This window comes from Tripterygium wilfordii, chromosome 23, assembly GCF_013401445.1.
Source record: "Tripterygium wilfordii isolate XIE 37 chromosome 23, ASM1340144v1, whole genome shotgun sequence".
Taxonomy (NCBI): Eukaryota; Viridiplantae; Streptophyta; class Magnoliopsida; order Celastrales; family Celastraceae; genus Tripterygium; species Tripterygium wilfordii.
The window spans coordinates 8,332,540-8,404,202 of NC_052254.1; the positions used below are offsets into that span (position 1 = coordinate 8,332,540).

The following is a 71,663-nucleotide window of genomic DNA, read 5'->3' on the forward strand; positions in this document are numbered from 1 at the left end:
GTGCAATTTTGAACTTAACTTGGTCTATTGGCTTCTTTACCTAACGAAACGTTGTCCAAAAGCTAAACTAGCAAGTTAAGTCTGCTAAGAACACTAAATAGAGTATATTTTGATGCCTTAGGAATGCTCAATTCTATGCATGGAAAGTTTTTCACGTTTCGTGCAATTTTGAACTTAACTTGGTCTATTGGCTTCTTTACCTAACGAAACGTTGTCCAACAGCTAAACTAGCAAGTTAAGACTTCTAATAACACTAAATAGAGTATAACGGTCCAATTTGATGCCTTAGGAATGCTCAATTCTATGCATGGAAAGTTTTTCACGTTTCGTGCAATTTTGAACTTAACTTGGTCTATCGGCTTCTTTACCTAACGAAACGTTGTTCAAAAGCTAAACTAGCAAGTTCAGTCTTCTAAGAACACTAAATAGTGTATGACGGTCTATTTTGATGCCTTAGGAATGCTCAATTCTATGCATGGCAAGTTTTCCACGTTTCGGGTAATTTTGAACTTAACTTGTTCTATTGGCTTCTTTACCTAACGAAACGTTGTCCAAAAGCTAAACTAGCAAGTTAAGACTTCGAAGAACACTAAATAGAGTATAACAGTCCAATTTGATGCCTTAGGATTGCTCAATTCTATGCATAGGCAAGTTTTTCACGTTTCGTGCAATTTTGAACTTAACTTGGTCTATTGGCTTCTTTACCTAACGAAACGTTGTCGAAAAGCTAAACTAGCAAGTTAAGTCTTTTTAGAACACTAAATAGAGTATAACGGTCTATTTTGACGCCTTACGAATGCTCAATTCTATGCATAGACAGGTTTTTCACGTTTCGTGCAATTTTGAACTTAACTTGGTCTATTGGAATCTTTACCTAAAGTAACGTTGTCCAAAAGCTGAACTAGCAAGTTAAGACTTTGAAGAACACTAAATAGAGTATAACTGTCCAATTTGATGCCTTAGGAATGCTCAGTTCTATGCATAGACAAGTTTTTCACGTTTCGTGCAATTTTCAACTTAACTTGGTCTATTGGCTTCTTTACCTAACGAAACGTTGTCCAAAAGCTTAACTAGCAAGTTAAGACTTATAAGAATACCAAATAGAGTATAACGGTCCCATTTGATGCCTTTGGAATGCTCAATTCTATGCATGGTAAGTTTTTCACGTTTCGTGCAATTTTGAACTTAACTTGGTCTATTGGCTTTTTTACCTAACGAAACGTTGTGCAAAAGCTAAAGTAGCAAGTTAAGTCTTCTAAGAATGCTCAATTCTATGCATGGACAAGTTTTTCACGTTTCGGGCAATTCTGAACTAAAATTGGTCTATTGGAATCTTTACCTAATGAAACGTTGTCCAAAACCTAAATTACAGTGTTAGACTTCGAAGAACACTAAATAGAGTATAACTGTCCAATTTGATGCCTTAGGAATGCTCAGTTCTATGCATAGACAAGTTTTTCTCGTTTCGTGCAATTTTGAACTTAACTTGGTCTGTTGGCTTCTTTACCTAACGAAACGTTGTCCAAAAGCTAAACTAGCAAGTTAAGACTTCTAGGAACACTAAATAGAGTATAACGGTCCAATTTGATGCCTTAGGAATGCTCAATTCTATGCATAGACAGGTTTTTCACGTTTCGTGCAATTTTGAACTTAACTTGGTCTATTGGAATCTTTACCTTAAGTAACGTTGTCCAAAAGCTGAACTAGCAAGTTAAGACTTTGAAGAACACTAAATAGAGTATAACTGTCCAATTGGATGCCTTAGGAATGCTCAGTTCTATGCATAGACAAGTTTTTCACGTTTCGTTCAATTTTGAACTTAACTTGGTCTATTGGCTTCTTTACCTAACGAAACGTTGTCCAAAAGCTTAACTAGCAAGTTAAGACTTCTAAGAACACCAAATAGAGTATAACGGTCCAATTTGGAGCCTTGGGAATGCTCAATTCCATGCATAGACAAGTTTTTCACGTTTCACGCAATTTTGAACTTAACTTGGTCTATTGGAATCTTTCCCCAACTAAACCTTGTCCAAAAGCTAAACTATCAAGTTAAGTCTTCTAAGAACACTAAATAGAGTATAACGGTCTATTTTGATGCCTTAGGAATGCTCAATTCTATGCATGGCAAGTTTTTCACGTTTCGAGCAATTTTGAACTTAACTTGGTCTATTGGCTTCTTTACCTAACGAAACGTTGTCCAAAAGCTAAAGTAGCAAGTTAAGTCTTGTAAGAACAACAAATAGAGGATAACGGTCTATTTTGATGCCTTAGGAATGCTCAATTCTATGCATGGACAAGTTTTTCACGTTTCGGGCAATTCTGAACTTAACTTGGTCTATTGGAATCTTTACCTAATGAAACGTTGTCCAAAACCTAAATTACAGTGTGAGACTTCGAAGAACACTAAATAGAGTATAACTGTCCAATTTGATGCCTTAGGAATGCTCAGTTCTATGCATAGACAAGTTTTTCTCGTTTCGTGCAATTTTGAACTTAACTTGGTCTGTTGGCTTCTTTACCTAACGAAACGTTGTCCAAAAGCTAAACTAGCAAGTTAAGACTTCTAGGAACACTAAATAGAGTATAACGGTCCAATTTGATGCGGACTCGCGTGAAATACCAAATAGAAGAGAGAAAAAAAATGAAAGGAGGTGGGGGCGTGGCGCGGCGCGGGCTGGGGTCTTTAAAAACCCTGGCCCGCGCGTCCGATCGATCGGACTGTAGTCCCGATCGATCGGCCTTGCTCTCGGGTCATTTTGTGACCCAGCTGCTCCGATCGATCGGATACACATCCGATCGATTGGATTTCTACTATATCCACATCAAATATACCTGTTCCGATCGATCGATCGGATTTTAGGTCCGATCAATCGGACTTTGCCTCTGTCCAAATTTTTCATAAACCTGCATATTCTGCACCAAAACACTTCCAAACCAACCCAGGCAGTTTTAAAAACAAGCAAAACAAATATATACATAAAATAAAACAATGAAAAAGACAATAGGGAACGAAAGTACCCCGGTTGGGTTGCCTCCCAACAAGCGCCTAGTTTATAGTCGATGGCCCGACTCTTGCTTGCTCATTGTTGTGGATTTTGGAGAGGAAGAGTGACCTTCCCTCCAGAAAATGCAGCTTCATAATAAGGCTTCAATCTCTGCCCATTCACCTTGAAAGTAGTTCCCATTGCTCCATGCTTTATCTCAACGGCGCCATGGGGAAACACCGCGGTAACTAGAAAAGGACCCGACCATCTTGATTTGAGCTTGCCCGAAAATAGACGGAGTCTTGAATTGAATAACAACACTTGTTGCCCGACTTTGAACTCCTTCTGAACAATGTGACTATCATGCCATTTCTTGGTCCGTTCCTTGTAGATATTTGCATTTTCATAAGCATCAAGGCGAATTTCATCAAGCTCATTCAATTGCAATAACCGCTGCTCTCCCGCACTAGCCATGTCAAAATTCAGAAATTTAATAGCCCAAAAGGCTTTGTGCTCCAATTCAACCGGGAGATGGCAAGCTTTCCCAAATACCAAACGGAAGGGAGACATGCCAATAGGAGTTTTGAAAGCTATACGGTAAGCCCACAAAGCATCATCTAGCTTCAAAGACCAATCCTTCCTTGAGGCATTGACCATTTTTTCGAGAATTTTCTTCAACTCTCTATTAGAAATCTCCACTTGGCCACTTGTTTGAGGATGGTAGGGAGTGGCCACCTTGTGAGTAATGCCATATTTGGCAAGCAAGGAATTGAATTGTCGGTTGCAAAAGTGGGTACCCCCATCACTAATAATCACCCTCGGGGTACCAAATCTTGTAAAAATGTTCTTCTTCAAAAACTTCAACACCCCTTTGGAATCATTGGTGGGCAATGCCATGGCCTCCACCCATTTAGAAACATAGTCAACCGCCACAAGGATATAGTAATTGCCCAAAGAGTTAGGGAATGGCCCCATAAAATCTATCCCCCACACATCAAAAAGTTCCACCTCAAGAATATTGGTCAAGGGCATTTGATTTCGATTGGAAATGTTCCCCGTACGTTGACATTCATCACAAGCAAGAACAAATGAGTGGGCATCCTTGAATAAAGTAGGCCAATAGAAACCGGATTGCAAGACCTTAGCCGCTGTCTTGTTTCCCCCAAAATGACCACCACATTGAAATGAGTGGCAATGTCTCAAGATACTAACCATCTCTTCCTCCGGAACACACCGACGAATAATTTGATCCGCACATTGCTTCCACAAGAAAGGCTCCTCCCAATAATAGAACCGAACAAGATAAAGAAATCTTTTTCTTTGTGAGTGAGATAAGTCCGGAGGAAGGATCTCCTTGGCCAAATAATTGACAAAATCAGCATACCAAGGAGTTGTAGATGAGTGAATAGCAAATAATTGTTCATCTGGAAATGTTTCTTTGATAGGGATGGTGGCTTCCTCCCGACCCTCCAACAATCTAGACAAATGATCCGCCACCACATTCTCGGATCCCCTTTTGTCTCGAATTTCCAAATCAAATTCTTGTAGAAGAAGAATCCATCGAATCAACCTTGGCTTGGCTTCCTTTTTCGTCAATAAGTACCGCAAGGCTGCATGATCGGTATACACAATGACTTTGGAGCCAATCAAGTATGAGCGGAACTTGTCAAGAGCAAAGACAACCGCCAAAAGTTCTTTCTCCGTTGTTGTGTAATTAAGTTGAGCATCACTGAGAGTGCGGCTAGCATAGTAGATAACATACAAAATTTTATTCTTCCTTTGACCAAGAACCACTCCCATAGCATAATCACTAGCATCACACATGAGCTCAAATGGAATGTTCCAATCCGGAGAAGTAATAATAGGGGCTGTAGTAAGCCTTTCCTTGAGAGTGGTATAGGCTTCCAAGCATTCCTTTGTGAAATGAAACTTGACATCCTTCAACAATAGCTCACACAAAGGTTTGGTGATTTTAGAGAAATCCTTTATGAAACGCCGATAGAAACCCGCATGCCCCAAGAAACTTCGCACCTCGTTAACCGAAGTTGGTGGAGGGAGTTTCTCAATAATTTCAATCTTAGCTCTATCCACTTCAATGCCCTTTTGAGAAATCCGATGCCCCAAGACTATTCCTTCTTGCACCATAAAATGGCATTTCTCCCAATTAAGCACTAGATTGGTCTCTTCACATCTTTGAAGTACCATAGATAGATTTTTCAAACAAGAATCAAATGATGAGCCAAAAACAGAAAAGTCATCCATGAATACCTCAATTGTGTGCTCCACCATATCACTGAAAATACTCATCATACACCGTTGAAAGGTGGCCGGTGCATTGCATAAACCGAAAGGCATCCTTTTATAAGCAAAAGTGCCAAAAGGACAAGTGAAAGTAGTCTTTTCTTGATCTTCCGGAGCAATGGGGATTTGATTGTACCCCGAATAACCATCCAAGAAACAATAGTAAGAATGCCCCGCAAGCCTCTCTAGCATTTGATCAATAAAGGGCAAAGGAAAGTGATCCTTCCTAGTGGCATTGTTGAGCTTCCTATAATCAATGCAAATTCGCCAACCAGTAGTAGTTCGGGTGGGAATCAATTCATTCTTCTCATTCTTCACCACTGTGATTCCACCCTTTTTGGGAACTACTTGCACCGGACTTACCCAAGAACTATCCGAGATAGGGTAAATAATTCCTGCATCAAGAAGCTTTAAAATTTCAGCTTTCATCACCTCTTTCATATTAGGATTGAGTCGGCGTTGATGTTCCACCGAAGACTTGTAATCCTCCTCCATCAAAATACGATGCATGCACATAGTGGGGCTAATTCCCCAAATGTCCGCTATTGTCCACCCCAAAGCCATTTTATGCTCCCTCAACACTCTTAAAAGCTTGTCCTCTTCCTCCATATTCAAATTCGAAGAGATAATAACCGGTAAGGTACTAGAGTTTCCCAAATAAGCGTAGCGAAGATGAGATGGAAGAGGTTTCAAAGTAAGTGTTGGAGCTTCCACAATACTTGGTTGTGGTCTAGAAGGTAAGACACCAAGAGGCTCAAATTTCTGGAACCTTCTTGGTTTAGAGTCTTTCATAGATTCTAAACAATTCATGAATTCCACCACATCATCATCATTACATTCTATAGCATCCTCATTCACCAAGCAAGACTCAAGAGGATCTTTGCAAGAAGTTATGGCAAAAGTATGTGCTACTATATGATCCACCGTGTCTATACGAAAACAAGATTCCCCATCCTCCGGATACTTGGTAGTTTCAAGGATTTTGAATGTGACTTGCTCATCCACAATTCTCAACACCAAAGTTCCCTTCTCAACATCAATAAGAGTTCTCCCCGTACGCAAGAAAGGTCTCCCCAAAATAATTGGAGTATTGGCATCTCCTCCATATCAAGAATAACAAAGTCCACTGGAAATACCAATTTGTCCACCTTGACAAGAACATCCTCAATGATACCACGGGGATATTTAACTGACCGATCCGCCATGACAAGAGACATTGTAGTGGGGCTGATTTCATGCAAACCAATGAGCTTGGCTATTGATAGTGGCATCAAATTGATACTAGCTCCCAAATCACATAGCGCCCTTTCAATTTCCGTACTACCAATGGTGTAAGGAATGGTGAAACTTCCTGGATCTTTCTTCTTAATTGGAAGCTTTTGCTGCACGATGGCACTACACTCATCCGTTAATTGGACACTCTCATAATCCTTCAACCTCCGCTTCTTAGAAAGAATTTCCTTCATAAACTTGGCATAGCTAGGCATTTGCTCCAAAGCTTCTGCAAAAGGTATGTTGATCTGTAATTTCTTGAACACCTCAAGGAATTTTGAGAATTGAGAATCATTCTTGGTGTTTTTCAACCTTTGTGGAAAAGGAATTGGAGGCACATACGCTTTAACTGGAGGTGCTGGCAATGAACTATCGGGCCAATCCATTTCAATTGCATATCGAGACTGCACATCCTTGCTTTTCTGCATTTTTTCAACTTTTTCATTCTGGTCTACAGTGGTCCGATCGATCGGAATTGGGGCCGATCGATCGGAGTTGGGCTCTGTCCCATTTTCAATTTCTGCTGGAATAGTGGTCCGATCGATCGGGGCTGAGGTCCGATCGATCGGAGTTGGGCTCTGTCCCTCCTCAACTGCATTTTTCTGTAATTCTTCATCTTTCAGTTTTTTCGCTTTTTCAGCATCTAGATCAGCAGTAGTTTTCACAAGATTACCATTCCGTAGAGTAATAGCATAACAATGATTCTTCCCTTTCGGATTCACTTCCGTTTGGCTAGGAAGTCCCCCTTTTTCTCTAGAAGATAAAGCATTAGCTAGTTGCCCCACTTGTATCTCAAGATTTCTAATGGAAGCCCCTTGATTGTGAATCAGTGATGCTTGGGTTTGTAATGCAGAATCAGTCTTGCTAATGAAGTTGTTTGTGTTGTTGGCTAATGCCTCCATACTCCCGGCCATCTTAGCAAACATTTCATCAATGTCCCTCTTCTTCTCTTGGGGCTGCATTTGTTGAGGAGGAGGGTTTTGCACGTTTTGATTATTGCTCCAAGAGAAATTTGGATGATTTCTAAATCCCGGATTGTAGAAATTTGAGTATGGATCATTTCTTGGCCGATTATAGTGCCCACCTCCAATAGCATTAGCTTGCTCACTTTGAGAGGAAGATGCATTAGTAATCAAGCATTCTCCGGTTTGATGGCTAGCACCACAATAATCACAAGATACGAAAGGCATTCCTTGAACCGCATGCACTCCTTGAGAAGAATTCACCGTCAAAGCATCAATCTTTTTCGCCATAGCAGCCAAGGCGCACATCAAGTCGGCATCTCTTGGATTACCTTGCCTTTGTGGTAGCCTCTCCGTAGGCCAAGAAGTATTCGTCTTAGCAACCTTCTCAAGCAAATTTCGAGCATCCTCTTGAGATTTAGTCATAAAAGAACCACCCGCGGCGGCATCTAACATTTGCCTCGTTGACATACTCAATCCGGAATAAAAATCTTGATAAACAATCCACTCCGCAAGTCCATGATTGGGACAACTCCTCAAGATGGCTTTGAACCGCTCCCAAGCTTCATGGAAAGACTCAAGATCGAATTGAGAGAAAGTCATGATATCATTCCGGATTTGAACCGCTTTCGCCGGAGGGAAAAATTTAGATAGAAATTGCTCCGAAAGCTCATCCCATGTAGTGATGGAGTTCGGAGGAAGTGACATCAACCACGCCTTAGCTTTATCCCGCAATGAGAATGGAAATAACCTCAAGAGAATTGCATCACGTGAAGCACCATGAATATCAAATGTAGCGCAAATGTGCAAGAATGAAGCAATGTGCACATTTGGTTCTTTATGAGGAAAGCCATGGAACACAACGGAGTTGGAGATCATAGTGATAATAGCCGGCTTGATTTCAAAGTGAGTGGAGTTGATAGGCGGATACCGGATACTAGAGGGAGTGGTATCCCAAGTTGGTCTAGCACATTCCTCCAAAGAACGAGGATCAATTTGCCTTGGGGGACCATCCACCTCATTGACTCCATTTCCACCATTTCCATTATAAGCACCTCCGCCATTATCATTTCTTTCATTCAAACCATTTCCACCAATGACACCCGCACCATTTCTTCCCTCCAAGTTGTCTCCCATGCCTTCGATTTGGTTATTATGTTGTTCCCGTCTAAGCATACGAAACGTTCTCTCAATCTTCGGATCAAAATCAATCACATCCGAGCTAAGAGCATGTCTTCCTAAGCTCATACAAGAGAAAGAATTTCTGCAGAAAATTAAAACCAAATTAGCACAAAAATTACCTAGATTGACACCAAAAATAAAATTTCCTCAATCCCCGGCAACGGCGCCAAAAACTCGATGTGAAATATTCGCAAGCGGACAAAATCGCACAAGTAATAAAGAGTGAATAGAGTATCGTCCCACAAGGATGTTTTGGCAATTTCAAATCAATGACAAAATAAGCAATTAACACACTAAAATGGCAAGCGAATTGTTGATTTGGTTTTTACCTAATGCTAAACAAGTAAATTGAAAGAGTACTAAGTAAATGACACTTAAATGATTAACAAAGCAACAAACCAGAAATTTTGTTTCAAGCAAAGTAAACACTAAGGTTCCTAATTTCACCACTTCTTATCCAACTAAACTCCATTGGTTCATTAATTCTCACTTCTCAATTTAGTTGTTGACAATAGATTTCCCAAATTATCCAATGTTCTATTCCTAGATACACTGAAAGTATTTTCAATAGAATCCCTGTTATTCCTAACATTCGATTTCATATCAAAAATCCCTTAAGCATAATGGAACTCAATTAATGATTGCATAAGTCTTGAACCTATATTCCTATGGTTCATACAACCTATGTCTTCTATGGACTCTTGCAACCCTAGGTTTATCCTTCCGGTTTCAACCTAGACTAGACATCATTCAAATGGTGATCAAGCATTTGAAAGCAATAAGCATATCCACAGAAAATCAACAACATAAAAAGAGATTCAAGAACCAGAAACCAATTTCATTTAATCTTCAAAGAAGGGTTCCATTAGGACCCTTAGTTAGAGGATTAGTTCCTCATAACTAAGGAATACAATATAAAATCAGAAATGGCAGTCATTAAATACAAGAATAAAAAGAAAAGAAGGAAAAACCCCTTAACCCCCTTGCGCTTGCAACAATGACTGCTGTAGAGAGCTCTCCCCAAAACCCTAGGTTTTGCTCCAAAGGTCAAAAAGTCCCCCAAAACCCTAGAAATCTAAGCTTATATACCCTTATAACTCTTCAGTCGTTCTATCTAATAAGTCTGTGCCATTTTGAGTGGGACCATTTGGATTTAGAGAGAGATCGTCATTTTACAAATCTTCAGAATCCTTGCGCGATTCTGGCCGATCGATCGGACAGAGGTCCGATCGATCGGACTTCTCTTCTGTCTGATTCTGTTTTCTTGACGTCCGATCGATCGGACCATCAGGCCGATCGATCGGATTTTCTCTCTGTCTTCACTTCTTGGCTCTTTTCTCTTCAACTTGCTCCTTTTCTTCCATATTCGCCCTTACACCTGAATTACACAATTAAACACTCTTTAGGCATAAATAGTCCAAAATAACTCTAAAACAATGCAAGATTTCATGTAAAATGATGCACAATTATATGAATATAATTGGCATATCATATTCCATGTAAGCATCCAACTTTTCCTAAGTTAAAAAAACCATAGTTCACATTGTACACTCCTTTCCTGTATTTCCACAAACTCTGATGATAATATGAAGTTGTGTTGATGTTCTTCTTCTTGAACAGTACTGTATTGATTATGTAAGAAGAAGAGTGTGCTTGAAAATATGGCATCTTGAAGATTTCAGGGGCGAGTAAAACTAAAAAAGATGGGGGTCTATTCCACTGTTTGAAAAGAGTGTATCAATTGGTATCGGAGTTGGTGATTCCTACATCTCTCTTCCAGTGATAGGTTAAGGTCGAAAGAAGGTTTGTTTGATCTTGATTCCGATTTGATCCTTATTGTTCCTTTCCTAAGCATGCAAAGCCACCGTAAGCGAGCGGTCATAGCCATGGAGAATCATGTCTTCAATTTGGAAGCAACCATGGATAAAATCTCTATCACCGTCGAAAACCTTCAAATCTCTATTGCAAATCTGTCTGCATCTCTCGAGTTGCTTCTTTATTCTACGTTGATTGTCGATTTTGAGAGATTGCGTCACGATTTGATCCATCAAGATTCAAGATCTATGGCGGATGATCATCAATCTGAGTTAGGGCTTACAAGTGCACACAAGGTGCTTGACGAACTGGCTTAACCAAGTATGAAACCTTGTGCAATTTATGTTACGGACTATGTACAACAAGGAGGTTAAAAGAGGATTTTTACCCCTAATTTATGATCCTATTGACCGCCAAAAATGTGAATCCAAGTGTGAGATAGATGAATCGACTATGATTGTGAAAAAGGATAGAAAAAATTTATTTCAGTCCAAATACGGTGAATATTTGCAAGAATGTCAACATTTTTTAGTGACGAGATAAAGTTTATGACATGAATATGCTTGGTTCCCATTTGTTAGTCAATATGGCTCCATTTGCTTTAGGATGGTTTTGTTTACTGAAGCAATGTTATCAATGGGATCCAAGAGGCAAAGTTTGTGATAAGATTTCCTTTCCCTCGTTTGATGGTATAGAAGATTTCTCACATCAAATTGCAAGAATGATGGGGCTGATAAATGATTCTCAGTTGATACAAGCTGGAGTTAGAACTATTTTTGATAAGGATATTGCTTCTGAAATGAAGAGGAGTGTTGTTTATAGTATGACTATACCTGAATTTCAGGATTTGCTTAGAAAATTTAGAATATACACAGCTCAATATGTAAGGATATTAGGGATTCATATAAGATACCAGAAGCTTGTGGTAATGGATCAAGAGAGAAGTAGACATGAAGTTGCCTTTTCAGGAGAAGTATGTTGTGCAGCAGGTTTCCATATTGGGGACTTAGAAGATATTGGGGTCTTACAAAATTCTTTTAGAAGCGAGATACTTGACAATGAGAACCCTTACAAAGATGATAATGGTGTTCTCCTTGTAGTGATTGAGTTTGGAGCTGGGAGAGGGTACTTTCTAGTTGAGAGGAAGTCATACAAGCTGAAGGCTGATCGACCCTTGTGGCAGAAAGAGAGCTTGATTTCAGAGCATTTGAGAATTGACATTGAGGATCTAAATTTGAGTGATGTCGAGTTTTTACATGGAGTTCCTTATTTTGCTATTGATAAATACCTTTGTGGACCTACAATAGATTTGACTTTAAGATGTTGCCTGGGAGAACAATCTAGTGAATATAATCTTGAGCAGAGCATTGTTCATCATTATCTGATAGGTATGGCTTTAATGTAGTTGAGAGGATTTATGTAGAAGCAGATCATTGACATGGGGATATTGATGTGGATCATGGAACGTGGTTTCAAAATACAGCCGTGAAGATCACAATGTGGAGGAAGCCATTAGGACAATGATGAAGAGTTTGTAGTCAAATTGTGTGACTTTCAACTCTTGACTTCTTATATTGGTCATTTTGGTTTGCTCTGGATGTTCATTCTTTGAGGACAAAGAATTTTTCAAGGAGGAAGAAATTGATATGAACCTGGGATTATATTAGGCATTATTAACTAGTTTAAGTCGGTTATGTTTTAAAATATAAACATGTATTGTTGAGAAGGTCAATGATATTCTAGCATTCATAGACAAGATATCCGGCCATTCATTGACGAATATATTGTATTAGTTGTATATTTGTTTAGTTTCCTTATATACTTAGAATAGATTAGCGTGATTGTAGAAAATCTCTTGTATAAAGCAACGTCTCCTAATTCAATAGAATTTATTGAAAGGCAAAATATTCTTTTCCTTATTTTACATGGTATCGGAGCAGGGAACGATACCCTAGCTCTCTGTAATTTTTTTGCCTTCTTTTATCATCACTTCCATTATCATGGCCAACGAGAAACCTTCAAATGGAGGCAAGACTGATGCTGTCAATCCATATTTTCTTCATCATTCCGATCATCTAGGAATGATTCTTGTTTCCAAGCCCCTCACTGGAGATAATTATTCGACATGGAGTAGAGCCATGACAATTTCTTTGAACGCCAAATCCAAGTTAGGCTTCATAGATGGGACCATCAAAATGCCGTCTGCCACAGACAAACCAGCCGACTATGCTCGTGGAACAAATGCAATGATATGATCCTCTCTTGGATTCTAAATTCAATCACAACGGAACTTGCAGACAATGTCATTTTTTGCCACTGTCCAGGGGGTATGGGAAGATTTTAGGGATTGTGTTTCTCAAGGCAATGCCCCTCGTCTTTTTCAAATTGAGAGGGACATTGATTGTCAATTTATTGGCTTTAGCAGCTGCCCAGAATTGGTCCCTTCACCAACTTGACGTCAACAATGCTTTTCTTCATGGTGATCTCCATGAAGAAATTTATATGTCTCTACCTCCTAGTCTTCGGCGATAGGGGGAGAATCTAGTGTGTGGCCTTCACAAATCGCTATATGGTATAAAGCAAGTCTCCTGACAAGGGTTTGCCAAGTTCTCTAATGCCATTCAAGCTGCTGGATTTGTTCAATCTAAAGTAGATTAGTCGTTAATCACATGTCGGAAAGGCAAATCTTTTACAAGTTTGCTGATATATATTGACGACATTCTTATCACGGGAAATGATGTCAATGCCGTATTAGCTCTCAAGCAATTTCTACATAGTCTTTTTCAGATTAAAGATTTGGGTGATTTGAAGTATTTTCTGGGCATCGAAGTTTCTCGGTCAAAGAAAGGTATTTCCATCTCGCAACAAAAATATGATTTTAGAAATTTTAAAAGATGGTGGATTTTGGGGTGTTAAACCAGTGAACTTTCCCATGGAACAAAACATAAAGCTCTCGGATTTAGGTGAATTGCTCAAAGATCCATCTCAATGTAGGCGACTTGTTGGACACCTAATTTATTTGACTGTTACTCGACCAGATATCACCTATTCGGTCCATGTGTTAAGTAGATTCATGCATGCACCACACAAACCACACATAGAAGCTGCCTTGCGTGTGTTGCGTTATTTGAAAAATAGTCCAGGACAAGGTTTGTTTTTCCTTTCTCAGAATGATTTATCTTTGTGAGCATTTTCTGATTCAGATTGGGCTGGTTGTCCAATATCTCGAAGATCCACTACGGGCTATTGTGTTTTTTTGGGATCTTCTCTTATTTCCTGGTGGACAAAGAGGCAGAAAATTGTATCTCTCTCCTCGACAGAAGTCGAATATAGAGCCATGGCAGGTACACGTTGTGAATTATCCTGGCTACGCTCATTATTGACAGATTTGAGGATATTGCATCTGAAGCCAGCATTGTTATATTGTCATTTTATTCACTCTCCATGAAAGAATTGTCATTTTATTCATGACAACAGACAAGATGGTTCAGTTGTGACTAAACATGTTACATTGCTTCAACAAATCAGCTTGCGGATGTGTTCACCAAGCCATTGGGAAATGAAGCTTTCTCAATTATGGTACGCAAGTTGAGAGTTCTCGATATTCACTCTCCAACTTGAGGCGGAGTGTTGAGAAGGTCAATGATATTCTTGCATTCATAGACAAGATATCCGGACATTCATTGACGAATATATTATATTAGTTGTATATTTGTTTAGTTTCCTTATATACTTAGAATAGAGTAGCGTGATTGTAGAAAATCTCTTGTATAAAGCAACGTCTCCTAATTCAATAGCATTTATTCAAAGGCAAAATATTCTTTTTCTTATTTTACATGTACTAGCTACTCCAAAATTAGTCTTGATAATGAAATGGAAATGATGAAGTCTTTCTTCACAACTTTCTGTGCTCTTCCTCTGTGGTCTCTTCTCCATTCTTGCTAGATCAAGGTTTGAAAGGAGTGTATCACATGAATCTAGGTTTATCAAGAATTATGTCCCAACTAGGTTTTTCAGGAAATCAATGTTTGGTCCTGTTAATATGAATGAACCAGTTATAACATTGAAATTTTTTAATGTTAAGATGAATGAATCAGGAGTAACGTTGAGTTATGTCCCATATTACATAGTTAATTACTTTATGTAATATAGGACTTGCTATTGATATGACATCTTGGACTTAAGCCAAAACAATTTGCATTAAGTTTGTTTTTTTAATGAGAATAATCAATGGTATCTTTTAATTATGTTTTATTTACATGTTAATTATGCCATTAAACTATGAGGAGCTAAGCCCTACATGATTAGCCATAGCCATCCAAAGTTTGTTAAGTAACGTCAGGGACAGAGTCAGGATTTCAGACAAAGGGGGGCCAAGAAATTTAGCGGGGGTTCCCCCGAAATTTTTTTTAGGACTAAGTGTTGTTTTTGTAAACTCACATTTCACCTGTCATGGAATTAGGTCATCTCCGTCATTTGACTAACTTTGTCAGTTTGTTGTAGTTGAGACTTGAGTGCTGAGTGTTGAGAGTTGAGAGACGGAGAAAGATAGAGAGCACTTGAGCAAAGTTAGGTGGGTTTGCGCCTTTGGTTTTTGGAGATTTTGCAGAGAGGTCAAAGTGGGTTTAAGGGGTAAGTTTAATGGATTTAGAATAAAAGAAATTTAATAGGATCGTTTTGGAAAAAATATTTTTTAAAGGGGAAACATTTAAAAATGGTTAGTATATATGATATTTTTAAAAAAATTAAGGGGGTAAAATAGAAAAGATTGATAATATAAGGATATTTTTCAAAAAACAAAGGGGGTAAAATGGAAAAGATTGATAATATAAAAGTATTTTCAAAAACAAAGGGGGACAATTGCCCCCTTACTTTACACATAGATCCGCCCGTGTAACATGATTGGTATTTTATTGGTACAACTTTTATTTTGTTATTTTGACATTGTCAGCTGAAGGCTTTTTCTAGAAAACTTAGCATTGAATTAGGGTTTCATTTCACATTTAACAATAATTGCAAAAATTTTGGATTAGAATTGAGTTAGATTCTTAATAATTGGTATCAGAGACATCCTCGTAATTGAGTTTGAGTGATAGAAAAGATGACTTATGGGATTTTGTAGAGTTGGTTTTATCTAATTATATAGCGGTGTTGTAAAAATCGGACCAAATCAGCCACTCAGATCGAGACCCAGCCATAGGTCTAGTATGGAGTTAGTGAAAAACTAAAATTTTGGGGTCATGTATTAAATAATTATTGTTAATAAATTTAAATAACATTGATGATTACGTTAATGTTATTAGACTAATTAATGCAAATTATTTAAAGGAAAATTTATCAAAAGTTCTCTCGATTAAAGATACTAAGCCACCGCTTAATGAAATAAACAAAGGATCCAGGGGAGATTCAATGTCAAAAAAAAACACTGGACTCCTTCGGATAAATGTCTCTTTTCTGCAAATATTGTTAAAGAAACAAGGTCCGACCAGATGGTGCCATCGAAGACCCTTGAATTCCTCCTTGGATGGTTGTCCAGCTCCTTTAATCCGACGGCATTGTGTTGATTCCTTTAGCTCTTAATCACGGGTGGCTATCCAATCAAATACAGAATCTCGCCATCAAGTCTAGCCAGACCTTGGTAATAAGGAGTACAAACCCACCCTAGTTAAAATACCGTCATAAAATGGCCTATAACGACCCATACCGAAGGGGTCTGCAGAATTATTAAATTAACCCTAAACATATAAATTTAAAGCAAATTCCTCCAAGATATTTATTTCATATCCAAAAAAAACCAAATCTAAAATTATCCAACAATTTAAATACAAAATTTAATACATCATATGAATAAAAAATGTAAAAGTTCAAATAATTAAATCCTAAATACTACCAATCAATCCACACTGGTATCCATGGCAATCGCTCATGTTGCGGGATGTTGGTTGCCATCTGCGTTACACACTTGAAAGGGAGACAAATAACGGGAAAAGCTAAATAGCCCAATAGGGGTGTATTACCTAATACAAACCCGAATATCTATAAGAGAAATACTCGAGTGAGCAAAACACAACAATCAAGATACGATAACAGCAAACATAGAACAAGTCTATAAATAAAGCAATCTTATCCAAAAACGATGTAATATAGTAGGACAGGAACAATATAAATATGATCATGCCACAATAACCATCATTTATGCATATACATCAACATGCAAGTAGATATGCTGTCACACACAACACAAACCTGTGTGCATAGTAGTCCAGAACAACCTTCAGAGGCCATGGCACCATCACCATCCAAACCAATAGGTAGCACATGGTAGTCTGGAACCTCCATCGGAAGTCTTGGTGCTCAAATACTCGTATCATCCTGCGGATAACAGAAAGGGGATGTAATCACAGACAATGATCACGTCTCATATTGGTATGTAGCCAGCACGACCATTGCAAATAGCCAGACAACAACAAGGCTACCACAACAATCCATCCAACTCTTCAACCACAATCAAATCCACCATTCCAACAACAACTCCAACACAATGGAACTAATAACTCCTCAACAACTCATGATCACAAGCCATAATGATGCATGGATTTTTATAAATTTTCCATGTACAATAAATAATTCGTAAACATGTTTAGAATATAATTTATTTTTTAAAATATTATGCAAGACTCTACGAAAAATTTAATAAGACTAAAATACTTTTATTTGAGTTAAATACTTTTTAAAAATTTTTCTATTTAAATAGGTACAAAATAAATTTTCATTAAATTTTGTAAATTTGAAAGAAATTTAAAACAAAATAATTCTATTTTAAAATTTTTACCAACCCAATTTCCAAATCAATGCATACCTAGCTACATGACGAAATAAATTTTCAATCAAAAAGGGCAAACGAATTATGAATGAAATCTAAAACAACAAAAGGATAAAATTGTAGATATAATAATCAAAGAGTCACAACCAACTCCTGATGTGGATGACATTAGAAATTTATCAACCAACAAACCAGCCAAACGACCCAAGAATAAAGGAACCCCTATATGCCATAAAAGGAATCAAAACTAACAACAAAACAAACTAGCTCTACACGAGCCCAATAAGATACAACTCTAACTAACTAATAATTTCTAATTTAGATGACATTAAGCAATTTACTGAGCAGATAAATAATAAGGAAAATAATACTAAAAAAGAAAAAGTTGTGTATTAGAGGCCAAAAATATCATAACCCTTACCTTGATAGCAGTGTATGACAAATTATGCATCTACTGCATCTCTTGATCCCTTATAAAAATGCCGATGTATCGCGGGTTACTAATGATCTGATTTACTAGCCGATCTAAAAATAATTTCTTTAGGTTGTATTTGGTATCACTTCCAAAAATTTTGAAAATAAAAATAAAAGACAAAAACATAAAACATAAAACATAAAATGAAAACATAAAATTGAAACTTGTTTGGTTGAACACTTAAAACTGAAACCTGAAAGCATAAAATTGAAAAAAAAAAAATTTCATAATAATGAAATATATCCACACCACTATATTTTTTATAACTACAGCATTTGCCGTGCTTCACCATTGAAAACATTAGCAGAGAGAAAAAATAGATAAGAAATAAAACAATAACCCAAAGTATATTTGATCATTGTCTTCATATCTCTATGCAATTTACAATTTGAAATCTTAAAGAAAGTGTAATCTATAATAAGTGTAACTAGTTCTGTTTTCAAAACTTTTAAAAACATTCTTTTCTTGTTTTCAAAAATTTTTGAAAACTGTTTTTGGTTTTCATAAAAACCAAAACAGAAAATACAAACAAACAATATTTTTTGTTTTTATTTTCTATTTCTTGAAAACTAAAACATAAAACGAGAAACAAAAGTGATACCAAACACACCCTTAGTCTCCCAATTATTTTAATTATTTTTTTGGCCTGTATGCCTGGCCAATTGGGCCTTAGACCCATTTACACTAACGGTCAAGCTGGTCAATGATCAAATAACCAAACTACATCAAATGAAAACTAATAGGCCAACTCAGACGGTTGATTCATATTTAGGCATTATTCACTTACCTCGAGAAACGTTCGACGACTCAACGAACACTAAAAATACTTAAAACATCCCCCGACAATATACCCAGATCAACTATCTCCAATATACCTAAGCAACCAGTGTGAAAACCCAATTTGAAAATACTTTTTATCAAAATCATTGATTCTCATACAATAAGTTTTCGTTGTTTTCTATGTGATTGCTCTCCTTGGGTTTATTTCTTTCGCCAATTGGTAATTTTAGTTTGAAGATGAGTGTTGTAACCTTGTTGTTTTAGTCCTTCCTCCGAGCTTCTCATGTTTATTTTTTTACGACTATATCCCGTCACGGTTATTGTAATAACCCGAACTTCTTTTCTTACAGAAATTAGGTAGGACCAACATGTGTTTAGTATATAGATATATTTAAAACCATTAGAAATAAAAAGCAAGTGAATTGGGACTGTACAAGTGGTTTAAAAACGGAAAATTTGGATTACAGGTGTACTGTCCGGATAGCTTTTAAAAGCTGTCCGGATAGCTTTAATAAAATAGCGCAGATCTGTCAAATAGGCAGAGGTGTCCGGATACCCTTCTAGGAGAAGGGTGTCCGGACACCTCTTTAAAATCAGCCCGTGAATTGTTTTAAAAACACCCATTTCGTGATTTCTCTTGAAATACCCGACCTAAACAAACCCTAAACCCCATTTTCTCTCAAATTTTCTCCGGTTGTATTTCTAGATCCTATTGTTGATTGAAGTGGCAAGCTTGAGTAGGTAAAGTTCAAGAACTTGGAAAGTTTTGGGTAAGAGAAGGTAATGTTTTCTGGATTTATTGGGTTAATTTGTGTTAGATTTATGAAATTGAAGTTGCTGTATATTGATTGGAGGATGGACCTATCGAATAATAGGTCGATTGTGGCCGGAGAATTCAAGGTTGAGTATTGGTTTACATAACTAGTTTTTGAAGTGCGAGGTAGGGAAATTCCACCCTTTGCTATTCTCTTTGAATATGTCTTCCTATTGAGAACATTTATCCTTCCCCATTGTTTATTATGATGCGTTCTCGCCTTAATTGCACCTAAGGAAGAACAACCCCACTTGGTGTTTTATTCATTGTATGATTTGAGTTATATTGCATACCCTACTTGTTCAATTTTCCATTGAGCATGAACTATTCTTGAACATGCATCATGTAGTATATATATATATATATATAGATATATATATATATATGTAGGTTGTATGTAGATCCTATTGCATCGCCATATTGGACATACATTGTAGTTGCATGGTAGATGTCGGGTATGTACCCGTATATCTCCTAGTTGTGATTGATGTGAAATATGGAATGTCATTGGGTCGTTTAGGGTTCCTAAAAGTACGGGAATGCCGGTGGGCCGAGTCAGGATTTCATATGTGTTCGAAACACCATGCGATGATGCCATTGGGCTATTCAGGGTCCTGATATGTATAGGGATGCCGGTGGGCCACGTTAGGATCTCGTATGGTGTGGTTATATACTTGTGTTTGGTGTACATGATGTTAGCTATCATATTGTTGTATTTGTGCATTTCTTTAGTATTTCAGCCTTGTATTATTCACTTACTCTTTATTATTCCTTACTAGGCCTTTCGCTCTCCCTTTCTTTCTCCTATTCTCTCCTCGCAGGTGAGTCTAGTTCCGGTACTAGGGTCGCGGATCAGGAGGAGGGTGCGTGACATGGATGGACCCCTGGAGAGTGATAGGACTAGATGGTTCTAAACTTTGATTATGTTATTACTATTTTATCGTACTTATTTTCTTAGTTGAGACGCATTGTGTGGTATCCTTCGATGGTGGGAAGGACGGTTGGGAGGGCACTCCGTGTGATCGGGACTCCCGAATCGGGTTTGTGGACTTTGTGTCCTGACGATTTCTTATGTTTGTGGGATTGCTACTTGTGTTGGTTGTTGATTATACATGTTATTGTGTGTGGAGAAATTATGTGTGATTGCTAGGTGGCCTGAACTCCTGCTTAGATGTGAAATTGATTGATGATATGAGATGTTAGGTGGCCTGAGGCCCTGCTTAGACTTGAGAATTGAACTGTGTTATGAATTGTTAGATGGCCGGAGGTCCTGCCTAGGTTGTGAATATATTTGTGATATTGCTGCGCGTTTACTCTAGGTTGGCATCCTTCGTATTATGGGGAGGTGCTGTCGCAATTTTTGGTGGTGTGATGATTGAATTAATTATGGTTTGATTTAGATGGTACCAAAAGTAATGTAATCCGAGTCGGGGCGTTACATTTTGGTATTGGAGCGCCAGTGGGTAGAGTCAGGATTCCATATGTGTTCGAAACATCATACGATGATGCCCTTGGGCTGTTCAGGGTCCCGATATGTATAGGGATGCCGGTGGGCCAAGTTAGGATCTCGTATGGTGTGGTTATCTACTTGTGTTTGGTCTACATGATGTTAGCTATCATATTGTTGCATTTGTGCATTTCTTTAGTATTTCAGCATTGTATTATTCACTTACTCTTTATTATTCCCTACTGGGCCTTTCGCTCACCCTTTCTTTCTCCTATTCTTTCCTCGTAGGTGAGTCTAGTTCCGGTACTAGGGTCGCGGATTAGGAGGAGGGTGCGTGACATGGATGGACCCCTGGAGAGTGATAAGACTAGATGGTTCTAAACTTTGATTATGTTATTACTATTTTATCGTACTTATTTTCTTAGTTGAGATGCATTGTGTGGTATCCCTATTCGATGGTGGGAAGGACGGTTGGGAGGGTACTCCGTGTGATCGGGACTCCTGAACCGGGTTTATGGACTTTGTGTCCTGACGATTTCTTATGTTTGTGGGATTGCTACTTGTGTTGGTTGTTGATTATAGATGTTATTGTGTGTGGAGAAATTATGTGTGATTGTTAGGTGGCTTGAGACACTGCTTAGATGTGAAATTGATTGATGATATGAGATGCTAGGTGGCCTGAGACCCTGTTTAGACTTGAGAATTTAACTGTGTTATGAATTGTTAGATGGCCGGAGGCCCTGCCTAGGTTGTGAATATATTTGTGATATTGCTGCGCGTTTACTCTAGGTTGGCATCCTCTGTATTATGGGGAGGTGCTGTCAAAATTTTTGGTGGTGTGATGATTGAATTAATTATGGTTTGATTTAGACGGTACCAAAAGTAACGCAATCCGGGTCGGGGCTTTACATTTTGGTATCGGAGCCAGGTTACAAAATATAGGATCTGTGTATGAGTCCAGGGAAGTGTGTATAGTATGTTAGTGAGTCTCCAGGCCATGTCACGACCGCCACTGATTCGGTATGTATTCTTTCTCCATAAACTCATGTTTGAGTTGATTGTTGAATTGTATTATCTGTGGTGATACAGATGGATACTCGTAGGACGACTCGATCTTCTCGTACTGTGAAGGCCCCCTAGTGTCGAGGGCAGATGAGGGAGACCGAGAGGCCGAGTTAAAGGCCGAGGTGGTAGGATGACACGTACTATTAGGCATACTTATATCACACAGGAGTCGGTACCCGATTCTGATACAGGGACTAGGGAGGAGGGGATTGTACAGGACGAGCCACATACGGAGAGTGGCCAGCATGCGAAGACCACGGTTGTTCCACCAGGGCAAGTGCGGGAGACCCCCGGGGTGCAGGTGACCCTTCCTACTATTGAGGAGTCACCAACATCTATGAGGGACATTATGGAGATAGTGAGGTCACTAGCTCAGGTGGTACTGACTCAGATGGTTAGGGCACCAGTGGACTGCAGTGAGGGGCAGATTTCAGGAGCTGATATTGAGGATAGAGCTGTACCGAGGCCGGGATGAGAGTTATATGAGATGGATGTAATATCCAGACCCGATTATACATTGTTCATAGTACTTTGACACGTTAATCGAGGTGGAGTAAATCTCGGTGATCGTGAATCGGGATTTGGGAAGAATAAAAATTAAATCAAGATAAAAATATGAATCTATTTTTAGTAAATGGGGGATTTAAAAAGAAAATTTTTGGAGCGAGAATCACTTAAATCGGATTTAAATTAGATTTATTATGAATTTTTGAAGTTCATTGGAACATTTTATTAAGGGGTGTTTTTGAAAGATGGGTGTTTATGAAAGTAAAAAGATTGTATAAAAGAAAAATTAAAATAATTAAAAAATTAAAAAAGCAAATATGCCCTCACTCTCACACGACTTTCTCTCTCCTCTTTCTCTCTCTCTATCACGGTTTACAGGCTATTCCGACGATTCCGACGACGTTGACGGTCATGGTTGGTACCAAAAGAAGTGTAGGAGTGAGGCGAGTATAACTCAAGTTGAATCACATCGAACGGAGCTCCGGTTTGGGAGAACCCTAGGATTGAAGTTCCAGCCACCGTGAACTTCCTTTGGTCGATCCGGCCGATTCTGACAACGGTTTGGCTTGTTTCAGGTACCTATGAGTTCATCTCATCGAGCTCTTCAATTTGGTGTAAGATTTGACAGGTTTGGGAGGCCGGATCGTTGGCGGTGGTGTTGAATGGGTTTGGCCCGAGTCTGGCCGAGTTGACCCGGTTTGACTCGGTTTGACCCGGTCAACCCATTGGACTCGGTTTGACCCGGTCAACCCATTGGACTCGGTTTGACCCGGTTTAACCCATTTGACTAGGTTTGACCCGATTTAACCCATTTGACCCATTTGACTCGGTTTGACCGTTGACCATAGTTGACCGAACGTATTTTAACTGTATTTTCGTATATCGTGTTTTTCGATGTAGACGGTGATCCCAGTTGAGATTCGAAGCGGGTTGACTTTCGAAGTCAAGGGTTTGACGGGGACGCGTGTGTGGTATTCGCATTTTGATTTTCAGGTAGGGGTTTCCGTGTCTCTCGCGTGTGGTTCCAATGTTTCGGTTTCACGGACTCTTATTATATTGTGGTTTTGTCGGTTTCGGGGGTGGAAATTCGACCTGTTTGTATGTTTTATACGTTTTCTCTGTTGATTACCATTGTTGGTATGTTTTTAGGAGTGACATGATTAGAGGTGATTGATGTAGATTGTGGGGCCCATATAGGAGCCCAATATATCGGATTATGATGGATTATACAATAGACCGGGTACGTACCTGTAGACTGTCTGAGGTGAGGTGCATCACAGGGGACACTTTCTGGTGTAGGTCATGCTATCGGGATATCCGATCCTCATCCAGTTTCGGTGTGGACCTGAACTGGGAGACACCCAACGGGGATTAGGGTGGGTCGAGGGGTGGATTATGGATTATGGATTACCGGAGACTGGTGTTTGTGGTTACGGTGCTGTATAGCTTTATCGGCTGTCATGTTACTTAGTTGGATTACTGATAGTTACATATTAATTGTACTTCATATTATGCGTCATATTCCTTGATTTCTTATTTCTGGATATCGGTGTTCTCTTTCTATGCCCTACTGAGCTTCTTGGCTCACCCCTCTTCTTGTTTTCCCTTTCAGGTGAGTTGGATATAGGTGACGATGGTCAGCGGTGGGACGCATGAGCTGGTGTGTAGTCTCGAGCTGTTTCTTTAGCCGAGTGTGAGGACTTTGGGTATTATATTTTGTATATATTACATATTTACTCAGTTTGATCTCGGGTAGATATGTCTTCTTATTTCCGCTGTGTATAGATACTCCGATGGTTTTGGTGGGTGTATATATGGTATTTTGGAGAGACTGTTTCCTTATATGTTCAGGAGTTGTTTTCATTTTATATACTTTATTAGGTTTATATATATTGGATTAAGGCTTGGTTCGGGGGATAGGGTCCCCTATCGGTCACGTTCTTGTAGGTATAGGTACAATTCGGTATACCTTAGGAGAGAGGGACGTGACATGGAGCAGTTGCGTAAGACAAATCCCCCGGAGTTTTCTAGAGAGGGGGAGGGTTTTGAGGCTGGGGAGTGGTTGCACCAGATGAGCAGGAGATTGGATACCTTGGCCATACCGGACAGTAGGAGGATGATGTTGATCTCATATTATTTGAGGGGGACAACTTTCGAGTGGTGGGATTCCCAAAGGAAGAATGATTTGACTTGGATGTCCTTTGAGTTACTATTCATGCAACGATTCGTGCCACGGTCTTTCCAGGTGGATAACGCCATGCAGTATCTTGATTTGGTGCAGACACCCGAGATGACAATGTCACAGTATACCAAGAAGTATGAGGAGTTGTACAAGTATGGGAAGAAGTATGCTCCAGATGATGAAAGTAAAGCTGAGAAATACCGAGACAGTCTACTTCTGAGCATCTGTAGGATGGTGATTGCTTCTAGGGTGAGGACTTATGATGAGATGGTGGATATGACACTAGAGTTGGAGCGAGGAGAGCGCAACTCCCGCCAGTATTGGGATGTGCAGAAAGGTCGTAAAGCTTCAACAATTAGTGGCAGTGGAGGAGGTAGCCAGAAGAAACCGAGGACTGAGTTTCAGGGCTTGAGAGGCCAGAAGGTTGATCAAGGCAAAGGTTCGGGGCCAAAGGATGGCAAGATTGTGTGCTTCAAGTGCAGCCGGGAAGGCCATAAAAAGAATCAGTGCACTATCTTGGGAGTCAAGTGTTATGGGTGTGGTATGATCGGTCATAAGAAGCATGAGTGTCCACGGGGTGGCAGAGCTTCAGAGCAGTCACAGGCTCCGGGTTGACCACCACCAGCTCCTACTCCAGCTCTTCCTTCTACTATTTTGTTAGGAGGGTGGGGCTAAGCAGCAGACGACATTGACTCATGGGAGAGCATTTGCATTAGGACACCAGGAGGCACCTGAGCATCCTAACTTCATTGGAGGTACCTTTCTCATTTTAAATTGCTGGGCAAAGCTGTTATTTGATTCAGAAGCTACGACATCATTCATTTCTGCATCCCTTGCACGCGCATTGAGTTTGAAAATCTCTCCAATGAGGCTAATGTTTACGGTAGACATCCCTTTTGGACATTTCACTTCATTGGAGGGTGTAGTTCTTGATTGTGTGTGCCGGTTTGGTAGTATAGCCCTAAAGGTTGATTTGTATGTCTTAGACTTCAAGGATTTTGATGTAATCCTTGGAGTAGATCGGTTAACAAAGTATCATGTGTTGATGGACTTTTGGGATAGAAAGGTCACTCTTAAACTACCTGAAGGTGGGGAGATACAGTTACACGGATCGAAGGGTGTCCCATGTCCTCACTTCATGGACAACCCTTCATATTAAAATTGTAGGATCACGAGTTTGATGACATCGGCACCTAGGGGTGATGTAGCTACTCTGACACGTGTGGTAGAAGAAAACATGGATGTATTTCCAGATGAGTTACCTGGATTACCACCGAAGGGGGAGATTGACTTTACCATTGAGTTGCATCCGAATGTTAAGCCGATTTCAATTCCACCATATCGAATGGCTCCGGCATAATTGAAGGAGTTGATGACTCAGTTGAAAGAGTTGCAAGACTTGGGATTTATTAGACCGAGTGTGTCCCCGTGGGGAGCACCAGTATTGTTCGTAAAGAAGAAAGATGGCTTGTTGAGGATGTGTATAGACTACCGGCAATTGAACAAGGTTACAATAAAGAACAAGTATTCGAAGACGGCATTTAGGACACGATATGAGCATTATGAGTTTTTAGTGATGCCATTTGGGTTGACAAATGCTCCGGCGGTGTTTATGGATTTGATGCAAAGGGTCCTTCGCCCATTTTTGGATAGATTTGTGGTTGTGTTCATTGACGATATTTTGACTTATTCTCCGACGATAGAGGAGCATGAGGAACACTTGAGGTTAGTGTTGCAAACATTGAGAGATAATCAATTATATGCTAAATTGAGTAAATGTGAGTTTTGGGCTACGGAGGTAAAATTCCTAGGCCACGTGATTAAGCAAGAGGGCATTGCGGTAGATAACTCTAAGGTTGAATCCGTGTTGAATTGGGAGAGACCTAAGAATATTTCAGAGATTAGGAGTTTCTTGGGATTAGCGGGGTATTATAGAAGGTTTATCCAAGACTTTTCAAGTGTTGCCGCACCTCTGATGCAACTCACACGGAAAGGTACACCGTTTGTGTGGTCCAATGAGTGTGAGAAAGCTCTTAAGGATTTGAAGGGTCCGTTGACATCTCCACCGGTATTAGTGGTTCCGGAGAGGAGTGTATGATACCAAGTGTATTGTGATGCTTCCGGAGTGGGGTTGGGTTGTGTGTTGATGCAAAGAGATAGGGTAGTGGAGTATGGTTCTAGATTGTTGAAGATACATGAGAAAAACTATCCGGTTCATGATTTGGAGTTAGCGGCAATTGTATTTGCTTTGAAGCAATGGAGGTATTATCTTTATGGAGAGAAATTTGAGGTCTTTTCAGATCATAAAAGTCTCAAGTATTTATTGACCCAAAGAGAGTTGAATTTCCGACAAAGGAGGTGGATGGAATATTTAGAGGACTATGACTTTAGTTTACAATATCACCCAGGTAAGGCAAATGTGGTTGCGGATGCATTGAGTAGAAAGCATAGAGTTGCTAGTTTGTTTATACATGACTGGGGAATTGTAGAGACAATAAGTCAATTTGGTTTGGAGTTGCAAAGTGTAGAGGAAAATGTGTATTTGGGTAGTATGACTTCTAGACCAATGTTGATTCAAAGGTGATGGATGCACAAAATGGAGACCCGATTTTTTATACATCTGAGGAGGACTCCGGATGGGTTCGGGGTGATGATGGAGGTATGAGGTTTGTGGGGAGATTGATAGTACCCGATGACAAGGAGGTACAAGAGGAGATCATGAAAGAAGCACACCATTCTCGATTTGCTATGCATCCCGGAGGCACGAAGATGTACTAAGATTTGAGAAGAAACTTTTGGTGGAGAGGCATGAAGGCCGATGTAGCTAGATTTGTGGCAAGATGCTTGACATGTGAAGAAGTGAAAGAGGAACACCAAAGGCCGGCGGGTTTGCTACAACCCCTACCGATGGCACAATGGAAATGGGAGATGATCACTATGGACTTTGTGATAGCGTTGCCGATGACACCTAAGCAAAATGATACCGTTTGGGTGATAGTCGATAGATTGACCAAATCAGCTCACTTCCTACCGATGAACAAGACAAACACCTTAGAGTCATTGAGCACATTGTACGTGCAGGAGATAGTGCGACTCCATGGAGTGCCACTATCCATTGTGTCAGATCGAGACCCACGATTAATGGGTAGATTTTGGGGCAGTTTGAGGGAGGCTTTAGGGACACAACTGGATTTCACTACGCCATATCATCCGCAAAGTGATAGGCAGAGTGAGAGGACTATCCAGATGTTAAGAGGATATGTTATGTGCTTGTGTGATAGATTTTGGTGGTAATTGAGAGAAATACCTGCGTTTGGCAGAGTTTGTATACAACAACTCATACCAGAGTAGTATTGGGATGGCACCATTTGAAGCACTTTTATGGGGGACCTTGTAGGTCACCATTGTGTTGGGCGGAGGTTGGGGAGAAAGCAATATCGGGACCCGAAATGGTGAAGGAGGTGAGAGACGGAATTGAAAATATTAGAAAAAGGTTGATCACGGCTCAAAGTAGGCAAAAGTCCTACGCAGATAAGAGGAGAAGGCCATTGGAATTTGTAGTTGGGGACAAGGTATTTTTGAAGGTTAGTCCACGACGTGGCATTCAAAGGTATAGCAAGCAAGGGAAGTTGGCACAGCGGTTTGTGGGTCCTTTTGAAATCCTTGAGCTAGTTGGACCGGTAGCCTATCGTTTAGCGTTTCCACCAAAATTGGCTAAAGTTCATAATGTGTTCCATGTTTCTATGCTATGAAAATATGAGCCGGATCCATCACATGTTTTAGATTGGACTACATTGGAAGTGGAGGAAGATGGAAGCTACACTCTTCAACCGATAAGGATTTTGGATCGAAAGGACAAGGTCACACGATCAAGTGCCATACCATTGGTTAAGGTCTTGTGGATGCATCATGACACGGAAGAGGCAACTTAGGAGGTTGAGTCGAAGATGAAGGAGAAATATCCGCATTTATTCACAAGTCTAGGTAAGTTTTTTTTTAATTTCAAGGACGAAATTTCTTTAAGGGGGAAAGGATGTAATAACCCGAACTTCTTTTCTTGTAGAAATTAGGTAGGACCAACATGTGTTGAGTATATAGATATATTTAAAACTATTAGAAATAAAAACCAAGTGAATTGGGAGTACACAAGTGGTTTAAAAACTGAAAATTTGGGTTACAGGTGTAACTGTCTGAACAGCTTTTAAAAGCTGTCCGGACAGCTCCAATAAAATGGCGCAGATCTACCAAATAGGCAGAGGTGTTCGGACAGCCTTCTAGGGTGTCCGGACACCTCTTTAAAAATCAGCCCGTGAATTGTTTTAAAAACATCAATTTCACGATTTCTCTTAAAATACACGACCTAAACAAACCCTAAACCCCATTTTCTCTCAAATTTCCTCCCTCCCATCAATCTAAGATCATTAACCAAGGTAAGATTGTCCTTTTCAAGTTATTTCAAGTTTGATTCATGACTTCTCTCTCTAGTTTACATGTTCTTAAATTCCTCTCTTTGTCCTAATCTTTGAAGGTTTGAACCCAAACTCAAATCCATGAGTTCCTACATCATTTGAGGCATAAAGAAGCTTGAATCCCTTCATTCTACTTGTTAACTATGGTAAGTTTTCTTAAACCTAAAAGCTAGTATTTAGAGATTGGGTGATTTGGGATTCTAGGGTTTTATGGGTTTTGTAGATTTGAGGGAAAATCTTTAAATTAGATGAAATTAGTGATTTAATAGGTTGATTTAGACTTGTTTATGATTGTATTTCTAGATTCCATTGTTGATTGAAGTGGCAAGCTTGAGTAGGTGAAGTTCAAGAACTTGGAAAGTTTTGGGTAAGAGAAGGTAATAGTTTCTTGATTTATTGGGTTAATTTGTGTTAGATTTATGAAATTGAAGTTGTTATATATTGATTGGAGGATGGACCTATCGAATAATAGGTTCATTGTGGCCGGAGAATTCAAGGTTGAGTATTGGTTTACATAACTAGTTTTTGAAGTACGAGGTAGGGAAATTCCACCCTTTGTTATTCTCTTTGAATATGTCTTCCTATTGAGAACATTTATCCTTCCCCATTGTTCATTATGATGCATTCTCGCCTCAATTGCACCTAAGGGAGAACAACCCCACTTTGTGTTTTCTTCGTTGTATGATTTGAGTTATATTGCATACCCTACTTGTTCAATCTTTCATTGAGCATGAATTATTCTTGAACATGCATCATGTGGTATATATATATATATATATATATATATATATATATATATGTAGGTTGTATGTAGATCCCATTGCATCGCCATGTTGGACATACATTGTAGTTGCATGGTAGATATCGGGTATGTACCCGTATATCTCCTAGTTGTGATTGATGTGAAATGTGGAATGCCATTGGGCCGTTCAGGGTCCCTAAAAGTACGAGAATGTCAGTGGGCCGAGTCAGGATTCCATATGTGTTCGAAACACCATGCGATGATGCCGTTGGGCTGTTCAGGGTCCCGATATGTATAGGGATGCCGGTGGGCCAAGTTAGGATCTCGTATGGTGTGGTTATCTACTTGTGTTTGGTGTACATGATGTTAGCTATCATATTGTTGCATTTGTGCCTTTCTTTAGTATTTCAACCTTGTATTATTCACTTACTCTTTATTATTCCCTACTTGGCCTTTCGCTGACCCTTTCTTTCTCCTATTCTCTCCTAGCAAGTGAGTCTAGTTCTGGTACTAGGATCGCGGATCAGTAGGAGGGTGTGTGACATGGATGGACCCCTGGAGACTGATAGGACTAGATGGTTCTAAACTTTGATTATGTTATTACTATTTTATCGTACTTCTTTTCTTACTTGAGACGCATTGTGTGGTATCCCTATTCGATGGTGGGAAGGACGGTTGGGAGGGTACTCCGTGTGATCGGGACTCTCGAACCGGGTTAGTGGATTTTGTGTCCCGACGATTTCTTATGTTTGTGGGATTGCTACTTGTGTTGGTTGTTGATTATACATGTTATTGTGTGTGGAGAAATTGTGTGATTGTTAGGTGGCCTGAGGCCCTGCTTAGATGTGAAATTGATTGATGATATGAGATGTTTGGTGGCCTGAGGCCCTGCTTAGACTTGAGAATTTAACTGTGTTATGAATTGTTAGATGGCCGGAGGCCCCGCCTAGGTTGTGAATATCTTTGTGATATTGCTACGCGTTTACTCCAGGTTGGCATCCTCCGTATTATTGGGAGGTGCTGTCAAAATTTTCAGTGGTGTGATGATTGAATTGATTATGGTTTAATTTAGACAGTACCAAAAGTAAAGCAATCCTGGTCGGGGCGTTACAGTTATGGTCATCCCTTGTGAGAAGCAGTGTTCTCCAATCCGACCCAAGTATGTCTGCATTGGTTTTTAGTTGGTTGAATTCTATCCAAATAACATCTTCAAGTCCGAAAGGGTGACCTTTTAGGAAGGTAAAGTGCCCCAGTACTTATGAGATGCATTCCCAATTTGTTTTTGTTTTGGGTTAGATTTAAAACTCTGATTTATGTTTTGGTGGTTATGTAGCCGCATTATAATTTTACTTTTTTGCAATAAAACTTCTACCCTTACACAAAAAGTATTAGTGCAGAATGAGTTAGAATAAATGGTTTTGGAAGATTTTACCACTTATTCAATCAAGAGGACCTAAGAATCCAACAAGAGAATGTTGAGAATCGAACATGAGAATGTAGTATGTGATAGGAATAGTATGTTAAAGGCCATTATTTTATGTAATATTCAAACTCGATTTATTTATTTGAATAAACTATATTTATCATTTAAAATGAGAAAAGACATATTGACATCAATGTCTTTTATTCTATATGGTATATGAATTGGTGTTTAGAGTCTAAGCTTACACACGGAAGATCAATTCATAAGTTCCTATCGAATATAAGTAAGCGATCACAGCTAAGACGGAATTAGACAAACCGTCGGCTTGGCTGTGGTATAGTATTTCAGTATACCTATCTTGGTTACGGAGAGTGGCAAAGCTTGAACTTACTATACTAGTACACTTGGAGTGTATTGATCAGGACTACGTGTGAGTCAATTTTTCCAGTCTGACTATATGGAAAATTGTACACTCACACAGACGTTATAGAATTGTTCATATTCTTAATTTATTAAAGATTATTAGTACATGTGCATTTAATGTACGGGACCTTGATTTATTAAAGGGTGAGATCTTTTTGTACAGGTCAACAAACACCAAGTGAGTTGGGTCACCGCATTAATTGTACGATGGAAAATAATCTGTTAATAAAATTCACATCCAATTATGGATTGATGATACCCTCTTGAGAATGCTTATAAGATTTGAGATTGTGTCAAAACCCTACAGGTGGATTTTAATTAATCCAACACATTCAAATAAGTTTAGCGGTAAGATTAAGGAAATATTTAAAGATGTCAATTAAATATTATATGTCAGTGGCATATTTAATTGACGGGTATCTGTAACTTAACGTGAGGAATTTATGAACAAGTATTTCGAAAGGCTCAAATTTAATTTGAGATAAAATGGGGAGTGCAATACTAGAAGATACCGGAAAACCTAAACGGACCGGAATTAGGAGAGGGAGAGGCTTAGGGGCTGGCCCACCTAGGGAGAAAACCCTAGGTGTGGCCGAACCCTATAAATACACACATAGTGTGTGTTTTGTTAACACAAATTTTGAGACACCAGTTGGCCTCTCTACTCTCTATTCGTTTCCACTCGTTTTGGTTTGTGTTCTTCATGTTCTTGGAGAAAAGAGATCACCTTCTCAATCCGAGTTTGGGAATTGGTACATACGGTGGAAGATCCGCAAGTTTAAGCTTAGTATCAAACTCGCTGACTCCATCCTTCATTCTTGATTATTAGAGATCAAATCAAAGAGATCTAAAGGTATATAATCTTCTTGTAATTAATTGATATATAATTTGTGCTATGGTGATTAGTATTTGATAAGAAATTTTTGAAACTAGTCTAGTTATCGTTTATGTCTATGAGGTCCTTATACGCTTCCGCGAGTTACATGTTTCCAACAGTATGTGCATTTGAAAAGGTAATACGCCACAATTTCAACACCAAAAACAAAAGATTCTTGTGGTAGTTTTGTCGTACTCGAGCAAATAATGTTTCCACACTTGCTTATGAATGTTCATGCTTAATGTTGTCATAGAGCAAACAATGGAAATGATGCATAGCCTTCTCAACATTCGGAGCATATCGGCCCATGCAATAAGCCGGTGATTCCAGTCCCCTTTGAACACCTTCACACAGCATAACGTCTTCCATCTGCAAATCACAAAAAGGTTTTCACTCTCACTTCCAAACTTCATCTGCAATAATTAGCAGAACATAACTTGTACGTTTTACCTGCACTTGCTCACTGTCAACTAGACTTGCATCTATGAAATATTTATCGTCCTGCGTTCGGAAACAAAATACCATCATATAAAATAAAATCAGCCGGAGGAACCAATTGACCTATATCGATGGTCTCGAATAGTGCAGAGACATGTAAGAGTAGGAATCACCTTAAGATGTGGTTCAAGGAAGTAGTCAAATACTACTTTGCACATTTTGGGTCCTAGTGGGAGTACAAGATTGGTGTCCATCCAAGGTCCATACCTTATATGATCCCAAAGAATTAGTTGATCAGAAAATAACTAAATCAAACATGGCCATTATAGATAGATGAGCAAGCATTTACCTATTAATCATGAAATTCGGATAGATGAACGCATAGAGAGCTTTCGATCCAAGTCGAAGAGAACCGTTTTCACTTTTTATTGAACCACTTTCGCAGCTCTGGATGCTTACCTTCTCAAACATCTACCATACACATTGGTAACAATCACTTAGATATATACAAAGACAAACACCATCAAATTCCGAGTAGTATAGAGAAGGAAGGGAAGTATACGGTGGTAGAATACGAATCAAGCTTGAGACCAGATGCGAGGCCTTTATGTGCATAAGGCACATGGTAACCACCATCCAAGTAGTTGTCACAAAACACCTGCAAATTGAGGACAAGAATGTAGAGCTAACAAGGCACTTGGGCATAAACAGAGTAGAAAATGCAGAGGACCATACCTTCCAGTTACATTCAATCGTGTATTCGCGTCTGCAAACATGACTTAGCGATGAATCAATTCCATTCGTACTTAGTATCTCGGAACAGCTACCGAGCCATTCACTTCCGATCGTATTGGAATTGATTTCCTCCTGAGACATCTCTTTGTCCAAATTCAGAATTACAAATGGCCCCCAAGTTGCCACTTTTATAGGTACAAGCCCCATATCCTGAACTCCAATGACCAGAGAATCCATAAAATCAATCAAAATTTATAAACAAAAGAAGATAAGAATTACCGTATTGACACGACATCTCATACCTTTTTATTGAAGTTTTCTATCCCTGTTATTCTGTTTGCTTTAAGCAAAGAGCCATCTAGTCCATAAGTCCATCCCTGCAGAAGAAATTTTGTTCACTACATATGTTTAGTAACCGTTTCAACCCAATAAGTCAACAGGTTTAGCGAGGGCAAATATCATTACATTTAAGCACACCCCAACAAGCCCGTATGAGACTTTGGAGTTTGAAAAGTGAGGATTCAGCAACTGAAGAGAGATAGATGAGCCTTGAGATAGCTAAACCACATTATCACCCAATAGTCTAATTTCATTATCATAGTAATCCATTGAGAGATACAATACCGTTTTGTGTCACTTATACATCTAAGGATTAAGTACATACTGATATAAACAGCTCCACATGTTTAATTATTCATATATGAGGCACCGATACGGGTGCGGTGCCACGAATACGAGGATACAAGATACAGTGATTCGTCATTTTCTCATGTAGGATACGGGTATGGCGGGGGTACGGCTAATTTAGTACTCAAACAAAAATATATATATATATGCTAAAAATGATATATAATATTCATATTCCACAGCAAATATACTGACATGCATATATTGGCATATATAATGGCAATACAATGATATATGATTGGTGGGACTAATACAAACCCCATGTGGAGAATGGAGACCAGTCTTCTATTCCTTTCTTAGTTTTAAATTGCAATGGAACCTCAGGACCTATGTACCACGGACACTCTGTTTTGGTCAGAGTGTCGGTGTTCGACAGACTAGTCTTCTATTCCTTTTTTAGTTTTAAATTGCAATGGAACCTCAGGTCGGGACTACAAAATTAGTGGCAGACAGTGAATTTTAAAAAATATCTTTGTTTGGCTATTCGCCTGTGTACAAATGGCGTTCTTATTAGTGGACCATTACTACTCACATTTCAGATTTCACAAATAATGATATAACAAAATTAGAAAACAAAGAGAGAGAGCCGGTTAGATTGACAATCGATTGAGTTAGGTATATGTGTACTAAAGGTTCGATTCTAATGAGAAAAATATTTCTTAGTGATATTTCAAAAAAAGAAAAAAGTGAGAGGCAGAGGTGGCAAACCAAAGAGGTGTAAGCATCAACACCAACCTACCACCAGAGAGGTTTTGTTGACAAACAAGAGATGCAGAGAGCCGAAGAGAGATAACAGAAAGTTGGAGCACGTAAAGTGTCGACTAGAGAGAACACAGAGCTGTCACGAAAGTGAACGAGAGCAGTCGCGAGAAACGCTATTCATTCTAAGTCGTATCGGATTTTGTTAAAAAAATTAAAAAAAAATGCAATTCGTTTTCAGTCACACCAAGTACGTTTTCCGCCGCACCGACAGCGCACCCTCACCGGAAATGCACCCAGTGCAGGTACACGGTCATTTCTGCCACACCGGTGCTTCATCTCTACACCATGGCAATGGCGTGATCAATGAAATGCATGGATGCAGAAATGAAACAACTCAAATATGTATAATTGAAGTAAAAAACAAAAACAGTAATAGTAATTGCAAGTAGAAGCAATACATGATATGGGCAAACGAAGCAAGACTTTGTTGCGCCACTTCCAGAAGCAACAAGAGAGGCATGATGACGACAAACATTGTGGAAAGCAAAGAGCCTCCCATTTTCATCCCTGCACACCACATATTCTACATCTCCTAATCTGCAACCATTCACTACATTAAATTATCCACGTAATTTGTAATCCCAATAGTAAAAATGCATTGAAATTACTCAATAGTAAAAGTCGAACTTACCTTTTCCTTTTTTCCCTTTCTTTTACTAATAATGGAGGAATTTCAAGTAATTGTATATTCCAGAAATAACAATTCAAATATCAATCAGAATAATAATAACAAAAAATTTTAAACCTTCGTGAATTTACCTTCCAGTGAAAAACTGACGAGGGTTTTTTATCTGTTCAGAATATCCTGACAATAGATAAAAAAAAAATAATTATTATTAATATGAAAAGATTAAAAAGAGATCAGAGAAGAGATAGGGAGCATGGCAATCACCAATGGCGTGCCAGCCCCGATAGAAGATCCGTGGCAGCTCGAGTTGGAAAAAAGACGAATCGGTGTACCACGAACTGGGTGGAGTCACTGCTCTCTCGATTGGGATTTTGGGGTCGAACTCCTCCACCATGCGTTCAGCTGCAACAGTTTCGTGACAACAACCACTCAAGATCCGACTCCGATTTCGATCTCGGATCTCTATACTGGGTCTGTGTGAAGGAGGAGCAGCAGCAGTCCCGGGTCTCAGCAACCCTATCGTCGTCGTCTTCATCGTCGTTGTCATAGCTGCATGATTCTGACTTTTTAAAAGAGGATCTGCACACCACAATAATTGTAACCCAAATGAATGAATATTATGCCCATATCATCTACTTTTGGTACAACCACTACTGTACATGCTATTGTCATCGTCTTTTATTTATTATTTTCCCCATTTGTACAGAACTGCCAGTTTTGATTAGTTTAAAAAGGTTCCAAGTAAATGGTAAGCGATGACCTAATTTTTTTTAATCCAAGTTATCCCAAGTCTATGTGGCATTGTCACATAATCATGTTGACATGAAATATTTATTGACATAATAATTTTTTTGAAAATCAAATTTCCCTTTCTCTCTCCATTCTTTTTTGTTTAAAATTTGAAAATCAAAGATTTCCTCTTTTATTTCTCACTTTCATTTTCTCTCACACTTTCATTATTTCATCATATCTTATTCAATCACAAATAGACAAGTAAATCATTCATATTCAGATATTACGATATTGCACTATTTTTTTTGCCATACAAACCTGTGATTACATTTTTTTTTTGCACACAGATATGCGATTACATTGTTTTTTTGTCAAATTTCCAAAACAATCTAAATTGTCAAATTTATCAAAACAATGTAATTTCCAGAACAAATGTAAATTGTCAAATTTCATAACAATGTAAATTGCCAAATTTCATAACAATGTAATTTCTAGAACAAATATAAATTACCAAATTCCAGAACAATGTAAATTGTTAAATTTATCAAAACAATGTAATTTACAATTTTTTGCCATATATAAGCTGGAGAAAAAATAGCTAAAGAATAACAAGGTAACGATGTGTAACAATGTCAAACACATTGTTTTCATTACAGTGCAATTTCCAAAATATGAAGAAAAAAAAGTGAGAACAAATTACATTGTTTCTAGAGGTGGTAGGAGAGTTGTTGGAGGTGGAGGTGGAGGTGACAGGAGACGTTGCTGGAGGTGATTGGATGCATAGATCGACGAATTACATTGTTTTTAAACAATGTAATTTGAACTGGATTGTCAGATTCCGCCAGCTATCTGGCCAGAAAATGGATGGGTAAGGTGCTTCTTGATGTGTAGAGTCCAAATATGGGGTCAGTTGTCGGAGATGTCACCAAAGGTGGCCGGATCGACACGATTTGTGCCGCGATTACCTCCTACTTTGGGTGCTTTTTTTCAACGATAGGAGCGGCGATGGGTGGTGTGGAGGGTATGAAAATTATCATGGTGGCTGAACGCTTCCGTTCGATGGGTCGACAGCTCTGATCGGTGGCCGAACGAAGGAGTTCCGATGGAAAGTGATGGTGCTCGTGAGAGTGGGAGGGAGAAAATGAGAGAGAAGAGAGAAAGGAGAAAAAAGAAAGAGAGAGAGAGAGAGAGAGTGAGTGAGAGTGTGTGTGTCTCTTATATAGAGACAAAATTGATGATGTGGAATCTTATGTGGCACACCATATCAACTTGGGCTAACTTGGGACCAATTTTGTTGGGTCATTTAGCAGCTCCGAATGATGAGTTGGTTAGAAATGAATTTCTAGTTGAAGGAATTAGTTTTAATTTTTTGACATGTATTTGCGACGAAATTTGAGTGTGACGAACAAATAAGATAAGACGATGTGTGCAGGAATAAACCTCTTGGAACAAAGTCCCAAAAAGGGGCACAAAAAGGAGAAAGAGATTGGCCTCCAAGGGGCACAAGCACACAAATAAGGAAATAAAAAGAAAAAGGAATTCTGTTAAAAGCTGTGAAAGGAAAATTACATGCTTGATTTGAGTCTTTGATTGATCAAACCTTGTACAATGTAAAATCTAGGCTTATATACATGTTCTACAAAACTGTCAACACTGACATTTACAGTTGGATCCGTTGGATTTTTGTCACATGTCCCATGTTCCCATCAATTGTGGAGTAGTGTGGAGTAACTGCTTCATCTCTGCCGTACACGCATCTCCCACGTCCTGTCATTACTGGGTTTCTTTAATCGGTTATTTCTACATGACCCACGTTTTCTCACATATATGGTATTTGAATAATTGCTCTCGCGCATTTCGGCCATTACGAAATTAACTAGCCGATCTGTCTCTGCTCAGGATTCTTCGTTCATTCAGGCTTGGCCATCAACTGATCGTTCAGATCTAGCTATTTTACTCAATCATTGCTCTTTTATTCAAATGACACTATTTTGTCACGTGGCCCTTATGTATTTTTTATGTCCAACAATTACCCCCCAATACGGCCCGATTAAATTTTCTTTGATTAGGCCGTATTCAACTTTAGACATTCTCTGACTTGATCAGATTGGGCCTTGTTTCATGATGACCTAACATTAAATGTCTGTCTCATCTTTCTTTTCAACTTTCTCTGCCCACAGCTCTCCGAACGATATTCGTTCCTTATCCATCTCAACTGTGTGGCCCTACTTCTGTCATGTTACTTCAAACTTTTGGCCCCCACGTGATTCTGTTGTAGCCGGTTATGTTGCTAACCATTGCGTATCCCGCGCTGTTATTCGTGTTGTATTTTTTGGACACTACTACCCTTGTTTATTTATTCCTAATTTCACTCTTTCTTCTTTACTGCTTCTCTTTCTGCAATCTTTGCCACTTCAATTTCTCTCGATCTTTCATTGTATCATCTTCCTTCTATTCTTTAATCATGGTGAGAGCTTCTTCCTCCAAAGCCAAAAGGGACTCTACTTACCAAGATTACCGCACCGCTTTGAACACAACGTCTATTGAGTCTGATGTCCTTTTCGCCCCTGAACCCGACTCTCTTCACCTCTGTTTAGGTCTAGCCTTCATTGACTCAAATATTGTTGCTACATCCTCTTTGGGTCACCCACTTGTTAGCTCATTACCTTTTTCTGAGCCTATCTAATTTGGCCCCTTGTACTCTCCCAATGTTATTCGTACTTGGCCGAAACACGATGGTGCCTTCCAGACTTGGTATCAACGCATGGTTAACCATGCTCCTTCCTACGCTGTATTTGCTCGGGTAGGTATTATAGAGCTCTTGCAACTCTATACTTCTATTCCTGCCAATGATTTACACTTTTTCCCCATGGCTCTCTGTTTTTGGTCCTCCGAATTCAATACTTTTGTTTTCCCCCTGGAGACTATGACCATCACTCTTCGTGATTTGAGTGCCCTAACATGTTTATCCCCATTGGGCGAGACCATCTTGGCCAATCTCTCCTATTCCACCACTGTTCCTCCTATGGACAGGTCTATTCTTGATTCTTACTAGGCTTTGTCCAATGCTTTTTTTGATCGTTCTGCTGATCCTTTCGATCAGGAACATACTGCTTTCATCCTTTATTGGCTTTGTAAATACATTATCTACATTCCTAGCTCCAAACTTGTTATTGGTTATCTTCAACTTGCTTTTGAGATAGCTAATGACAATGCTTCTCTGGACATTGCTTCTTTTGTCCTTCCTGCCATTTATCGTGGTATGTATCTTCTTTTGGACCAAACATCTCATCGCCAAGCCCCTAGTGCCTCTAGTCCTTTATGGATTGTTCAACTCTAGCTTAGGGCTTATTTCTCTTTCTTTGGATCCATTCAAGTAGTTCCTACTCCAGTGAGGTGTGTTGGGCTTATCTTAAATAAACTCGGTCTGGTCACCATGTCACACCGAGAGATCTTCAATTATTTTTACACTTTATCTGCTATCCCTTCCTTTTTTCCTTTCGATTCATCTCATATTCCAGATTTTATTTTCCTTCCTGACAACTCCATCTCGGAGCCTTCAATTTGGGCCAAATTCCTAGTTGGCCGTGAATTAATTCACAATGTTTTGACTGGTACTAATGGGAAGGTTGGCTGTGAGGTGTACAACCCTGATTTTGTCGCTCGTCAATTTGTCCTAATTTAGGCATGGCCACTCCCTTGTTTTTGTCTTAGCAATCATGATCGAATAATTGCTTCGTCGGGGGAAATTCAACAAGCCTTAGACGAACACGCTTTTCTTTTATCTAAATTCACACTTTCTCAATTCGTCTCTCACTTTGACGTTCACGCTATTTTTGAGATATATTATACGTTTATTCGCTCCAGGCTTTTTCCTACTTCAGCCAATTCTGCTTTTTCTACATTGAAACTTTCTGTTCTTACAAAGCCTACCAAGACTTCTAAGAAAGGTCTCAGTGACAATACCCTCTTGGCTCAAGTTGAGAACCATGCTACTAACCTTACTGAGGGTTTTCAGTCGATTCTAATGGCTCATTACGTTGGATCTCAAACTACTCTTAGAGCTTTTTCTCCTTCTCAGGCTCCTTCTCCTGATGACACCTTGGAAGAAACTCCTTTAGTTCACAAGAAACGACTGGTATCAACAACAGAGTCACCTTCTGCCACTAAGGTATTTGATATTATTCTTGTGTTTTGCTGCTTTCTTGCACTTTGATATGCATGAACTTATTCTATATCATTGTTATTGGGTACAAAAAATTCACACTTTAAAGAAAGCTCCCAGTCTCTATGATGACTTGCCCTTATCATAATTTTTACCTACTCGTCTTCTTCAAATGGTCCCTCCAATCTTTCTAGAAGAAGCTCACATTGCTTCTCCTGCTCATGTTACTGTTGAGGAACCAAATGATTAGGGTGCTGACATTGCACCAAAGCCTCTTCATCAATCTTTTGAGAATTTAGTAGACGACTCTACTGATGCCCCTAGGGGATCTCCCATTCTTGATCAGCCTCTGATTTAGGACCTTGAGGTACGTATAGTGTACTTACTTGTGTCTTTTATTTTCACTATATTTTAACCATACTTCCATAGGGTATCATACAGGACGTCATAACTCAAATCCAGGCTGATGATCAGCCCTCTCCTCCTCCAGTTGTTCAGGAGTCTAGGGTAATTATTTTAACTTATTTTTATGACATTTGTTTGTCATTACATTTAATTCATTCTATTCCTTTCAGGATGATGTCTTGAGTTCCTTGGCCAACTTATTCTCCAGAATAGATAGAGTGCAACATTCCTCTTCACAAACTTTTTCGGCCAGTACTACGAGCCTAGCTGACCTAATTCAAGCCATAGACTCCTTATTAGCTTTCTTGGGTTTACCCTTGTCTGAGGCCATTTTACAATAGAATTTGGCCAAATTAGATGCAGCTTCAGCAATGCTCATTCAAGCTCCATTTGGCATGTTGAAGTCTTCTTTGGATGACAAGGCTGTGCTTCGGATCGTAGGTCACGAATTACACGTTCTTATTGAACGATACATCGAGTAAAAGCCTCTATCCAATCCACTCAGGCAGCTGCATCTATTCAGGAGGATCTATCTCTTTTGCTTCAGACTTATAAGACTAATAAGAGTAGTCTTGAAGAGATTACTTCCTGAATTCACATTACTGATTCCAACATCTTGGATTGTGAAAGACAAATTCAGGAAATTCAGCTGAGGTTAGAAAACTATAAGCATTCTAGGTCTACTGATATTCAGAGTTTGCTGGAGAAAAAGAAGAAAGCTGAGGAAATGGTTGCTGACTTGGAGAATCTCGGCCAAACTGATTTATCAGCTCATCTTGCCATTTTGAAAGGAGAGGAGAATATTATCCTTGGCTTATGGAACAACTTGAAATCATGTATAGAGCGAGTCAAGGATATTGAGAGCGATCCAGTTGGACGTCCTCAATATTGACTATTCATCCAATTGAACGTTTCTAATATTGACTAGCCATTTTTTATTACCCTTCATTTAATGTCTCATCGACTCACGTAACTTTTTTATGATGAGTTTGCGCCATTATAGGGAATCGTGGAGCGAGACGTGCCCTATAATACTCACGTTCCCTGAATTCTTCGCTACCACGTAGGCTTTTAAATCAATCGGTCTCTGATAGACAACATATTTATTACCTAAGATCGACTTTTCACATACTCTGCTTCTCTCTCATTTTGTTTCTTGCTACTTGCTTCTTGTTTCTTTCTTCTTGCCCACGTTTACCACTTCACTTATTGTCATGTCTTCTTCTTCCTTATCTTTCCTTCCTCATCTTTGAGCATTTCCTTGAGATACTTCAAGACACTTTCGTGACTGCATACATCATCTTTGCTACGAGGAACAACAGGTTTTTGGGCCCTGTTTTTAACACTAATAGTGCTTTACCAGCCTTGGAGTCTGCTCAACTATTTCCAACTCCACAACCGTTGCCCTTTTTCGAGTCGATTTCTTTCGATGGCCTCATTGTTGCTAATGCCATTAGTACATGGCCTTTAGAGGACAACTTGCTGTGTTCCTGGTATGATCGTTTGATTGCTGATGAAGAGACACAACGTCTCTTGAGAGCGGCTGGAATTTTGAATCTCCTGGAGGTTTCTTTGTATATTCCAATATACGATCCTGCCTGCAAGACCTAGGCGCCCTTCTCCATATTGCTCTCTTAGGCGATTCCATCTCGGCTTTCACACATTTTGAGTCTGCTGGGTGGAACTACAGGGTTTTTGACTTCTCTTTTTATAGATCTCTCATGCGTTGGTACTCTAACTTCTCAGTAGGACCAACTAGCTATGAACGAACTCTCTTTATCTATTATTGGCTTTGTAAGTACAGCCTTTGTCTTCCTACTTCTCAGTCTCCAACATGCTATTTTTCCTTAGCTGAGGACATTGCTAATGGTCATTGTTTCGACCTTGCTTAGTTTTTTCTGGCAACCTTATATAGAGGTTTGGCTGTTCTACTGAATCAATTGCATACCGGCCATGACTTGGTCAGGTCGGTCAGGCCCTCTTTGGCTCGTTCAACTCTGGCGGCCTATTTTCCTCGCTTTAACCTACCTTCCATCAATCTTTTATTGCATGATGTTTTTCACTTCTTTACTTTGACTTCCTTACCACGCTTTCCTTTTGCTGGGGATGATTATTCTCCTTTCTTTTTCCCCCTTCTGATCCTCCTTCTAAGAATCATGATTTAATCGTTTTAAGTTGGCGCCACTATCTGGTTGCGCGCAAACTTTTCTATTATTTTTTTGGATGATAAGAGCGGCGTGGAGATTTATTCTCCCAACTTGGTTGCTGGCCAATTTGGACTTGCTCAGGCCTGGCTTGTTCCATTATTTTACGTCTTCAATTTACGTTCTTTCCTTTTCTGTCTATATCTGAACTCACTACTGTTGCTTCTGAATTCAACATCCTTTTTTCTTCATTACCTGCTCTGCCTACTTTGTCTAGTGTTTTTACTCCTCATTTTTGGTTTATAAATTCTTGGCCTAGAGTTAGGGAACTTTTATTCCTTCCCGTTATTGGCCATCCTTACTTCTCTTCCGAACTTGGTGTTACCATCTCTATAACTCCTAATCATGAACTGACCGGCTTACTACTGCTTTCGAGGAAGAGACTACGGCCAATGGATGATTTAGCCAGCTTAGCTCGCCGTAAGGTATCTAGCTTATCCTTCTTATTATTCACAACTAATGTTCAACATTCATTTAATCATTATTTGTATTCTTGCAGAAATTGAAGGCAGGCCATTCAGCTTCTTCTTCTGGTTCACAAGTAATATTACGCCTTTGTAATTTTATTATTTTATGAATAAATCTGACCGTTTATCTTTGGCAGACCGTGCTTTGAGCTGGACATCTTCATAGTCTAAGTTATAGCTTCAAACTTTCGTCATTCATCCAACTCCAGTTGAAGCTGCCAACTTAGAAGAAGTTCACGACATAGTATTCATGCTCGTCGCATATCTTGAGTTGCGTCTTGACCATGGGTGGATGGACATGAATTGCACTGGGGGCCTGGGCCCCCAGTGGATTTAAGATTTCAAGCTGGGCTATAGCACATATTTTTACTAGGTCCCCAGTAAAATTTTTGTAGGCCCCCAGTGGGCAGTGTCAATTAAAAATACAAGTCCAATTTGTGATCCCACTGCTAATTAAAAATAATAGTCCAATTGTCCACAATCTTATGAAAAAAATAGTAGCCCAATTGCCAAGACAGCCCAATCTTTGTTGGCCAAATCTTTTAATCCAATTTCTTTTAGGGTTTTTTTTTTCTTTCCCTTTATCTTTGTTGTGCAACGTGATACAGGGATTGCAGTGCTCTTTCGGCTTCGTCTTTTGTGTGATTGTGTCACAAGTCACAACATCATTATCTATTCACTTACCAAAGAGTTTAGTAAAAGAGGTACTATTTGTTTATTTTCTTAAATTCTAGCTAGCTTATTTTGAATTGGTTTTTTTGTAGTGATTCAATCCTTCTATGTGTGCCGTGGTGGTGAATAGTGATTTGTGATGAGTTTGTGTTTAAATAGTTATGTCTTTTATGACGATAATGCTGTTAAAATAGTTGTCTTTTATGTAATATTAGTTTATTATTGATACCCCAATTTTCATTCTCAACAGTAAACTGCATTTTATGGAGAGATTTTTCAAAAGAAAACTTAGTGAAGAATCCTCTTCTTCAATGCCAAAGGAGGTTGATTTGAACAACCTTCCTTCGGATCCTGTAGAAAGGAGGAAAATTTTAGAGTATCACCCCAATCAAAGAGATGAAATAAGACGTGCATATCTGCTTAAAGGACCTTGTCAACCTTGTGGTCATGATTTTCCTTTAAAAGTGATCGGCAATAAGGAACTTCAATTCAATCCAGAGTGGTTTGATCAATATGAGAATTGGATAGAGTATAGCATAAAAGAAGACAAGGCATATTGTTTATGTTGCTACCTATTTAGAGATCAGTTTGGAAAACAAGGTGGGAGTGAGGCATTTGTTACAGAAGGGTTTTCATCTTGGAACAAAACTGAAAGACTAGCTTCTCATGTTGGTCATGTTAATAGTGCACATAATCCAGCAGTTCAGAAATGTAACAATCTATTGAGGCAAAAGCAATCCATTGAGGTTGTTTTTCATAAGCAGTCATAAAGCATGAAGAATGAATATAGGATTTGCTTAAATGCTTCGATTGATATTTCTAGATTTTTATTGCACCAAGGATTACCTTTTCGTGGCCATGATGAGTTAGAAGAGTCTGATAATAGAGGTAATTTTCTTGAAATGATTAAATATACAGCTACTCAAAATGAAACTGTATGTAAGGTTGTTCTACGTAATGCTCCAAAAAATCTTCAAATGGTAGCTCCAGGTATTCCAAAAGACATTGTTCATTGTTTTGCACAAGAAATTGTGCATTCTATCATTGAAGAACTTGGGGATGATTTTTTTGCATTATTGGTTGATGAATCTAGTGATGTATCTAACAAAGAACAGATGGCTATGGTTTTGCGATATGTTGACAAAAATGGAATTGTTAAAGAGCGGTTTTTTGGAATTGTTCATGTGATGCAAACCTTTGCTTTATCTTTGAAAACTGCTATCGATTCTTTATTTGCTGACCATGGTTTGAGTTTGAAGAAAGTTAGGGGTCAAGGCTATGACGGGGCAAGTAATATGAAAGGTGAGTTCAATGGTTTGAAAACTTTGATTATGAATGAAAATAAGACAACTTATTATGTTCATTGTTTTGCACATCAACTTCAACTAGCTCTTGTTGCTGTGGCTAGAAAGCATGTTGATATTGCAGATTTTTTCAATATGATTTCTACTTTGATGAATGTTGTGGGAGCCTCTTGTAAGCGTAAAGACATGATTCGACAAAACCATGTAGAAAAAATTGCACAAGGAATCTTGAATGGTGAGATTCAGACTGGGAAGGGATTGAATTGAGAGTTAAGCCTTAAGAGGGCCGGAGATACACGTTGGGGGGTCTCATTACAAATCACTTTTGAACTTGGTTTCTTTATTCTCCTCTGTTATTGAGGTTCTTGAATTTGTGTCATGTGACGCTTCAGATTCGTCGAAAAAAGCTCAAGCACGTGGTCTTTTGAGATATTTGCAATCCTTTGATTTTGTTTTCAATTTGTAATTGATGTTAACTATATTGGGAATCACAAATGAGTTGTCATTGGCTTTGCAGAAGAAAGATGAAGATATTTTGAATGCTATTGCACTTGTCAAAGTGGCTAAGGGGCAATTAGAAAATGTAAGGAATGATGGATGAGAATCTCTCATAGGTAAGATTATCGCTTTTTGTAATGAGCACAAAATTGATGTTTTGAATATGGAGGAAGCGTATGTTGATCCAATCATCCCCGACGTAAAAGCAACACTCTTAATGAATTTCATTATTGCATGGAATGTTTTTATATGATTGTGGATATGCAACTTTTGGAACTTAATGATCGGTTCAATGAGGTAAATTCTGAGTTGCTTCTTTGTGTTGGTTGCTTGAATCCGAGTGATGGTTTTGGTGATTTTAATTCATCCAAGTTGATAAAGTTGGTTCAATTTTATCCTGATGACTTCTCTCACATTGAATGTATGATTCTTGAGCATTAACTAGAAACATACATTGCAGATGTACGAACAGATGATAGATTTAGTCAGTTGAAAGGGCTTGGCGATCTTTCTAGATTGCTAGTGCAAACAAAGAAGCATATCTCTTTTCCTTTGGTCTTTCGGGTCCTGAAGTTAGCATTGGTTTTGCCTATAGCAACGGCAAGTGTTGAAAGATGTTTTTCAGGAATGAATATTGTCAAGACGGATTTGCGGAATCGGATGAGTGATCAATTTTTAAATGATTGTCTTGTATGTTTCATTGAAAAAGAATTGCTTGGAACTATTACTAATGATGTTGTAATAGAGCGTTTTCAGAAAATGAAAACACTTAGAGAACAATTGTGATAAATAAAGATTTAATGTTTTATTACTTCAAATTGTTACTAGTAATTTTCTTCGTGCTATATAATAATCCAAAAAAAAATTCGGGGGCAGCTGACCCCGCCACTTATTTGTGCCCCTGGTGATTTCAAATCCTGGATCCGCCACTGCTCTTGACTAGGCCTCTTTGCTAGAGAATTATGTGCGCCTCAACTTAATAGAGACCGCCATGCCTCCTGCTGCGACTCTTAATGCTCTTCCTTTGAGCACTCGTCTTTTGATTACTTATAATGTGCAAAAGATTCATGCTATTATTGAGTGACATCATCGGTCTCGGTCAGCTGCAGCACTTAGTGCTCGAAGATCAAATCTTTCCACTACAATTAATACTAAACGAGAAATTATTTTGAAATTGCTGAACACTATTGCTGTTAAGGAATCCACTCTAAAGCTACTTAAAGTTCAACATTTTAATGTTGATCATGACGTTGAGAGGATCCAAAGCGAGAGGGATAATCTTCAACAGGAGCTAACTACAGAACTAGAGGTCGTGTCACATTTGACTATAGAATTTTCTACTCTGAGCGAGGCCGATACTTCGGCCGAACCAATTGTTGACAATGGCGTGATTTTTAGAGACTGGCAGAGGCTTTGTCCTGATATTTTGAACATTCAACATTCTCTAGGCCATTAAAATATATGTATATTTGTTTGTAAGATGGACGTTTTCGACCCTTTTGAAGATGAAATAGTTTCTTTTATGTTTACAATAAGCATCATTTTTGCAATATACTTATCTTGATATATTAATTGTGTTGTTCTTTGGCGTTTCACTTGCCAATACCCACTTGCGCCACGTCTTTTACTCATAAATGCAATATTATCTCTTCCTAACATACCCCCCTTTGGGCCTCTATAAAATGGGGTTTCTTGTTCTTTTAACTTATTATTCCCAAATCTTCTGAAAGACTTGGTAATTTGTATCGTGTATAGCCTCCCAATGTTAGGATTCCTTCGACATTATGGGGTACACACAACATGAATTTGTCAGGCCTTACTGATGATATTCTGTAAGTTTCTTTGCTAACTGATCTGCATAGGCCACGATTTGTGGAAGGGGTTGCTTGGTTGGTCGTTTAGCCTACAACATTTTCCTGTCAGTTTATAGGTCTTAAATGTTTGAACGATCGTGACTTTCAGACATTTACATCTATATACCAGGTGGGCTCATCGAGCTACAACCATTAAGTTTTAGTATCTTTGGCTTGTCGTTTCAAAGCCATTTTACATTCAACTGTATGTTTTGTGTAAATATTTTGCGTAATTTCTTACTTATAGAGGGCCAATATTTTCCTTGGCCTTGCCATATTCTGCTTTGAGTAATGATTTACAAACGAATTCGTTCTTTTATAAATTTTCGTGTTCCCATACTGACGGAACATATTTTTTCAAATATTTGTCATTGATGGCACGAATGTGTGTTTCTCCATCTAAGTCTTTCAAATGGTAAGCACCATTAGGTAATACAGATTCCACCTGGTATGGTCCTTCCCAATTGGGTGACCATTTCTCATATTTTGGGTCTTTGAAATCAAGGGGTAACCGGGCTTTCCATACTAATTCTCCTGGTTCAAAGGATTTCACTACCACTCTCTTATTGTAAGACTTGGCTATTTTAGTCTTTTGCACTTCAATCCTATTTAATGCATCTAACCTGATTTCGTCTAACTCTAATAAATTTTGCATCATGGCCTTAGTATAATCATCTTTGCCTAGTTCGTTCTATAAAGCTACTCATATTGATTGAACATTTACTTCTACGGGCAACACCGCTTCCTTATCGTACGCCAATTGAAAAGGTCTAACGCTGATAGCTGAACGAGGACTTGTTCTGTGTGCCCATAATGCCTGTGCTAAAGTTTCATGCCACTGTCTGGCATTTTGTTTAGCCATTTTTCATATAATATTTTTTAAGGCTTTATTGGACGATTCAGCTTGCCCATTGGATTGAGTGTAATAAGGAGTTGAATTAACCAACTGAATACCAAATTCTTCCAACAAACCCTTTACTCTTTCCCCATTCAGAGACGTGCCATGATCAACCATTATAGTTTGGGGAATTCCAAATCTATATATAATACGGTTTTTTATAAATTTGATCACATTCTCTTGGGTTATTTCTTTCAAGGGTATGGCCTCAACCCATTTTGTGAAAAAATCTGTGGCCACAATAATGAATGTGTGGTGTTTGGACGAATGCGGGTATATTTTCCCTATCAGATCTATCGTCCATCCTCTAAATGGTCGTGGTTTGATGATGGGTGCCATCTCTTTGGTAGGTGCTCTTTGAATGGGTCCATGTCTTTGACAAGGCTGACAACCTTTGGCATATTAAGCACACATTTCCTCCATTTTTGGCGAAAAAGACCCGTTACTAATTATTAACCATCTCATTTTTACTCCAGCTTGATGGGCTCCACATATTCCTTCATGGACTTCAGCCATTATTATTTTGGCTTCTTGTAAACTAACGTATTTCAGTAAGACTCTGTCTGGATGCTTTTTGTATAACACATCTTCTATTAATAAGAAATTCAAAGCTTTCAGCTTTGTTTTCCTACCCATCGTTATGCTTGGGTTATTTAAGAATGTAACTATCTTTGTTCTCCAATCTATTTTGTCTTGACATTCTATGCTTACGATTTCTGCCCTATTCCTTTTTAAAGCCGATTTAATTTGGTCGAATTTAGTAACATCATGGGTTAGCATGCTAACTTCCTTGAATCCTGATGCTACTTGTGCTAAATCATTTGCCATATCATTGTACATTCTTGAGATGAACTATAACTCATGTAGTACCCGGTTTTCGTTCGGTCAAACAAAAAAAAAAGAAGAATAATAATAATAATGCAAAAATTCAAAATTCAAGAGCCCGTTTCATAGGTCCACATGTTTACAAAACATTCAAAAACTTGTTTCTTGGACCCATAGGCATACAAAAATCCTAAGGCCCACCTCTTGGACCGTAAGCCCATAAAAATTCAAACCTAAACCCAAAAGATCTAAACCCTATAAAATATCTAAAAAATAGGACAATTAAATAAATAATAAACAAAAGAAAATCCTTAAGAGGGAAAGGTGGTTCCTTTATTAGGGTTTCATAAAAATAAGGAAAAGACAAAAATGTAAGTCTTGAGGGTTTTAGAGACGAAGAGAAAAATAGGGTTTTTGGGGGCATTTTGGGATTTTTTGAAATAAAAGATAAGTTAAAGAGAGAGGGGAGGAGCCGCACAAGGGGGAGAAAAAAATCGTGAAGGATTATTTTTTAGAGAAAAAGGGAGAGCCGCCGGTGAGAGAGAACAGGGGAGAAGAAAAGAAGAAAAAGAAGAAAAAAACAAAAGAGAAAAAGGAGGGTTTGGTGTGAAAAAGAGAAGAAGGCAGCCGACATATAGGGAAAGATCTTGGAGAAAAGGGAAAGCAACCGGTGAGAGAATAGAGAGGAGCCAAACGGGAAGAGAGGTGAAACCGAGAAGGTAATTTCTCATTACTCTATGGGGTTCTTGCTTTAACTTCTTTTTCAATTTGGTTTAAGGACGTGTAGATTATTCAACTTAGAAACATGGATTTGTGTTTGGATTTGGATTGATAGGTTTATTTTTGGTTTCATTTATTTGGGCTTGTTTTTGATTCATGAAAAAATGTTTGTATTGAGCTGATTCTGTTTTGTGTTTGATTCATGAATATCTGGGTTGAGCTAATACAGTCTGTGTTGATTCAATATCTGGGTTGGTATTTGGATCTGATTTTTAATATTTGGTATGTGTTTTTAGGTCCTGAAATCTGACTAGTGTTAAAATCTGTTTATTGATACCCGATCATTGTTAAAATCTGGTAGGTGGTTTTAGGCCTTGCTATGTGGTATGTGGTATGTGGTTATTTGTTATATGTGATATGAAGTTCCGGTGTTATTGCTGATGGTCTAAGAATGGTTATTATTGAAATCTGGTTTAGTCCATAGGCGTTTTGTATAAATTTGAGAGATGATGTTTATATTATATATTCAACAATGGCTTATATATTCAAGAGATAGGTGCTTATGGTGCTTAGATTCAAGAATGGTTGACGTGAATGTTTGGTATACTATTATGTATGGATAGTCCTTTGACCCTTTCTCTTGTTGATTTTTGAATGTGGACCGGGCTTCATTCAACTTGTGCTGGGCTTGATTTCATTTGGGGTCGGAGAGTTCATTTGGAGATTGGACCGGGTTTGAGTAATTAATGGGCTCCATGGGCCATATTTAAATTTGTATTTTTATCTTTATATTTCATTATTTGTATATATTTTTATCTTATTTTTATTTGGCATGTATATTCTTGTAAATATAAGCCATGTAATAAGGTAGTGAAAATAATAAAAAGTAGTGTAGTTTAGTTTTATGCATATTTAAATTGATTAGTATGCATGTTAGGGGTTGTTAGTTTAGAATGTATATTAGAATTGTATGCATACGTCATTTTTCGCAAATCCGTCAATTCAACAACCGGGTCTTTGCCAAATTTTCATATAAACAAAATAAGAAGATACCTAAATTAAAGTCAAATAGGAGGAGAACTTGATAAAATTCAGCTCTTGCCTAGACTTTAATTATGATATCTTTATCTAAACGAAAAGCAAATAATAAAATAATTTATTAGATACCTAAATTAAAGTTCTTTAGGAGGAGGACTTGATAAAATTCAGCTCTTGCCTAGGCTTTAATTATGTTATTTCTTTGAATTAAAGTATTATTTGTATACGTAAACACAATGATAAATTAATTTACTAGATACCTAAATTAAAGTTCTTTAGGAGAAGGACTTGATAACATTCAGCTCATGCCTAAATTTTAATTATGTTATCTTTTCAAATTAAAGTATTATTAATATTCGTCAAACAAATTTAGATTGTTATTTCCGTTTTATTCATTGTTCTTTGATTATGTGATCGAGACCTCCCCTTGGTATAAAACCCAATGTCCTTTTTGCAAATTCCATCCAATATCTTTCCAAGTCGATTTTCAATAAAACCCATCAAAAATGAGATTTTCAAAAAACAAAGCCTTGGTCTAACATTAATGGAAAGATTCCACCCCATTTGATAATATATGATTTTTTTAGGCATATGAAAAATTCATTAAGACAAATTGGGACATACAACAAATTTTCAGGAAAAAGCACATAGATTAATCTAGGTAACCTTTTAGGGAGTTGTGGCGTGCTTAACACCTTCCCCACACTCAATAGACCCCCTTACCCATTTTCTGGTTTGCAGACCATTTTTACTGTCCAATTGCAAAATCATTTTTCATCCTTTCATCGCCGGTCCACGTCGTGACCCCGGTTGCGACAATTGGCGACTCTACTGGGGACATTGGTTTTTATACCAAAGGGGTTGAGCCTGTATGATTGATTTTTGTGCTTTTCTTGTATAGTTTTTATGTTAGTTCCTATTTGTATTTGTATATTAAATTTGAAGAATTTGATGGATTTGTTCAATGTTGTAGATTTCTTCATCAGATATGGGCCTTGTGAGATTTAAATGTGAGGGATATTGGTTTGTATACCCCCGCACACACATTCACTTATCACTGCACACACATAACCCTATACCCGGGTTACTTAGTGATCAGTGAAGGTTGACCTACCACTTTCATGGGATTTACTTCCCTGTATGGGTGGAGGAAGACACCTTCCTGGATTGACGTCCTCTTATAACATTAAGGGATGGGCTTTTGTGATCCAATGGAGCAAAAGCCACCTGATCCAGAGACCTCATGATTAGTTAGTTAAACCACCCATATGCACCATAGATAAACCGTAGCCATGGTTCTAAATCTTCAGAAATTTTTAGGTGGTATTACCCAATTTAGGAACCAAGGGGGCATCCCTATCCCTAAACTATTTATTTCACAAGTCCATATTATGTTAGATTGCTTGTTACATGCCTTAACCATACTCATTTTCTTTTATAACTTATTCCCTCTTGTATATATTGTTTTGCTTTTGTATTTCTTGTATCCTGACCTAACCTGTGCAGTTACTATCCATAATTGTTTTTCTTTTTTTTGATCATGCATGCACGTTAGAGCACATCTTTGCAATCTAACCAGATAATATTGGCAGAATGATCAGGCCCATAGGAACAAGCATGGTGGAGTTGGGTGATCCAGTAGAAATTAGAGATAGGTTAGAGAAGCTACAAGGAGATTTGGGAGACAGTTTGAAAGAAGATCAGCCGTTGAGACCAGTGAAGAAAGTTTCATTCCAGACTCGAGCACCGGAAGCTTTATCTGAGTTTTGGTAGAAGCAGGATGTGAACACAAAGAAAGTTTTTAGGAGCGTCTTTGGGCGGGTTGATCATCTGTTGACAGTCCAGATGCCAGTAACTCTCCTAAAAGCGGCTATACATCATTGGGATCCAGCATATCATTGCTTCACTTTTGGGTCAGTAGATTTATCACCATTGATGGAAGAGTATGCCGAGTTGCTAGGGATACACCTTGCACGCTAGTGAAATATATAACCTTGGAACGAAGACTTTTGTAGAAGTAGTTATCTCTAAGCTTTTGGGTTTACCAGTAAAGAAGATTAAAGAAATGGGGAATACAAAGGGGGCAAGGTGGGTTTTCCCAGAAGAAATACTGATGAACTTTGCTAAAGAAAATTTTCACAATGAAGAAGGGCGATTTGCTTTTGCAATTGTCATATATGGTACTGTGATTTTCCATGCGCTGGTGGAAACATCGATAGAGGTGTGATCAAGATGGTTAATCATGTTAAACATCAAGCAACTCCGGTGCCTGCCATATTATGCGAGACTTTTCGGTCCCTTAATCACTGTCGTGTTTCTACGGAAGGGAGGTTCATTGGGTGCGCTCAGTTGCCTGGGATCTGGCTTATTAGTCACCTAAGGTATGACAAGACGGTTGGGGCTCCTTTTGTGCAGTTCCAAAAGGACGATTGTTAGTTGAGGGATCCTATTGGTGATTTTGAAAAGGCAAGACTGCAACCATTTAAGCCTTCAATGGAGAGATGGAGTTGTTTTCTATCTAGTTTGGATGAAAAGAAGATATACATGAGAGCTCTGTGGCATAAAACAGACGGATTGATTTACGGGTGCGGTGATTTCAATTGGGTTCCACTTATAGGCCCTTGGGGAATTACTAGTCAAGCACCGGCCATGTTTTTCCAACAAATAGGTGGGAATCCGTGTAGACCAGTCACTTGTCATTTGAAGGAGTTTGAATTCTCCCTTGAAGATGAAAAAGCAAAGGCGTTAGTACGGAAGATAGTGGACGAATGGAGTATCCTCTAGGAGTAAGAGAAGGTCCGCGAAATATTTATGAGACTGCTCAGTACAAGGCATGGCATGCAAAAAGAGGAAAATCTTACACAGATTATGGTATGTCCGATGAAGGGAGAAGGGAAGGAAAAGGACAGTGCTCCCAAGAAAATGAAGTTGTGTTGCAAGAGGTCATTGAGGTAGAAAGTGAAGAGGAAGATGGAAGGGTTTCGTATCCAGATTTTGTCCCAAACAGAAGTGTAGAGGTAACAGTGGAAAAAGAAATTCAAGAAATGGAAGGAGATTTACAGATGGAAGATACATCAAGTGATGATGAAATGGTTAGAGGACCACCTGGATTTCCTGACAAAGAAGCGAAGATAATGTGGAAAATGTTACAAACTATGACTGAGAAATATAAAAAGTACAAAGGAAAATTTAGAAGGATGAAAGCTGAGTTTGTCAAGAGCAAGAAAGTGAAGTTGCAAGAAGATTTGTAGATGGAAAAAGAAAGGGGCAATCTTCAGGAGGAGAACACCAAGATGAAGGAGCAAGTGAAAAGTATGAAAGGAGAACTTCAAGAGGCACAAAGGGAAATTACTCAAATGAAGGGAACAATTGTGACATTAGAAGAATTAAGCTACAATGCTAAGAAGGAAATGTTTGACAAGGTTGCTCAACTAAAAAAGAATATGGTAGAGATAAGCTCCCTGAAACAACAGATGGAGTATGCCTTTTCAAAAAGTCAAAAATTCCAGAAGCTATATGAGGAAGACAAAATTTTCATTCAGCAAAAAGAGGCAGAGGTAGAAGAATTGAATCAACAGAATGATTTCTTACATGATGAATTGAATGAATTTCAACAGAGACAACAAAGCACAGAAGACAAGATCAAGTTAATTATGAGTTGAGCATTACATTTATCGGAATGGGCTCACAACTATGAGAAACGGGTACAAGATCTGAAAATAAATCGAGCATTTAAGGCGCCAGAATTGATTGGAGTTTCCTTATTTTTGACAGATTTACACAAAGACTTGTATGTACTTAGGGAAAAGATATTTCAAACTCAGTCAGCTAATTCTGATGTTATTGAGATTGATGATGAGTAAAGATGTAAACAATTTGAGCTACAATATTTTGAATGGAATGATATTTTGCCATTATTATCTTTTTTGGATTGCAAAAATTTCTTAGGATTTGCACAAATAATAATTACATGCATGCACATCTTTAAATTAAAATAAATGAGAACTAATGTTGTTGTTTTCATAATGCACAGAAAATCATAAATAATCATAGCGCCCAAGAAGCAACACCGTCACCCCTATCAGACTCGCCTACAATCAAGAATTATTCAGAATATGGAGCAGGAAATGGGTGAGCATAGTCAGAATCGGGACATAGCAGAAATAAAAGAACAGATGACCTTATTGATGAAGAATATGGCGTTGCTAATGAAGGGAAAAGGAGTAGTTGGAAATTCTGAAACATCAGAGGTTCCTGAGAATCATTTGCACCAAGAAGTACCAGTTTACCCACCCGGGTTCACTCCTGCGCGTAACCAATCTTTGCCTGGTTTGCACCAGCATCAATATGTTTCTTAACAGGCAACGACTCAGAATCCAACTTACATTCATCAAGTTGATCCTCATGTGCAGAACAATCCCTTCCCAATCGGTGCTGATACTGCGGGAACTTTTATTGGCGGAGTAGTGACTGAGGGAGTTCAGTATGAAGAAATTAGCTCAATGGATGCCATCAAGAAGTTGGAAAAGAGATTAAGAGCCATGGATGGTTTCAATGCTTCAGGGATGTTGAACCCAACCAATTTGTGCTTGGTGAAGAATTTGAATGTTCCACATGACTTTGTACTACCAAAATTCAGTTTGTTTGATGGCACTGGAGTCCCTTTGGATCATTTAACGATGTATTGTCGGCGCATGCAGCCATATGCAAGTGATGAGAAAGTGTTGATGCATTATTTTCAAGATAGTCTGACTGAGGCGGCTCAAAGGTGGTTCAATACCCTTAATCCTTCGTCAGTAGCTTCGTGGGAGGATTTGGCTAAAATGTTTATGAAGCAGTATAAGCATAATGAAGAGAAGATCCCTACCATTTACGATCTGCAGAACACAGCAATGAAGAGTGGGGAAAGCTTTAGGGAATTTGCCCATCGATGGAGGGATTTGGCAGTCCAGATAGTTCCACCCCTTTCAGAAAAGGATTTGTTGAACGCTTTCATTGACGCTTTCCAGGAGCCTTATACTTCCAATTTGGCTGGAGGTGGACATAATAACTTAGCTGATATGATACAGGCAGGAGAACGAGTTGAACGATGTATGAAGAGAGGAAACCTGCACTATCCCATCCTTGACAAACCAGATCCAATTAAAGGAAGTAAAAGAAAGAAGGCTGAAGTGCATTCTGTGAATTTTGATTCAAATCCCGTTGTTTATGGTGCGCCTACTTCAGACTACCGCCCTAGAAGCAATGCCCCAAGGATGTCAAGCCCAGGAGCCTACTATAACCATAACCATACCCAAAATCCTTATCCACCCCAATTCAATGCACCACCACCCAATCAATACCCGCAAAACCCAAGCACTTACCAAAATCTTCAAAACCTAAACACTTACCAAAACTTTCAGAACCCAAATACCTACCAAAACCCTCGTCCAAATTTCCAAAATCCAAGACCCAGAAGGCCAGTGGAACGTTTTGACCCTATACCTATGACATATGCTGAGTGTTTCATTAAGCTGCAAGCCCAAGGGGCAGTAGTACCAATACCAGGAAGAGTTCACCAGCCTCCATATCCTCCCTGGTACGATCCAAATTCTACATGTCTTTACCATGGGGTCGCACTCGGACATTCAGCAGAAGCATGTTTGCCTTTCAAGAGGTTAATTCAGGGGATGATTGAAGCAAAATGGCTCAACTTGGATGCAAGCCAAATGTTAACAACAATCCGCTGCCAAACCATGGAAATGAAGGTGTGAATTGTGTTGGTGAGTCTCGCATTATCAAGAGATGGGTGTCAGAGATTACGATGCCATTAAGCCAGTTATTTGACATCTTAAAGAATCAGGGGATGATTGAAATGATGAATTCGTTTAGCCAAAGTAATCAACTCGATACAACTAAGATTTGCAAATTTCACAGTGGAATGGAAGGTCATACTATTGAAGAATGCAATGATTTTCGAGAGAAAGTACAAGAGTTGATGGATTTGAGGAGAATTATTTTTGAAGAAGGAGAAAGTCGAGAGGGCCATGTCAATGTCCTAGGAGGTTACTACCAAGGACCAAGGCCGAATTGTGTGAAACCTTTTGTTCTACAATACTCTACAGAGAACAAGCTAGTGACTGTGACTCCAAGGATAGATCCTTTGTACAAGAATGACAAGGCTGTGCCATGGAATGATGAGGTTGAAGTTAGAGGAAAACAAGGAGAAATGGTAGATAATATTTCTGGTGTCAATGGAGTTACCCGAAGTGGGAGATGTTACACGAGAAATGAGCCAGAAGGGAATCCGGTAGTGGATCTTGAAGCTGAATGCAAAAGAAAAGGGAAAGCAATACCTGAAGTTGAAGGATCAGGTTCTATTCCAGAAGAAGGTCTTTTTGTACCCCCAGAAGAGAAAAAGAAAGTTGTAACTGATGTGGAAGTCCAGGAGTTCCTGAAAATTATTCGGCAGAGTGAGTACATGATAGTGGATCAATTGAAGAAAACCCCTGCAAAGATTTCGATCTTGGAGTTGATAATGAGTTTTGAACCGCATCGACAAGTCTTGATGAGAATGTTAAATCAGGCGTATGTATCAGACAAGATTCCTACAGACTCTTTTAATGGCATTGTGGGAAATGTGTTGGCGTCCCATTTGTTGTCCTTTACTGAAGATGATATTCCGCATGAAGGGATGGGGCACAACAAAGCTTTGCATATTTCAGCCATGTGTCGTGGAAAGGAATTAGCAAGTATCTTGGTGGATAATGGGTCATCCCTCAATATTTTACCAAAGGAGACTTTTGAAAAGCTGTCGATTGACAAATCTTATTTAAAGCAAGTGTCGATGGTGGTGAGGGCATTCGACGAAACACGTAGAGAGATTATGGGAGAAATTGAAATACCTTTACAGGTTGCAAGCGTAACTTTCAATGTGTCGTTCGTGGTAATGGATATCTCACCAACCTATAGTTTCCTGTTGGGACGACCTTGGATGCACACTACAGGAGCTGTTCCCTCATCGTTGCATCAGATGCTCAAGTTTGTTCATGATGGAAGGGTTTATATAGTAAAGGGCCAGTCAGAATGGATGGTTGTTAGTTTGTCTAATAGTTCTCCTATTGATGCTCCGACGGAGGGGATTGAGAGCTCATTCCAATCGTTTGAAATTGCTAGCACTAGCTATGTGAAGGAATGACTTTCTCCCTTAAAACCACAAGTATCCAAGGTTACGAAGAATGTAGCGAATCAACAGGGAATTAAGAAGCCACTAGAAATGGTGAAACATCCAGACCGTTGGGGCTTGGGTTATAAGCCAACCAGGATTGACAGGAACCGTGTGCAAGTAGAAAAATAGGCGAAGAGGTTTGCTAGTTTGGGAGGAAAGGAATTAGAAGTTGAAAAGAAACCGATTCCCTGGCTTTATGACTGTTTTGTGTATGGAGGGATGCAAAACAAGATAAATTTGGCTGATACTGGGGCAGTTTTTGGAAAACTGCCATTTGGAAACTCGACAGATGAAACTGGGGCAATTTTGGCAAATATATGCATTCAGTTTGAGGAGTTCCAAGTTGCTGTGGTGGAAGAGGAAGAGAGTTCGGCTACTAGACCCTGCTTTGTCATCTCGCGTCCTTCAAATTTCAAACTTGGCAACTGGACTAGTCTGGAGCTCCCAGTATCTCTCAAGAACCTGCAAGAGTAATCCCGAGTGCACTACCATCGTGGGCCTAGCTCACGGCCTTCGTTTGGGTCTTTTGTAATAAGCATGCTTTACTTTGCTTTCAATAAATCTTATAGTATGGCGATTGCATGTTCAATCTTTGTACATATTCCATTTTCCACGAAATGAAAGTCTTTTGACAGTCATCCATATTCATGTTTCTCCATTTCCATTTAAGTTTTGTTCTCCATTCTCAAAACCATTTTTATTAATTTCTTTCACAGGATTGAAAATGATGATAACGAAGATGACGAGCTTAATGAACCAGATTTTGATGCACTCATTATCAATGTTGAATCTGACTATGAAATAGAGGAAGAAATTGAGATTTTACCAGAAATGTTAAGACAAGTCAATCAGGAAGAGAAACTAATAAAGCCGCACCAAGAGATAACTGAAGTTGTTAATTTGGGAACTGAAATGGAGAAAAAGGAGGTTAAGGTAGGATCTGCCTTCGAAGGAGAGAATAAGAAGAAATTGATAGATTTATTATATAGTTACCAGGATGTCTTTGCATGGTCTTATCAGGACATGCCCGGTCTTGATACAAGTATTGTTGTGCACAAGTTGCCATTGATTCCAGAATGTACCCCAGTGAAACAAAAGCTAAGGAGATTGAAAGCAGATATGCTTTTGAAAATAAGAGATGAAGTGAAGAAACAGTTTGATGCTAGTTTTTTAGCGGTGGCTAGATACCCTGAATGGGTGGCAAATATTGTACCTGTTCCCAAGAAGGATGGAAAAGTGCGGATGTGTATCGATTATAGAGATCTCAATCGTGCAAGCCCGAAGGATAATTTTCCACTTCCCCATATTGATGTTTTAGTGGATAATACAGCTAGACATTCAACTTTCTCTTTCATGGATGGATTTTCGGGTTACAATCAGATCAAGATGGCACCAGAGGATCGTGAGAAAACGACTTTTATTACCCTATGGGGAACTTTTTGTTATAAAGTCATGCCGTTTGGTCTGAAGAATGCCGGTGCTACTTATCAACGGGCCATGGTCACTTTGTTTCATGACATGATGCATAGAGAAGTTGAAGTATATGTCGATGATATGATAGCAAAATCCAAAGAAGGTGAAGATCATATTGTGAATCTCCAGAAGTTGTTTGATCGATTAAGGAGGCATCAATTGAAGTTGAATCCAGCTAAGTGCACATTTGGGGCAACCTCGGGGAAGTTGTTTGTAAGCAGGAAAGGAATTGAGGTAGATCCTGATAAAGTGAAGGCGATCTTGGTTATGCCACCCCCTCGGACAGAAAAGGAAGTTAAGGGTTTCTTGGGAAGGTTGAATTACATTGCCAGATTCATTTCACAGTTGACGGCTACTTGTGAACCTATCTTTAAATTGTTGCGTAAGAGTAACTCTAGTGAGTGGAACGAAGATTGTCAGATAGCATTCGGAAAGATCAAGCAATATTTGAAAAGTCCTCCAGTGTTGATGCCTCCTGTGACTGGCAGACCGCTTATTCTCTATTTGACTGTCTCAGATAGTTCGATGGGATGTGTGCTCGGACAGCATGATTCATCGGGAAGGATAGAGCATGCCATTTATTACTTAAGCAAAAAGCTTACTAGTTGTGAAGCAAATTATTCGATGTTGGAGAAAACGTGTTGCTCTTTGGTTTGGGCTGCACATCGACTTAGACAATATATGCTTTATCATACGACGTGGTTGATTTACAGGATGGATCCTATCAAATACATTTTTGAGAAACATTCTCTTTCAAGGAGGATAGCTAAATAGCAGATGTTACTATCAGAATATGATATTTTGTACGTTACACAGAAGGCAATCAAAGGGAGTGCAATAGCAGATTATTTGGCAGATGGAGCAATTGATGATACTCAGTCTATGGATTTGAAGTTTCCAGATATTGATGTCATGACTGTGGTGATAGAAGAGGAGAATCAGAAGGATTTGGCAAAATGGACTATGTTGTTCGATGGTGCTTCTAATATCATAGGATGTGGAATTGGTGCAGTGTTAATATCACCTGATGAGAATAGTATCCCGTTTACAGCTAAGTTGTATTTTGAATTTACTAACAATGTGGCTGAGTATAAAGCATGTACGATGGGAATTCAAGCTGCTATCGATATGGGGATTAAGAGGCTACAGGTTTATGGTGATTCACAGTTGGTGATTAGGCAATTGAATGATGAGTGGGAAACCAAAGATGACAAGCTCATTCCATATTACCAGCATATCAAAAAGTTAGTCAAGTTTTTTGATTGGGTTGAGTTTGATCATATCTCAAGAGAGGAGAATTAAATAGCGGATGCTCAGGCAACTTTGGCGACAATGTTTGATGTAGACCCAAAAGGGGAAGTGCAGCTAATTAAAATTGAGAAACGAGAAGTTCGAGGTTATTGTTCAAATTTGGAGGAAGAGCCTGATGGTAAACCGTGGTATCATGATATTCAACAGTACATTGAAAAGAAAGAATATCCATCATGGGCATCAGAGAATAAAAAGCGCACCATCAGGAGATTGGCGGGATCTTTCTTCTTGAGTGGAAATATTCTTTATGAAAGGAATGATGGGATAGTTTTCTTGCGCTGTGTTGATATGGCGGAGGCTAAACAAATTATGGAGGAAATTCATGAAGGAATATGTGGGACTCACTCCAGTGGATATGCAATGGCAAGGAAGATTATACGTGCAGGATATTATTGGTTAACCATGGAGAGGGATTGTATAAGTTACGCAAACAGATGCCACAAATGCCAGATTTATGCAGACAGGACACATGTTCCCGTTAATCCATTGCATGTGTCGACATCACCATGGCCTTTTTCGATGTGGGGATTAGATGTCATCGGTCCAATTGAGCCGAAGGCTTCTAACAGGCATCGGTTCATTCTGGTTGCTATCGATTATTTTACCAAATGGGTGGAGGCTGCTTCGTATTCTAATGTGACAAGTAGCGTGGTTGTTCGGTTTTTGAGGAAAGAGATTGTTTGTCGATATGAAGTCCCAAAAAGAATTATCACTGATAATGGCACAAATTTCAATAGCAAAATGGTGAAGGATTTTTGTGACCAGTTCAAAATTCATCACCACAATTCGACTCCATACCGTCCGAAGATGAATAGGGCTGTCGAAGCGGCGAATAAGAATATCAAGAAGATCATCGGACAGAGAATTACAAAGATTGGCATGAGAAGATCCCTTTTGCTCTATATGGTTATCGGACATCAATACGCACATCTACCGCGGAAACTCTATTCTCTTTGGTGTATGGTATGGAAGCGGTTTTGCCTATAGAAGTGGAGATTCCATCCCTTCGAATAGTTATGGAGGCGGGTTTGGAAGAATCAGAATGGACTCGAATGCGATATGAACAGTTGAATTTGATTGAAGAACGAAGGTTACGAGCAATTTGTAAAGGGAAATTGTATCAAAGAAGATTGATGAAAGCACATAATAAAAAAGTTTGACCTCGCAGTTTTAGGGAGGGCGATTTAGTGTTGAAGATGATCTTGCCACTTCAAAAGGATCACCGAGGGAACTGGACACCTAATCCGGTGAATGGATGGAGAAGAATTAGTGGACACCATATGTGGTGAAGAAAGCCTTTGAAGGAGGGGCATTAATTTTGACAAGAATGGATGGAGAAGAATTACCTAATCCGGTGAATGCAGACGCCATCAAAAAGTATTACCCATAGCAAAAAAAAAACAAAAGAAAAGAAAAGAAAAACTCGCTAGATTGAAAACCCGAAAGGGCATTCTACGCAAAAATTAGAGTTAAAAAAAATAATAAAATAAAATCGCTAGATTGAAAACCCGAAATGGCGATCTATGCAAAAATCAGAGTTAAAAGCTCGCTAGATTGAAAACCCGAAAGGGCGATCTAGGCAAAAATTAGAGTTAAAAGCTCGCTAGATTGAAAAGCCCTCGTGGGCGCTTCAGGCAAAAATTAGGGAAAAAAGTAAAGTCTCTACTATAGTGAAAACCCTTCATGGGAGCTTCAAATAATATTGAGATCAGAAAGGTGTGGAGAAAGCAACTAAGGGGAATGAGGCAGAGGCCTTTTTGAGGATTTGAGATGAATATAAGGAAATACAATGAATGACAGATAGCGAGGCTGTACACAGGTGAATTGGTTATGTTAAGGGGTATGCATGATGAGTCTACGAAGGAGAAGATTGATATGGAAGTAGTCAGATTCAATAATTGCAAAGTGGGGGCACACAAAACCAAGGTTTTTAAAACCGGACCGGTCATCAAACCGGAAAAGTCTTCGGTTTAAGGTTCAAAGGTTCAACCGGGGTTCAAACCGGGTTCGAACCGGTTTTAACGTAATGAATTATTTATATATATATTTATATTATATGCATATAATATATAAGAAAACTTCATAAAAATACAATATATTCAAATAAAGTATCATTTTAAACAAAGAAAGTCTCATAGCCTAGTGGTTAAAACATTTTTTAATGAACAAAAGGTCATGCGTTCAAGCCATACAAATAACAAAATTCAAAAATATTTTATTAACTTTAATAAATGAACCGAACCGGTCAAAACCGGTCTGGTTCTGACCGGTTCAACCGAAAACATCCCGGTTCGTAAATTACCGGTTCTGGCACCTCAACCGGACCGGACAAGTGGCAAGTCACCGGTTGGACCTGTCCGACCGGCCGGTCCGGTCAAGTTTTCAAAACCTCGCACAAAATTGGGGCAGTTTTGTACGGAATCAAAGTTATCTCATTTTATATCCTGTGAAGATTTCTGCTATTTCCTTTATTTCTAACCCTCTTGAATCATATATATACTTGATCAGTCTCTCCTGTTATCTATCTATTCTAAATAAAACTCTCTGAGGTCATTCAATTCATTTTTTAATTCCTTATTCATTGCTTGTGTTCTTCACGATTTTTATTGCTTGTATATCTTGCCTTCAGAAATCTCATGTAGTACAAGCATTGCCATACTATTGAATTTATTTGGAAGTTAAGTAAAGTAATAAAAGAATCATGACAAGTGTATTAGGACATTATTCTTAGCAGGAACTTGAGAGATTTTGGTGTTCTTGACTGTAAAGGAGCTAAAAGAAATTAAATGGCGTTAAAATGCATGGTGGAGCCGAAGAGATTGTGGTGTTCTTAACTCTAAAAGAGCTAAAAGAAATTAAATGGCGCTAAAAGGCATGGTGGAGCCGAAGAGATTTTGGTGTTGTTGACTGTAAAGGAGCTAAAAGAAATTAAATGGCGCTAAAAGGCATGGTGGAGCCGAAGAGAGTGTGGTGTTCTTAACTCTAAGAGAGCTAAAAGAAATTAAATGACGTTAAAAGACATAGTGGGGCCCAAGAGATTTTGAAGCTGAAAAGCTTTTGTTTGGCATTAAAGGTATGTCGGATTTGATGGAAGCAGTAAATCGATGGAAAAACCAGACAAAAAGAGAATGAAAGATATAAGAATAAGCGTAACATGGTAGATTGAAGATATGATGGAATCAAAAGATGCAGTCTTCTCATGATGGATGATTGTAGGATGATAGGGGTGATGGTGCTTACGACAATTAACCAAAATCAAATTTTCAAAATGAGAAAAATAAAAGAAAATACAATTTTCTTCATGCATTCATACACTCATGGATATTTTCTTGCATAAATTCAAACAAACATTTCTGGCCAAGCTGGGAATGGCCGTAGTGATCCCATGCACTTTTTTTTTCTTGCTGGCCAAGCTGGGAATGACCGTAGTGATCCCATGCACTTTCTTTTCATCAGTCAAGCTGGGAATTGCTGTAGTGATCCCATGCACTTAGTTTTCATCAGCCAAGCTGAGAATGGCTGTAGTGATCCCATGCAGTTTCTTTTCTTGCTGGCCAAGCTGGGAATGACCATAATGATCCCACGCATTACCTTTTTCAGTTCCTGTACGAAACTCGGTTGACTACACCTTTGTTTGCCTTTTATTTCATAAAAGACATACAAAGGGGGGCAGCTGTAGTACCCGGTTTTCGTCCGGCCAAACAAAAAAAAGAAAAAGAAGAAGAATAATAATAATGCAAAAATTCAAAATTCAAGAGCCCGTTTCATAGGTCTACATGCTTACAAAAAATTCAAAAACTTGTTTCTTGGACCCATAGGCATACAAAAATCCTAAGGCCCACTTCTTGGACCGTAAGCCCATAAAAATTCAAACCTAAACCCAAAAGATCTAAACCCTATAAAATATCTAAAAAATAGGACAATTAAATAAATAATAAACAAAAAAAAATCCTTAAGAGGGAAAGGTGGTTCCTTTATTAGGGTTTCATAAAAATAAGGAAAAGATAAAAATGTAAGTCTTGAGGGTTTTAGAGAAGGAGAGAAAAATAGGGTTTTTGGGGGTATTTTGGGATTTTTTGAAATAAAAAGATAAGTTAAAGAGAGAGGGGAGGAGCCGCACAAGGGGGAGAAAAAAATCGTGAAGGATTATTTTTTAGAGAAAAAGGGAGAGCCGCCGGTGAGAGAGAACAAGGGAGAAGAAAAGAAGAAAAAGAAGAAAAAAACAAAAGAGAGAAAGGAGGGTTTGGTGTGAAAAAGAGAAGAAGGCAGCCGACATATAGGGAAAGATCTTGGAGAAAAGGGAAAGCAACCCGTGAGAGAATAGAGAGGAGCCAAACGGGAAGAGAGGTGAAACCGAGAAGGTAATTTCTCATTACTCTATGGGGTTCTTGCTTTAACTTCTTTTTCAATTTGGTTTAAGGACGTGTAGATTATTCAACTTAGAAACATGGATTTGTGTTTGGATTTGGATTGATAGGTTTATTCTTGGTTTCATTTATCTGGGCTTGTTTTTGATTCATGAAAAAATGTTTGTATTGAGCTGATTCTGTTTTGTGTTTGATTCATGAATATCTGGGTTGAGCTGATACAGTTTGTGTTGATTCAATATCTGGGTTGGTATTTGGATCTGATTTTTAATATTTGGTATGTGTTTTTAGGTCCTGAAATCTGACTAGTGTTAAAATCTGTTTATTGATACCCGGTCATTGTTAAAATCTGGTAGGTGGTTTTAGGCCTTGGTATGTGGTATGTGGTTATTTGTTATATGTGATATGAAGTTCCGATGTTATTGCTGATGGTCTAAGAATGGTTATTATTGAAATCTGGTTTAGTCCATCGGCGTTTTGTATAAATTTGAGAGATGATGTTTATATTATATATTCAACAATGGCTTATATATTCAAGAGATAGGTGCTTATGGTGCTTAGATTCAAGAATGGTTGACGTGAATGTTTGGTATACTATTATGTATGGATAGTCCTTTGACCCTTTCTCCTGTTGATTTTTGAATGTGGACCGGGCTTCATTCAACTTGGGCCGGGCTTGATTTCGTTTGGGGTCGACGAGTTCATTTGGAGATTGGACCGGGTTTGAGCAATTAATGGGCTCCATGGCCATATTTAAATTTGTATTTTTATCTTTATATTTCATTATTTGTATATATTTTTATCTTATTTTTATTTGGCATGTTATATGTGATATGAAGTTCTTGTAAATTGATTAGTATGCATGTTAGGGGTTGTTAGTTTAGAATGTATATTAGAATTGTATGCATAGGTCATTTTTCGCAAATCCGTCAATTCAACAACCGCATCTTTGCCAAATTTTCATATAAGCAAAATAAGAAGATACCTAAATTAAAGTCAAATAGGAGGAGGACTTGATAAAATTCAGCTCTTGCCTAGACTTTAATTATGATATCTTCATCTAAACGAAAAGCAAATAATAAATTAAATTATTAGATACCTAAATTAAAATTCTTTAGGAGGAGGACCTGATAAAATTCAGCTCTTGCCTAGGCTTTAATTATGTTATCTCTTTGAATTAAAGTATTATTTGTATACGTAAACACAATGATAAATTAATTTACTAGATACCTAAATTAAAGTTCTTTAGGAGGAGGACTTGATAACATTCAGCTCCTGCCTAAACTTTAATTATGTTATCTTTTCAAATTAAAGTATCATTAATATTCGTCAAACAAATTTAGATTGTTATTTCCGTTTTATTCATTGTTCTTTGATTCTGTGATCGAGACCTCCCCTTGGTATAAAACCCAATGTCCTTTTTGCAAATTCCATCCAATATCTTTCCAAGTCGATTTTCAATAAAACCCATCAAAAATGAGATTTTCAAAAAACAAAGCTTGGTCGAACATTAATGGAAAGATTCCACCCCATTTGATAATATATGATTTATTTGGGCATATGAAAAATTCATTAAGACAAATTGGGACATACAACAAATTTTCAGGAAAAAGCACGTATATTAATCTAGGTAACCTTTTAGGGAGTTGTGGGGTGCTTAACACCTTCCCCACAGTCAATAGACCCCCTTACCCATTTTCTGGTTTGCAGACCATTTTTAGTGTCCAATTGCACTTGAATCAATTGGTGGCGACTCTAAATCATTTTTCATCCTTTCATCGCCGGTCCGCATCGTGACCCCGGTTACGACACCTCAGTTTGGTCAAATTCATCCAACAGGTTTTGTACCATTTCGTACAACGCAAGCAACGAGTGACTTTGGCACTTAAAACCTCCTGTTATTTGACAAACAACAAGTTGTGAATCTCCCTTAATTTTTATATTCTTAACACCCATTTCTATTAAGATTTCTAAGTCGATAATTAATGCTTCGTATTCGGCCTGGTTATTTGTACATACTTCGTCCAGTGTGAAGTAAAATTGGTATATTTGACTTATTAGTGTTGTAATAACAATTCCTACTCCTGCTTCTGCTTCTTTTGACGTTTTTGACTAGTCAAAATACAGAATCCACGGGTTAACATTCACCATATACAAATCTTGTTCCAATTCTTTAGTAATAGTTAAACATGGATGATCGGCTAAGAAATCAGCCAAAGCTTGATTTTTTACTGCTTTCTAAGGTATGTATTGAATGTCAAATTCAGACAAGGCTAACGCCCAGTACCCTACCCTTTGATGTATGATTGGGCGAGAAAACATGTACTTTATTAAATTCACTCTAGAAATTAAGTACACAGTCACGAGCCTTACATAGGTTCTTAATTTCATACATGTGAAAAATAAAGCCAAACATAATTTCTCCAGTGGAGAATAATTACTTTCATATTTGAGTAACTGCCTACTCAAGTAGTAAATAGCTCTTTCCTCGCCCTGAGCATTGTCTTGTGCAAGCATTCCTTCTACGGATAGATCTTCAGCCGATATATATAGCTTCAATGCTTTCCCGCTTGTAGGTGAGACCATGATTGGTGGTTGTGATAAATAGTCTTTCAGGCTTTCAAAAGCCTTTTGATAATCTTCATTCCAGATTTTCAGCTTTAATAAAGGGGAGAACACTTTTGTTCGTCCCGCGCAATTAAAAGTAAACCGTCTTAGGAAATTCACCTACCCTAGAAATCGTTGTAACTCTTTCTTATTGCTGGGCGATTGAGCTTCAAGTATGGCTTTTGATTTATTTTAGTCTATTTCGATTCCTCTTTGATGCACGAGGAATCCTAGAAAGTTCTCGACGCTTACACAAAATGCGTACTTGAGCGAATTCAATTTTAACTTATAAGTTCTCATCCGTTCAAATAATCCCTACAACTGGCCGAAATGGTCATCAACTTTGACCAATTTGGCCACTATGTCATCTATGTAGACTTCCATGTGCTGGCCAATCATATCGTGGAAAATTAGGTTCATGGCCCTCTAGTATGTGGCCCCAACATTTTTTAAACCAAATGGCATAACTACCCATTTAAAACACCCTAATGACCCTGGGCATCTAAAGGCAGTTTTATGCACATCATTTTCATAAATGAAAATTTGGTTATACCCAAAGCATCCATCCATGAACGAATAAATTTCATATCGTGCAGTTGCATCTATTAAAGAATCTACTGTGGGCATAGGATATCCATCTTTAGGTATGGCCAAATTAAGATTTTTGAAGTCTATGCATACTCTTAATTTCCCAATCTTTTTCATCACAGGCACAATATTAGACAACCATTCTACATATCTTGCAGTTCTAATAAATTTGGCCTTTAATAATTGTTCAATTTCTTTCTTTATTTTTTGGATTACGTCAGGGGTAAATCTTCTAGGAGGTTGTTTGTGAGGTTTGAAATTCGACATGGTTGGTAACATATGCTCTACCAACCATCTGTCTAACCCGGACATTTCATCATATTCCCAAGCAAAACAATCAATATACTCTTTAAGTAAAGCAATAAGTTTAACTCTGACCTTTGTGCCTAGCAGTTTGCTGATGAAAGTTGGCCGATGTTCTCCTCCTTTTCCAAGCACCACTTCCATCAGCGGGTCTTGGGCTTTGGCGAATCCTTGTTTCTCTGCCTTATCCATGGTACCCCCAAATTTATCTCATCTATAACACTGCCTTCCTTCAAGCAATCTATTTCGCATAAGTTTGTGAGTTGGTCTTCCATTTGATGAGCCATTAGCATGGCTCTGAAATCTTTCATGGCAAGCTTCTTTCTTGTGCAGCTCGTATTTCTCCTTCACATCCATGGACGCCCTTATCATGTTTTTGTGCAATCTCAAACATAACTTGGTCTATTGGGAACTTTTGGTTATGAAACAATCTACGAAAGCTAAACTATAGAGTTAGACATGTAAGAACACTAAAGAGAGTACAACGATTCACTTTGATGCTTTGGAATTGCTCAACTCTCTCCATAGATGAGCTTTTCACGTTTTTGTGCAATCTCAAACATAACTTGGTCTATTGGGATCTTTTAGTTACGAAACGTTCTACGAAAGATAAATTAGCGAGTTAGACATGTAAGAACACTAAATAGAGTACAACGGTCCACTTTGATTATTTGAAATTGCTCAACTCTCTCCATAGACGACCTTCTCATGTTTTTATCCTATCTCAAACATAACTTGGTCTATCGGCATCTTTTGGTTACGAAACGTTCCACATAAGCTAAACTAGAGAGTTAGACATGTAAGAACACTAAAGAGAGTACAATGGTTTGCTTTGATGCTTTGGAATTGCTCAACTCTCTCCATAGACGAGCTTTTTAGGTTTTTGTGCAATCTCAAATATAACTAGCTCTATTGGCAACTTTTTGGTTATGAAACGTTCTACATAAGCTAAACTAGAAAGTAGGGCATGTAAGAAGAGTAAATAGAGTACAACGGTCCACTTCGACGCTTTGGAATTGCTTAACTCTCTCCATAGACGAGCATTTCACGTTTTTGTGCAATCTCAAACATAACTTGGTCTATTGGGATCTTTTGGTTACGAAACGTTCTACGAAAGCTAAACTAGCGAGTTAGACATGTAAGAAAACTAAATAGAGTACAACGGTTTTCTTTGATGCTTTTAAATTGCTCAACTCTCTCCATAGACGACATTATCATGTTTTTGTGCAATCTCAAACATAACTTGGTCCATTGGGATCTTTTGGTTATGAAATGATCTACGAAAGCTAAACTAGCGAGTTAGACAGTAAGAACACCAAAGAGAGTACAACGGTTTACTTTGATGCTTTGGAACTACTTAACTCTCTCCATAGACGAGCTTTTCACGTTTTTGTGCAAACTCAAACATAACTTGGTTTATTGTATCTTTTGGTTATGAAACAATCTATATAAGCTAAACTAGAGAGTTAGACATGTAAGAACACTAAAGAGAGTACAACGGTTTACTTTAATGCTTTGGAATTGCTCAACTCTCTCCATAGATGAGCTTTTTAACGTTTTTGTGGAATCTCAAACATAACTTGGTCTATTAGGATCTTTTGGTTACGAAATGTTCTACGAAAGATAAATTAGCGAGTTAGACATGCAAGAACACAAAATTGAGTACGACGGTCCACTTTGATTCTTTGAAATTGCTCAACTCTCTCCATACAAGGCCTTATCATGTTTTTGTGCAATCTCAAACATAACTTGGTCTATTGACATCTTTTCATTGCAAAACATTCCACATAAGCTAAACTAGAGAGTTAGACAAGTAAGAACACTAAAGAGAGCACAACGGTTTGCTTTGACGCTTTGGAATTGCTCAACTCTCTCCATAGACGAGCTTTTTATGCTTTTGTGCAATCTCAAATATAACTAGGTCTATTGGCAACTTTTTGGTTATGAAACGTTCTACATAAGCTAAACCAGAGAATAGGACATGTAAGTAGAGTAAATAGAGTACAACGGTCCACTTTGATGCTTTGGAATAGCTCAACTCTCTCCATAGACGAGCATTTCACATTTTTGTGCAATCTCAAACATAACTTGGTCTATTGGGATCTTTTGGTTACGAAACGTTCTACGAAAGCTAAACTAGCGAGTTAGACATGTAAGAAAACTAAATAGAGTACAACGGTTTTCTTTGATGCTTTTAAATTTCTCAACTCTCTCCATAGACGACATTATCATG

General features: G+C 38.5%; 5 protein-coding genes and 1 pseudogene across 5 annotated transcripts; 3 read left to right on the forward strand and 3 right to left on the reverse strand.

The window, feature by feature from the left end:
- Positions 1-6,122: 6,122 nt before the first annotated feature.
- LOC119993559 lies at positions 6,123-7,459 on the reverse strand. Its single transcript, XM_038840737.1, has 2 exons — positions 7,092-7,459; positions 6,123-7,016 (listed from the first exon to the last, which is right to left on the reverse strand). The coding sequence occupies exons 1-2, from the start codon at positions 7,457-7,459 to the stop codon at positions 6,296-6,298; spliced, it is 1,089 nt and encodes a 362-aa protein (XP_038696665.1). The 3' UTR covers positions 6,123-6,295.
- Positions 7,460-22,744: 15,285 nt separating this feature from the next.
- Positions 22,745-25,969, forward strand: LOC119992751. Its single transcript, XM_038839545.1, has 5 exons — positions 22,745-22,947; positions 24,309-25,219; positions 25,326-25,544; positions 25,629-25,710; positions 25,777-25,969. The coding sequence occupies exons 1-5, from the start codon at positions 22,745-22,747 to the stop codon at positions 25,967-25,969; spliced, it is 1,608 nt and encodes a 535-aa protein (XP_038695473.1).
- Positions 25,970-25,981: 12 nt separating this feature from the next.
- LOC119992752 (uncharacterized mitochondrial protein AtMg00860-like) lies at positions 25,982-26,707 on the forward strand. Its single transcript, XM_038839546.1, has 2 exons — positions 25,982-26,133; positions 26,263-26,707. Exons 1-2 carry the CDS (start codon positions 25,982-25,984, stop codon positions 26,705-26,707), a joined length of 597 nt encoding a protein of 198 aa, XP_038695474.1.
- Positions 26,708-32,586: 5,879 nt separating this feature from the next.
- LOC119992540 (choline monooxygenase, chloroplastic) lies at positions 32,587-36,457 on the reverse strand. Its single transcript, XM_038839280.1, has 10 exons — positions 36,058-36,457; positions 35,925-35,970; positions 35,564-35,702; positions 34,019-34,093; positions 33,717-33,926; positions 33,544-33,639; positions 33,331-33,452; positions 33,155-33,248; positions 32,994-33,044; positions 32,587-32,912 (listed from the first exon to the last, which is right to left on the reverse strand). Exons 1-10 carry the CDS (start codon positions 36,338-36,340, stop codon positions 32,766-32,768), a joined length of 1,263 nt encoding a protein of 420 aa, XP_038695208.1. The 5' UTR covers positions 36,341-36,457; the 3' UTR covers positions 32,587-32,765.
- An 8,292-nt stretch (positions 36,458-44,749) lies between these two features.
- On the forward strand, positions 44,750-47,026 carry LOC119992753 (annotated as a pseudogene).
- A 1,030-nt stretch (positions 47,027-48,056) lies between these two features.
- Positions 48,057-48,955, reverse strand: LOC119992754. Its single transcript, XM_038839547.1, has 3 exons — positions 48,869-48,955; positions 48,530-48,784; positions 48,057-48,143 (listed from the first exon to the last, which is right to left on the reverse strand). Exons 1-3 carry the CDS (start codon positions 48,953-48,955, stop codon positions 48,057-48,059), a joined length of 429 nt encoding a protein of 142 aa, XP_038695475.1.
- Between the last annotated feature and the right edge of the window lie 22,708 nt (positions 48,956-71,663).

Excerpts from the sequence above, each read along its gene's own strand:
- LOC119993559 (XM_038840737.1), bottom strand. The coding sequence starts at position 7,459 with ATGGAGGCATTAGCCAACAACACAAACAACTTCATTAGCAAGACTGAT. Across the intron at positions 7,017-7,091 it reads TCAGCCCCGATCGATCGGAC|CACTGTAGACCAGAATGAAA; the intron begins CACTATTCCAGC and ends GATCGATCGGAC.
- LOC119992751 (XM_038839545.1), top strand. The coding sequence starts at position 22,745 with ATGCCCTCACTCTCACACGACTTTCTCTCTCCTCTTTCTCTCTCTCTA. Across the intron at positions 22,948-24,308 it reads GGATTGAAGTTCCAGCCACC|GTTTATATATATTGGATTAA; the intron begins GTGAACTTCCTT and ends ATACTTTATTAG. Across the intron at positions 25,711-25,776 it reads CCTGAAGGTGGGGAGATACA|GATCACGAGTTTGATGACAT; the intron begins GTTACACGGATC and ends TTAAAATTGTAG.
- LOC119992752 (XM_038839546.1), top strand. The coding sequence starts at position 25,982 with ATGACTCAGTTGAAAGAGTTGCAAGACTTGGGATTTATTAGACCGAGT. Across the intron at positions 26,134-26,262 it reads AAGGTTACAATAAAGAACAA|ATTTGTGGTTGTGTTCATTG; the intron begins GTATTCGAAGAC and ends ATTTTTGGATAG.
- LOC119992540 (XM_038839280.1), bottom strand. The coding sequence starts at position 36,340 with ATGACAACGACGATGAAGACGACGACGATAGGGTTGCTGAGACCCGGG. Across the intron at positions 33,640-33,716 it reads CGATTGAATGTAACTGGAAG|GTGTTTTGTGACAACTACTT; the intron begins GTATGGTCCTCT and ends CTCAATTTGCAG. Across the intron at positions 33,453-33,543 it reads TTGATTCGTATTCTACCACC|ATGTTTGAGAAGGTAAGCAT; the intron begins GTATACTTCCCT and ends TGTGTATGGTAG.
- LOC119992754 (XM_038839547.1), bottom strand. The coding sequence starts at position 48,955 with ATGGCTAAACAAAATGCCAGACAGTGGCATGAAACTTTAGCACAGGCA. Across the intron at positions 48,785-48,868 it reads GTCCTCGTTCAGCTATCAGC|AACGAACTAGGCAAAGATGA; the intron begins GTTAGACCTTTT and ends GTAGCTTTATAG. Across the intron at positions 48,144-48,529 it reads GACCATACCAGGTGGAATCT|GCTAAACGACCAACCAAGCA; the intron begins GTATTACCTAAT and ends AAAATGTTGTAG.